Source organism: Panicum virgatum, chromosome 7K (genome assembly GCF_016808335.1).
Source record: "Panicum virgatum strain AP13 chromosome 7K, P.virgatum_v5, whole genome shotgun sequence".
Lineage (NCBI taxonomy): Eukaryota > Viridiplantae > Streptophyta > Magnoliopsida > Poales > Poaceae > Panicum > Panicum virgatum.
The window spans coordinates 47,990,095-48,058,139 of record NC_053142.1 but is presented as its reverse complement, the minus strand read 5'-3'; the positions used below and the strand labels follow the sequence as shown (position 1 = coordinate 48,058,139).

The 68,045-nt window shown below is 45.1% G+C and overlaps 6 protein-coding genes and 1 long non-coding RNA gene across 15 annotated transcripts; 5 read left to right on the top strand and 2 right to left on the bottom strand.

The window, feature by feature from the left end:
- Positions 1 to 9,091: 9,091 nt before the first annotated feature.
- LOC120641842 lies at positions 9,092 to 13,151 on the bottom strand. 2 transcript variants are annotated; one of them, XM_039918123.1, is made up of 5 exons: positions 12,115 to 13,151; positions 10,414 to 11,158; positions 10,177 to 10,330; positions 9,949 to 10,011; positions 9,092 to 9,559 (listed from the first exon to the last, which is right to left on the bottom strand). In XM_039918123.1, the coding sequence occupies exons 1-5, from the start codon at positions 12,881 to 12,883 to the stop codon at positions 9,428 to 9,430; spliced, it is 1,863 nt and encodes a 620-aa protein (XP_039774057.1). In that variant the 5' UTR covers positions 12,884 to 13,151; the 3' UTR covers positions 9,092 to 9,427. The 2 variants fall into 2 exon arrangements, with proteins under 2 accessions (XP_039774057.1, XP_039774058.1); XM_039918124.1 differs by having other exon boundaries at positions 10,177 to 10,327.
- Positions 13,152 to 26,577: 13,426 nt separating this feature from the next.
- On the top strand, positions 26,578 to 30,753 carry LOC120641841. The gene is made up of 3 exons (XM_039918122.1): positions 26,578 to 27,130; positions 28,653 to 28,778; positions 28,860 to 30,753. The coding sequence occupies exons 1-3, from the start codon at positions 26,762 to 26,764 to the stop codon at positions 30,432 to 30,434; spliced, it is 2,070 nt and encodes a 689-aa protein (XP_039774056.1). The 5' UTR covers positions 26,578 to 26,761; the 3' UTR covers positions 30,435 to 30,753.
- An 837-nt stretch (positions 30,754 to 31,590) lies between these two features.
- Positions 31,591 to 32,283, top strand: LOC120643127 (formin-like protein 5). Its single transcript, XM_039919650.1, has one exon. The coding sequence runs from the start codon at positions 31,688 to 31,690 to the stop codon at positions 32,069 to 32,071; it is 384 nt and encodes a 127-aa protein (XP_039775584.1). The 5' UTR covers positions 31,591 to 31,687; the 3' UTR covers positions 32,072 to 32,283.
- Positions 32,284 to 37,105: 4,822 nt separating this feature from the next.
- Positions 37,106 to 45,211, top strand: LOC120641840 (soluble starch synthase 3a, chloroplastic/amyloplastic-like). Of its 2 annotated transcripts, XM_039918119.1 has the most exons (17): positions 37,162 to 37,440; positions 37,842 to 37,905; positions 37,986 to 39,422; positions 39,877 to 40,091; positions 40,240 to 40,510; positions 41,192 to 41,367; positions 41,442 to 41,549; positions 41,737 to 41,748; positions 42,093 to 42,202; positions 42,608 to 42,710; positions 42,981 to 43,151; positions 43,264 to 43,392; positions 43,710 to 43,892; positions 43,982 to 44,113; positions 44,196 to 44,307; positions 44,391 to 44,514; positions 44,594 to 45,211. In XM_039918119.1, the coding sequence occupies exons 1-17, from the start codon at positions 37,345 to 37,347 to the stop codon at positions 44,724 to 44,726; spliced, it is 3,576 nt and encodes a 1,191-aa protein (XP_039774053.1). In that variant the 5' UTR covers positions 37,162 to 37,344; the 3' UTR covers positions 44,727 to 45,211. The 2 variants fall into 2 exon arrangements, with proteins under 2 accessions (XP_039774055.1, XP_039774053.1); XM_039918121.1 differs by lacking the exon at positions 41,737 to 41,748 and having other exon boundaries at positions 37,106 to 37,440.
- Positions 45,212 to 46,945: 1,734 nt separating this feature from the next.
- Positions 46,946 to 47,616, bottom strand: LOC120643126. The gene is made up of 2 exons (XR_005662858.1): positions 47,421 to 47,616; positions 46,946 to 47,316 (listed from the first exon to the last, which is right to left on the bottom strand). It is a non-coding gene; the product is annotated as an uncharacterized LOC120643126 (long non-coding RNA).
- A 431-nt stretch (positions 47,617 to 48,047) lies between these two features.
- Positions 48,048 to 50,429, top strand: LOC120641839. 4 transcript variants are annotated; one of them, XM_039918116.1, is made up of 7 exons: positions 48,080 to 48,289; positions 48,795 to 48,805; positions 48,893 to 48,934; positions 49,143 to 49,310; positions 49,377 to 49,553; positions 49,704 to 49,901; positions 49,999 to 50,429. In XM_039918116.1, exons 1-7 carry the CDS (start codon positions 48,109 to 48,111, stop codon positions 50,197 to 50,199), a joined length of 978 nt encoding a protein of 325 aa, XP_039774050.1. In that variant the 5' UTR covers positions 48,080 to 48,108; the 3' UTR covers positions 50,200 to 50,429. The 4 variants fall into 4 exon arrangements, with proteins under 4 accessions (XP_039774052.1, XP_039774051.1, XP_039774049.1 ...); XM_039918118.1 differs by lacking the exon at positions 48,795 to 48,805 and having other exon boundaries at positions 48,048 to 48,289; positions 48,925 to 48,934; positions 49,431 to 49,553; XM_039918117.1 differs by lacking the exon at positions 48,795 to 48,805 and having other exon boundaries at positions 48,048 to 48,289; positions 48,925 to 48,934; positions 49,410 to 49,553.
- Positions 50,430 to 53,466: 3,037 nt separating this feature from the next.
- Positions 53,467 to 59,428, top strand: LOC120641838 (cyclin-T1-2-like). 4 transcript variants are annotated; one of them, XM_039918113.1, is made up of 7 exons: positions 53,467 to 53,657; positions 55,607 to 55,898; positions 56,203 to 56,284; positions 57,174 to 57,308; positions 57,381 to 57,556; positions 57,676 to 57,827; positions 57,911 to 59,428. In XM_039918113.1, exons 2-7 carry the CDS (start codon positions 55,714 to 55,716, stop codon positions 58,993 to 58,995), a joined length of 1,815 nt encoding a protein of 604 aa, XP_039774047.1. In that variant the 5' UTR covers positions 53,467 to 53,657; positions 55,607 to 55,713; the 3' UTR covers positions 58,996 to 59,428. The 4 variants fall into 4 exon arrangements, with proteins under 4 accessions (XP_039774047.1, XP_039774048.1, XP_039774046.1 ...); XM_039918114.1 differs by having other exon boundaries at positions 53,478 to 53,657; positions 56,203 to 56,859; XM_039918112.1 differs by lacking the exon at positions 53,467 to 53,657 and adding an exon at positions 56,795 to 56,859 and having other exon boundaries at positions 55,648 to 55,898; positions 56,203 to 56,420.
- Positions 59,429 to 68,045: the final 8,617 nt, after the last annotated feature.

The window sequence follows — 68,045 nt, the reverse complement described above, 5'->3', positions numbered from 1 at the left end:
GCTGAAATTTGTAGAATGCAATTTATGCCCTGTACCAAGTGCTCTTTTATTCTTGATGATAATTTTTGCTCAACTTCTTGTGATATTCATGATACTTTGCCTGATGTGAATGATAATGATTGTTTTTGCGGACTTATTTGCACATCATGTATTGACTTGGAAAATGAGATTTTAGCTTTAAAACAAATGCGCGATGATATGAGCGCCAAGTTGGTTGAGCACAATGAGACGAGTGCCAACCTTGAGAAGGAAATTGATCTCTTGCGTACCACATATGCAAAGTGCATTGAGAAGGAGCTGGATAATTTGAGAAGTGCTCCGTGTGGTACTTGTGATCGTCTCAAATTTGAGAATGAGTCTTTGAGCAAGAGATACAAGAGTTTGATTGCTAAGTCTTTTGATTCTCATATTTTTTGTCACTCCGGTGTTGGTGTTTTCAAAGTTGCTCCTTCCCAATCGGAGTTGACTTCTTCTGTTGAGCGTGAGTCTTTGGATGTTAACACTTCTGCTTGTGCTTCGGATAGCTCTTGCATAGCTATTCCTAAGCTTGTTACTTCTTCCAGTATTGCCCAAGATAATTCAGATGGAAAGAGTGCTTCTCACTTCTGTGGAGCTTATATTTCTAAACCGAAATTCCATTGCACCTTTTGCAAGAAAGATGGGCATACCGTTGAATTTTGTTTTTGCTGTGTCAAGCACGAGCGACGTGTGCGTGCCAAAGCTTTTAAGAAGTCACGTAGCCTTTCTCATGGCACGTGTGATTCAAAATCTGGCACCAAGTTGAATGTTGACGCTTTTTGCTCTATGTCCCAAGGGACTTCTCACTTGAATGAGAATGGAAATTCGTCCTCACGGACCGTGCCTCCAAATAGGCCTTTGTACCATTGCTCTTTTTGTGAGAAAGATGGGCACCAAGAGAGCTTTTGCTACCGTCGTGCAAGACGCTTGCGGCGAGCTCGTGCTTCTAGACCTATGGTTGTTCATTGCTTGTCTCGTAGCATGAACACTTGTGTGTCTAGTAAGAAGTCGGATTTTGTTGATGGATTCTATGACTTCTTTTCTAATAGGTTTGGCCATAACCGTGGACATGCTTCTATTTCTTCTTGTGTTGGTCCACGACGTGGTTCTCACGGTGCTTGTGTTGGTTCTTCTCTTAAGACCTCGAGGGATCATTGTCTTTTTGCTAATAGTAGCTCTTGTTCTTCCTATCGAGTTGCTTCTTGAGGTATGATTCCAAGAGTGTTTCAAAATCATCTCATTTAAACCAGTATTTGCATCATGCTAACCCACATGATAAGTTGAGTACATCTTTTACACGTATGGCCAAGTCTTGGGTTTCCAAATATATGCTTGCTAACCCTTCGGGATCCAAGACTCGGATTTGCTTATCTCCTTGTGTGTTAGGAACAGGGATGCGGGTGGAGAACATGAGCTCGAAGGGACTTGATCTTTTGCTTGAGGTGATGAAGACTTGATGGTTCTCCACACCGTTTGTATGGCTTTCATGAGTTTTGTACACTTGTATAGTGAGTTCATCCCTTTGTACTCTATTGCTATCTCTTGTGTACTGTTTGCATGATTTCCTTGTGCTAGTTGTGTATATACCCTGGTAGGCTAGCCACTTTTTTCATGTTAGCATGTGTGATCCTCGTGTATATCTTGTCTTGCTAGCTTTATAAGATATCTTGGTGGACTAGTCATCTTTTGATGATAGTGTGTGATCCTTATGAATCTCGTGCCATGATCTCTTATATGCTTCAAATTGTTCAAATGGTATGTTTATTTGGTATCATTTTTTATTTGTCTGTCTGTATAATTTTTTTGTAACTAGTTGACATGTTTGTAAGCCCATACTTTTATTCATTTAATTGGTATCATGTTGCAATGCTTTAATCCCTCAAAATTGATATCTTCGTGACATTGTTTAACATGAGTTGAGCTTTAATTTGGTTTGGGCTTGTCATGTCATCGAGTTGCATTTTGCTCCTTCTTTGAGTCTCCCTCCCTTGTAATTGGTTTTGGAGTCTTTCACAAAGTTCAGCTAGGCGCTAGGCGGAATCTAGGCGCTGACCCATTGCCTAGCGCCTAGTCGGGAGTACTCGGTCCTAGGCGCTTCTAGGCGTTTTTCTAGGCGTTTTGGCAATATAGCCATAAATTATATATATATATATATATATATATTATGTATATAACTATATATATATATGTATATAACTACTATATATGAGTCACAGTAAGTATAAAAAGAGGGCCAGTAGACATATCTGATTCCTAGCTGAGCTTACTCTTGCATGTTCCTAGCTCCTGCAACACATTTTGACAGCTAGTAGTTAGTAAATTAGTATACATGGCCAAACAGGCCGCACGGCACGGCATTGGCACGAGCACGATCGGGCACGGCACTAGACGGCACGGCACTATGCCGGGCTCGTGCCTCGCCGTGCCGTGCCGCCTCGGGCCACCGTGCTGAGAGCTAGGCACTAGCACGGCCCTACGGGCGGCTGGCCGTGCCGTGTCGTGCCCTTAGGCACGGCGGCCCCGTCGTGCCAGTGCCGGCTCGCCACGGCGCCGCGCCGAGGCTCCGCCGCACCGTCGCGCCGCCGCTTCGTCATGCCACACCACAGCTCCGACGCGTCGTCGAGCCTGGCCGCGGGAGCGCACTTCGTCGTCACTGTAGTTTGCGCCTGACACCGCCGCCGCCGATGCGCTCGCTTCCTCGCGCGGCCGCTCCGCCATCACTGCTACACGAGGGATGGGAATCGGACTATCGGAGCTTGGAGCACTTGCATCTTGTACTGCTACACGAGAGAGAGATAGAGAGGGCCATGGGAGGAAAGGAGACGGACGGGAGACGGGGAGAGGAGGCGATGCATTAGCGGGGCGGCGGCGCTGAGGTGGGAAAAGAATAGGGTTTGGTCTTTATATATGTTAGCTTCTTGTGATCCAACGGTGATAGTTCATCTCAAATGATCCAACGATTGGAAATGACCGGGCCGCATCATCCCAGCCCATTAAATCGTGCCGTGCCCGGGCCGGCACTACGGGCCGGTATAAAGGCCCAGGCACGGCACTACCACTGGGCCGTGCCAGGCACGGGCACGATGGGCCTCGAACTAGGCCGTTTTTGGGCCGTGCTGGTTAGTGCCGTGTCAGTGCCGGCCCAACGGGCTTGGCCCATTTGGCCAGGTATATAAATTAGTCAATAGACAGCTAGTTGTTCTTCAAAAAAATAGAAAACACTAAATTGTGACTTATCTGGATGATTTCAGCAGCCTCCCATCCATGAGCAGTTGAGCACACCATATCAGCAGCTAGTAATTACAATACAAGTGGATATGACAGTAATACAAGTGCACAACACAATTTATAAATAAAGGACAGCACAAGCACATAGTTCTTAGTTCAGGTCTCACAAATCACAAAAGAAGACACACAGACACAAAGTGACACAGCTGCAGTTCATAAGACTAGGGCATCACAAAAGGCTTCACTACTAGATGGAGATGGTCCAGATCATATTTCATCTTCACTGTAGCACAGATCTTCATCTTCATACTCTTCTTCTTCAGACTCAAATTATTCTTCTGCATAGAGCTCCCTCACTCTTGCACTTCTACGCAGCTCAAGTTGTTCATCTGCTCCCACTGCCTCTCCAATGACAGACCAAGGTATCCCTGTGCCTTCCATCTCATCTTCCTCCCCATCTCTAAAGTCAACTAATGCACAATCATCCCCACCCTCTTGGAGAAAACCTTGAGCTTCAGTTGTATCACTAGACAAGAGAACATCAGTGATTTTGTTTGACTTGATCTTTTCTCTCTTACTAAGCAGCTTGGAGTTGAATTGGATATACACCAGCTTGTTGAGGCGGGTTGTAGTAAGCCTATTCCTCTTCTTAGTGTGTATCTACAATTTAAAAAGAAAATTCTCAGTTCTACAATTTAATTGTAATGCTGCTGAAACTGAAATGTTCATAATAGATAGGTACTAACCCCTTCAAATCCACTACAATTTCTTTCACAACCAGAAGAGCTTGATGTCAAAGATAGGATCATTGTAGCCATCTTCTGTAAAGCTGGTGTTTCATATCCATACAGTCTCCGCCATGATGCTGAAATAAAAAAAAAACACCTCTATTAGTTTAGAAAACAGCAAACAACAAACAGCCATGAGCCATGCAAGCTTATAGGAAGTAGCTCTAACTGGGTTGTAATCAAAGTTTTCAAAAGTCCTAGCAACCTTCTTGCTAAAGGGTCTTTCTCTATTCTGAAACTTCTTTAGTTCAATGTTGGCAGCCTGATGTTGCATGTCCTCATCATGATAATAAAATTTCTCAACACAAGCTATAAACCCTTCTGATATTTTGGGCTGATCAAAGATTGATGGGCCACTATAGCTATAGTGAGGATTCAGCAAATAGGCTGTCAAATGCAATGAAGAATCAAGTCTTCCATTCATCTTCTTGTCAATAATAGCTATTACATCCTTGAACCGAGCCTCAACATTTCCAAAGGCCTCTTTGATCTGTCTCTTTGCCTTTAGTAATTCTCCATAAAGGAAACCCATGGATGGCCTCACATCCCCATCAACCAAATGGAGGACTTTGACCAATGGCTCAAAAACAGTCAATGTTAGCTTCACATCCTTCCAAAAGCTTGGACTCAATATAGTTGCTGTTGCCTCTTTTCCTTTCTTTGATTTCACATCCTTCAATGAGTCCCACCTACTATGAACATCTTCCTTAACTGGTCCTTCTCTTGGATGCTACTCAAAGTGAGAAAGTTTGAAGCAAACCTAGTCACCCCTGGCCTCACTACCTCTTTCCCCTCTGTGAAGTATCTCAAGCACTCCAATGTCCTTGTGTGGCCATAGACAAATATGGTAAATGCCTTTGCTTGGTCAACCACTTTCTTGAACCGAGTCATGTTGCCAATTCCTTAGAGCATAAGGTTGATTGTGTGAGCTGCACAAGAGGTCCAAAATATGTGTGGTCTCTCCTCTTCCAATAGCCTCTTTGCTCCCATGTTGTTAGAGGCATTGTCAGTCACTACTTGCACCACATTGTCTACACCAATCTCTTCAATTGCTTTGTCCACAAGATCAAAGATGACCTCACTGGTATGTGAGACATGTGACATCTCCTTAGAGCTGATGAAGGAGGTTCCATCAGCACAATTGGTGCACAAATTCATTATGCTTCTCCTCTTCCTATCTGACCAAGCATCAGTCATAATAGAACACCCATTTTTCATCTTCTCGACTTCACGCTCCTGCAGCAAACTCTTGGTTCTTTCATATTCTTCTTCCAGCAACTTCCCTCGCAGTGCATCTTGAGTTGGAGGTACAAGTTCTGGACCAAACTGTCCAATTGCTTCACACATTTTCTTGAACTCATCATTATCACATGCATTGAAAGCAATTCCGGCCAGCACAACATTGAAAGAAGCATAATTAGTGTTCAGTACAGGAAAACATCAAATGAACTTTGAAATGTAAAAACAACATAGTATACTAGCAATTTACCATGTGTATAGGCCCATCTTGCAATGTACTTATGCACCTCATTGGTTCTTTCTTTCCAAAGTTCCTTGTTCAGCTGCTGTTGCTTCAAAGAATCAGACTTGGTAGCTTTAGGATCAATAGCACGTGTCCATTTGTCAATGGGTCCTAATTTATGGGGCTGTGAACTTCCAACACAGGTGACTTCATCTGAATCTGTTCCAACCCTAGATACATTAACTTCTCTCTAATTTCTAGCTCACGAACAGTCTTCTCCTCTCTCTTCCTTTTTGCATCAGCTAGTGCCTTCTTGCACTTCTCTTTAGCCTCCATAGCCAGTGGTGTTCTTGCTATGCATTTTTTCACATTCTTTCCTTCATGAGCCAAATGCTCCTTCAACCTATGAATCCCTCCTCTCATCTCCTTGTCACAGAGCTTGCACTTCACCTTGTCTTTGTTGCTAGCATCAACAAGAACACCATATTCCCATCCAACATCATCTGAGTTCCTTTTCAGGAGATTAGTTGCCTCAGTTCCTGCATCTGGTGCAGAATCACCTTGTTCTGTCGACATCCTACATTCAAATCAAGAGTTCACCAATGAACCGCAGTACAGAGAACAGGGAACAGAGCATGCACATTAGACATTAAGTAAACTGCAACTGCAATCATTCAGTAGGAAATCTGATCTGTTAACTAATGATGACAACAGCAGTAGTCTCATATTCAGTAGACTCATTCAGTAAACAAAAGACTTCACTGATTGAACAAACATATGCAGATTCAGTCATACAGGGGAGATGAGCAGGGGAGGAGCTGCCGGCATGGGAGGGGAGAGGAGCATGGGAGGGAAGGGAGCTCACCTTGGGTACTTGGGGTGGCCGGCGGGGAGGAGTTCCAGTCGAGGATGAGCAGGACGGCGGCGGCGAGTCAACGACGAGCAGGACCGGCGGCGCGCAAGTCGGGGAGGAGCAGGGGAGAAGCAGAGGAGGAGCACAACCGGCGGCGGCGAGTCGACGACGAGCAGGACCGGCGGCGCGCGAGTCGGGGACGAGCAGGGGAGGAACAGAGGAGGAGCAAGATCAGCGGCGGCGAGTCGATGACGAGCAGGACCGGCGGCGCGCGAGTCGGGGACGAGCAGGGGACGAGCTTGGACGAGCAGGGGAGGAGCAGGACCGGCGGGCAGGAGGAAGAGGACCGGCGGCGGGGACGACCAAATCTTGCGCGGGGACGAGCGAATGGCGCCGCGCTCCCTCCTAATCCTCCCACGCCTGGGTCTTGTTGCCGCGCGTAGGCCTGGCCGCGCGGGAATTCCTCCCACGCTCCGATTTGGCGGGCCAAAATTGGCCGCCCTCGCGTTCGCGCGCCTACGCGCCACGTCCGCGGCCGCCTAGCACGACTAATCGCCGCCTAGCTCCGCCTACTCGCCGCCTAGCGCCGCGATGCACGACTATGCCCCTAGTCACGGCGACGGGCTTCGCCCAGCGACTAGTCGCGAGTAGTCGCCGCCTAGCCGAACTTTGGTCTTTCATATGGTTTTTGTGTGACTCTTCTTCCTAGTTTTGCTTTTGCTAGATGTCCTTGGTTGAGGGGGAGTTTGGCTTCTTTTGAGGGGGAGTTTAGATTAAGAACTTGTGTTGGATTTGCAATTTACTTTTAATTACTAATTGGTATCCATTTTTGTCCTTCAATTGGTATCTTTCTCATGGTACTCAATTGGATCCTTGGATGTTCTTCACTTGCTTTGAAGTTCTTCGATATTTGTTCAAAGGATTTGTCCAACTCCTCTGAGCTTTCTTGATCTTGAGCTGAATCCCGCCTCTTCTAACTTTGCATTTGCATGTGTATCATTTTGTAAAGTTAGCCTTTTTATTTGGCTTTTGATCATTCTTGTGATATATTCATGCATTGTCTTTGTATCATATTGCATCTTGTACACTATGCACTAGCTAAGCTTCTCCTATATATCATGAGTAATTACTTATGCTATTTGTGAACTAGTGCATGTGTTTGTGATCATGCAGCTTATGCAGGTTATGCTCGTGACGATTTTATCATATCATATTCTTCTAAATCACTTGCTAATCTGTTTTATAAAAACTTGAAATGCTTATCACCCATGGGTAACTGCTTGGTTATGAATTGCTTTTGCTTGTATGCTAGCCCCGTGCTTAGCTTTTGCTTGGAATTCATGTTCTTTGCAATTGGATCTTTGATCTAGGTATCATTGCAAATGTTTAGCCCATGATGCATCCAAGGGGGGGCATGGCTTCTTTGTGCCGCAAAGGCACTTCATGTGACTTGATTTTCTTGCATAAAATGAAAAATTGAATGAGCTTTGATATAAATGTTTTGATCAAGTCTTTTGTGCTTAACGATGATATCCTTGGTTGCTTAGCTGTTACATGATGTCTACCAAAAGAAGTAGGCACTTGATTTCAACAAACTTTGACATGACTTGTGATGCATATATGGGTGTTTGCAATGATCTCTTGTTGAGAATATATCTTTCTTGTTATTTTTGTTGTGTTTAGCTCTAATCTTTTTGATGAGATTTTTGACCGGCTAGTTGTATAAGCTTTGCTTCCACTTATTTTGAGATGTGCTTATTATTGATTCATCACATGCTTGGTCAAGTAGAGTTTTCGTGGTAGCTTTTGCTTGAGTTGTTGGCTTCCGCTAGTGTCGGGCTTTTGGCATTTCGGCTAATCTTCGGTGTCCGCTTTACGTCGTGCTTTTCCTAACCATTCCTAGAGTGAACTCGTCACTCATTGGCTTATGTTACCTTAGCGGTTAGAAGAGAGGTGCGTCGGGTTGAATTCGGGACATAGACCTTGTTTTCTTGGAGAATTTTTTAAGGCTCCCATTCACCCCCCTTTGGTCGCTTGTCCGGTCCTTCAAAAGCTGTCGCCGTCGTGGTCAGTCTGGGAGCGCCGTCGAGACGGCCAGTTCATCTCGCGGCCAATCCAAGCATACTGGTAATTGGATGAGTCAATGAAATTGATCTACTGAAGGCCAAAAAAAAGGTTGAGAAAACAGACTGAAACACCCTCAGAACTTGAGGTTTGCATTCCGCGTGTTGTTCAGATTTTCAGGCACCGTCCAGTAACAGGTAGATGATGATGATGACTGATGAGTTGATGTCTGGGGTAATATGAGATTGAAAGTCTCCATCACCATGTATCTAATGCATTATCAGACTGGACAAAGTCTGCAACTAAGCCCTGACACTAGATCAGAATAATGAAACACAGCAATTCTCCCACCATTGCAGTGATCGAAGTTACATATGTTTACACGACCAACAAAACCTTTTTAGTCCCAAGCAAGTTGGGGGTAGGCTCGCAGCAATTCATATGTTTACACTTCAGAAAGTCTGACGTATGGCACACAAGCTGCATTAGATACTGTCGTCAGTCTGCATGCGTGCTCAGTTTCAGGTTGAGCCTGCCCAGAGACAGCATAGCCGGGTCAGAAATGGAGACCCCAACCATAGCAAACCAAGACGACGACTATCCATGATGAATGGGTATATCTGGTTTGTCCCATGTGTACATCATGGATAGTCGAATCCCAAAGCATACATAATTACATACCATGAAATCATTACTTGATCAATGCTACGAAAGTGTAATCATGTTTTATACATCCAGTGGTGCGCACTGCGTACCATCCCTTTGCATATGGCACCTAACAGGCTAACAATAGAATACCGTAATGCAGCAGAAGCTAACAATATTTACAAGCACACGCCAACCATGTATAATGTATTGATGTATATGTGTGCCTCCTGACATTAAAGAAAATCGAGATCAATTGAAGCTTATTACATGTTCTTTCAACAAATCAGCTATGAAGTGAAACACACAGGGCAAAAAACTATCTATAGAATCCGGCCCATTGTCAAGCTGGGCAAGCAGATCTGCCTCTCACCGCTTCCTTTTTCCTCTACCTCGACTAGAGCCTTGCTTTGCCGCAGTTTCAACTTTCACTTTAGCACCACCTTGTTTGGTTCCAGATGAACCTTTCTTCCTGTACCTGTTGAATCCCCTGCCACTTTCCTGTAAGGCACATTGAGATGGTGTTAACAGCACGCAGTAAAACAGACACATGTTTTCTTTTAGCTCGCTAACACAATTTTCTATTCTGAAAGTATCATCAGCTTTTCCATCATTTTCTAAAAGGTTCTAGGAAAGTTTGGTTCAGGTAATGGCCATAGTGAAGTAAATATGCTAGCTATATAAATGATTGATCGCCAAGTGCATTCTTAATAATTCAATCCCTAATCAAACAGTATTGGGGGTAATGTAGACATAATTATAAGCAGGGGATATTTAAATTTAAATCTCCCTTATCGAAAAATAAATAAATTCTAATAAGTCCATTACCTACTAACAGTTCTTCTAACATGACTAAAAGGACATCACAGGAAAAGATAGTATTCCGTTACCTTTTTATATTGTCGATAGGCATCTCGGCCAGTCAACTCCTGCCCATTTTTTGAGACATAAACCTGCAGCTCAAATCCAGCAAAGCAAAAATTATGATTGAATCTGCTTTCTTCAAGAAGAGGGTAAAAGAAAAAAAAATCTTGAAGTAGCACAAAATGGCCAAATAACTTTGCATTGTCTAAAAGTTTAAGAACAGGTGAACTGGGAATCCAGAAATACAGCCTTACCTTCTTCCCGTTATCACCAGTAAACCAATGGCCAGAGCCAGATTGTGTTCCACTGGCATGCACCCTTCTTTTGCCAACATCAGTTGGAACTGGTATCCTTCTATTTGGAGTCACCCAGTCATTATTAGCAGTCATACTCGAGCTGAACTGCCTGCTGCATTAAACAGGACAAAAATTAGAAGCGATTGACAAATGACACTACTCAAAGGATTGAAAAGCAATGATCATGATATGCACCTGTAGCTGAGACTTTCTCCTCTGCTTTGCTCATTTTCTCTTGTACTTCCTGCCCCAATTGGAAAGAAATGATGCAGCCTGTCACGGACTAGATCACGCACCCTTGGGTCATGGTGGAAGAAATAATGCATAGCAGGAGGATGACCATCCAGGCTGTCATCTAGTACAGCTCCACTTGAAGTGCTTTGTTGCTGGAAATTCCCTTCCATCTCACCAATAGAGTATTTGGGTTGAGAAACCTTGGAACAACAAAAACTGTTGCCTTCTTTCTGTTGAGAAGATCCAGCATTGTTTGTAGATTTGAAGTATTCATTGCAGAACTCATCAAAGGCAGGTGTTGCCCAATTGTCATTCATTGTAGCTTCACTCTTCTGCACAGTGGTGCTCCCTTGGGGCATGCTGTTTTGTTGCAACGTAGGCTTTTCCTGCATATATTTGTGTATGAATTCTTGACTCTTTTTAACAGGACTAACCAGCTTCTTTGCTTTATTTTGATTTTCATCATCATCCGCATCTGTATCAGAGTGAAGCAAGTGGATTTTCCTCATTGGGCTTATTGTTATCTTAGGAAGTAGTTTCTTTGTGCAGCTTTCTTCCAAAGATTTTGAAGCAGAAGAATTTGGTGTCTGTGTAAATTTTGATGTCTTTGTTTTGGTTGCTGACTGAGTCATGAGGACACCACGGTTGAGCAGAGAGAATTTTGAGTTGCTGGAAGTGCTGCAACTACCAACAGAAGGTGGCACATCTGGAAATAAACATGAGAACCCAATGATGTATTCATAGAGGCACATAGCCAAATACTTCTTACAATAGAAGTATTCCATAAATAAAAGCAAACACAAAAAATTACAAGATAAAACAACACGAATAAAGGCTAATATTACATTGTACACTCAATTTGATTTAAAGGTCCTTACAAACTAATGAGTTCCCGTATGTGCCTAAAGGATAGTGTCTGGGCAGCAATATTGTATATCATAGACAGGTTGCAAGTGAAAGCTAGGTTGCAAGTGAAAGCTGCTGACTGCATTTTGTTTGCGTTAATGGCATAAATTGGGTGTTGTCATAGATGTGGTAAACCTGTAGCAAGAACATATCTCAACCCATGATGGTCAATAAATTAACAAGTAAAAGGAGACAAACAAGAACAAAAGTGTGTTCGATGACACAAAGTAAGATGGACATTGAAGAGGTTTTAGTCTCTTATCAGGCTGAGGTAATTTACAAAAGTATCTTTTATTGCAGGGGAAATGCCTGCTCAGGGGTGGTTGTTCGATCAATCGAGCAATGACTGCAAAAGATTTGAATGCATAGCTTGTGCACAATAAAAGATGGGAAGGTTGCTATTCTTTTGCCTGTCTATATCTAGCTACTGGTGCTTGTATTTCTCCAGTTTAATTTGGATAGTCTATCACTCTATTGGGTGGTCTGTTGGCACTTTATCTCTATATGTTGCAATTCATTGTACATTACCGGTGTTCTTTCTGAGCTGGTTTGTAAGGAATTTGCTGCATCCTATGTATTCCTTAAGTTTTCAAACAAAGCTGGATAATTAGTCAACTCTAAATATTTCGATGACATAGAATAAAATTGACTCACTAAAATATATTGGAATGACTGCATTCTAGATGCAGAATTATAGCAGAAATCAATAAGAGAAATGAATGCAAAATGTTATAAGCTCAGGCCTCAGGCGATCACCTCGCATTGGTCGATCCTCATCTGTTGTACAATCTTCGATCTCATCTTCTAAACTCTCAGTCCCAACTGCCCCCAGTGCCTTGCGCAGCCGCTTAAGTGGAGTCGCTTCAATCTGGGCTGGCTCCGCCCTTCGGTCACCAGCGATGGAGAAGTCGGCCTCATCTTCAAAACTGAACGAGGAGGGGGCACGAGGCGCTGCCGGTGGTCTCGATTGCTTATGATGCTGGTGGTCAGCCAGGAACTCCTCGTCATCGCTAAAGCCCAGAGAGAAAGAGGGTGCATCGGGCGCCTCACAGCGCCGCACCTGCGGAGTTAGCGCCGGATGGGCCGGCGCAGGGCCCTTCCGCAGTCGCTTGAATCGAGTGGTCTCCGGCGAAGGCTGCTTGCTACCGGCGAGGACAAAGTCGTCGTCCTCATCTTCAGCGCCAACCGAAGAGGGGACACGAGGCGCCACCTGGGGCCGCGCCTGCTCGTGACGCTGTTCGGCGGCAAGGATGTCACCGTCGTCGTCTTCGTGGTCGAAGCCCAGAGAGAACGACGGCGGGTCGGGCGCCGCGGAAACCCGCGCCTGCTCCTCCTGGCGGCCTCCAGCGGGGAGCCGGGGCTCCTCCTCGACGTCGTCGTCGAAGTCGATCCCTAGCGAGAAGGACGGCGCATCGGGCGCCGCGTACCCTCGCGGCTGCTCGCACGGGCCGCTCCTGGCCGGGGGAGCGGGGTCATCGTCATCCGAATCGAAGCCCAGCGAGAAGGACGGCGCCGTGAAGTCCATCTCGGCGGGGGCGAGGGGGTCGGCGGCGGAAGCAAGGGTTTGTCTCGGCGCGAGATCGCTCGATTTGGGGAAGGGAGGCGACGGATTTGGGGGGAGGAATGGTAGTCGAAATGGGCGGGTTATTGGCGGGAGAGCTCTGGTTTCGTAAAATTTGTGGAGGGAAATTCGGAGGTTTTCGAGTGGGTTTGGAGTTTGGACTTGGGCTGGAGCTGGTGCTGCGCCGCGCGGCTCCGGGGCGAGGCGCAGGTGGATGCGGCGGCGTGGGGAAGAAGACGACGACGGCCAGCCAAAGCAGAGAGCGTACGGCGCGGGCCCGCGGGAGGCGGCCCACGTTTCCAAAAACCGCAACGGAGCCGAAACAATATTCTGGGCTGATATTACCGCATTTCTACTCCAACAGTCATGGGCCGGTTTGCTTAGCTGAGTTTTTCCTTTCCTTTTCTTCGCTTATTAAATTTTAGTACGGTATTTCGAAGAAATATAAAAGCTTGGGTCAAGTCGCGGCAGACTACTCTTCCACTTAGCTGTGGATGCCCTGGACTACTTCTTAAGCAAAGCTAAAGCGGAGGGGATTGTAAAAGGGGTGGTTGTCACCCCTGAAATTTTTGAATTTCAGGATGTGATTAAAATTAAAAATAAAACAACAATTTTCTCATAATTCTAAAATTTTCTCAACATTTATTTTTCTTCACAGGGAATTTAGTATGTAAACACTAAAATATTGGTTGCTTTTCAAAATTAAATAAGGTTGTTTTTTTAGTGTTGCATTCATACTGCTATGCATTGTTTTATTGTTTGTTGTTCAGTTTGAATTCGAATTCGTTGAGTTTAAATTCAAATTGAATTTGCCTTGTTCTTTTGCAAAAGAAAATAAAAAGAAAACATCGTTTTCGGCCCAACAGCTTGGTCCGGCCCGTTTCCCTTCCTCGGCCCAAAACCTCCACGCACCGGCCCACTCCCCTCGCCCGGCCCAATCCGTTTTTTTTTTCTTTTTCCGCACGCGGCCCAACCTTCCTCCCCCGGCCCAGTCTCGCGCGCGCGCCGGTCCATCCGCGCCTTCCCCTCCTGTGTCGCCGGCAGGCGGGTCCCACCCGTCGGGCCCGTCCTCTTCCCCGCGACAAGCGGACTCTTGCAGAGTCCAGCCGCCGTACGCCCCGCGGCTTGGCCCGCACGCCAAGGCGCCTCCTCTCCGCCCTATATAAGTGCCGCGGACCCCTCTGTACCCCCCTGGAAACCTACCAAGCCTCAGCCGCCGCCTTTACTCGCGAAACCCTAGTTTCCGCCGCCGCCATTGCTGGGAGCTCGGAGCTCCGTGCTGCGCCGTCGCTCCGTCGTGCCCTCGTTGAGTTCAAGTCTTCTTGGAGATTCGCGTCGAGGTGAGGCACGCTGCAAGCCCGTTTTCCCTTTCGCTCTCGCCTTCCCGCGCGCGCAATAGCTCGTCGGAGTTTCGTTTCGTCGCGCCGCCGTCGCACTAGCCCTCCGTCGCCTCTGCGTCCCGCGCAGGCCCTGCTAACGAGTTCGCCGCATCGCGAGCTTGCTCCTCGACCCGGACGGCCGTCTTCGGCGAAGTCCGGCGACCGCGCCGCCGCTCGCCGCCGTTAGCTCGCTGCCGGCGCAGTGCGCCGCCGCTCCTTTCGCCCCAATCCACCCCAGCCGTTTGACCCTCATCCAACGGCCCTGATTAGATCTGACCCGAGCTCAACCCAGCCAGTACCGGTCAACTGAGGAAGTTTTGCAAAAGAGTCCTCCATTTTTCCTTTATTCAACCCGCGGTCCAGACCTATATAAAAATAATTAGAGTTAGGTCCAAAATCTTTCGCCCAAGCCCCTGACCTTTTTGAAAATAGAACCCGCAGTCCTTTTTAGCCCGCGGCCGGCCTTTTTACGTGCTAGCCCCTGAAGTCTATAGTTAATTAGGTTTTAGTCCCTGGTTTCTTCAGATCTAGCCCCTGGAAGCTCTGTTTCTTTACAAATAAGCCCCTAGAACCTTGTTTTAGCCATAACTTCTTCGTTTTAGCTCCGTTTTTATCGATTCTTGCGCTCACGTGATCCTTGCAACGTGTGCGATAGCTTTGTGACCTTGTTATCCTCTGTGAGCACAGTTTTCTGTGTCTTGCAAATCTTTTCCGCTAGTCCTTAACCTTTTAGTTAATCGCGACTAGATCCCTGAAGCACCGTTTATCCGATAGAATCACCATTTTAGTTCCGTTTTCTGCGTTTCTTGAGCTCTCGTAACCGTAGCAGTGACCCCTATCCTTTAGTACGCCCTTTTAAAGTCTTTCTTTTGTTATGGTGTATTGTTCTTAGATGTATCTTGTTGTTTGCTTTGTATGTTTGCCGATGATTGCTCCGAGTAGAAGGATCGCCATTAGAAGATTGAAGATCAAGAGTTCCAAGTGACAAAAAGCTGAAGAGCAGTAAGAGTAGCTTTTCGTTGGAGAAAGGCAAGTGACCCTAACCATCTTTTTGTCTATACTTATTTACAAGAGTATTATGATGATTTAATTGGAACATGGAGAACCACCCAAGAAAACCGTACAACCACAATACTATATGGCTCTGGTCTTGGCTGATTAATTAGAGACTCTAGCTTGTGACAATCTTACCGAAAGGGCAAGAGGGGACGCATTGATGGGATATAGCTCAGTCCTCTTGGGGCAATTGGTATTGTTTTATGATCCTTTGACAAGGTATCACCTCATTAGGGCAGTGTTATGACCACTTTGGCTTGAAACCTTAGCGGGTTGTCATAGGTTAGGGAATCTTTGTAAAGGCCTCGTAGCGTCCCTATGCAATCACACCTCGGAAGTGTGGTATTGTGCCTAGCTAGCACATTGCGTGGTTGGGTTCAAAGTTCTTCGGAACTTTTACGCGAATTGTGGTGAAAGTGTACAACCTCTGCAGAGTTAAAACTAACCGGTTAGCCGTGCTCACGGTCAAGAGCGGCTTGGGCCCTCACATGATTAATAAACTTAAAGATGGATTTAAATCACTTTCTGGTTATTTCTTGTGGCCTTGCTGAGTACCAACCATAAGTGTACTCACCCTTGCTTACTGCTGCTTAGAAGGAGAAGGTGTATAAAGATTTCTGAAGATGTTGCTGAGTTCTAGGCGTACGCAACCCCCAGTCGATTGCCTGTGAAGTTTGGAGCCTTCGTTTCCAGGATAAGCTGTATAACTCTGATAGTCTTTTATTTGTTTTAGTTCTCTTTTTCGTGATACTGTTACTGATCATTCACTTATGATGTCTCTATATGTATGAAACTTGATCCTGGCATACATATAGTTATGCATTCGGTTTTCTTCTTAAAACCGGGTGTGACAGAAGTGTTATTAGAGCTGTATCGACTGTAGGACGAAAGCCTAGATAGCAATGGCCGTGTTCTAAGGTTTCTTTTGATATCAAATCCATTCATACTTATTCATTGACCCCCTCCATTGAATATTCTCACTCCTTAGTTTTTTTTCGTCTTTCGATCCGCTTTGATAACTCACCTTTCTCATCTGACCCCTTTCTCATTTGCACCTTATTATTTTGCAAACGTTAGACCCTCAATTCTGGTAGGTCTAATTTCCCCTTCTGGATCACTCCTTGATTTTAATCCTCCTTGATGCATGATTATACAAAATTCCATCCTTGAATTTCTTTTAACTTATCTTTCTTGAGCCTATTTTCTTTTAATTTGTTTACAATGTGCTCAGTTTTCACATTGTGCCTCTCCTTTCCAAAATAATAATAACAACAACAATACCGCTCTGGAATCATCCCTTGATTTTTTTATTTCCAAAGTATCTTTCGTGATTCAAGAAAATTAGATGATCCGTGCCACGTATCCTAATGCCCGTCCAAGTCATTTGAGATCCAAGTCATCTTAAGAATAGAACTGCTAGTTCATCATAAGGAGTCGAGTTTAATTAGAAATAATACCACCTGCTCACCTTCCTACTCATGTTGGATGGAAAATTCAAAGCACTACCAAAGAATCAAGCTTGAGCCACATGGTGACGCTATCACTACTACTGCAATCACGATGGTGAAGTCAACGCTGGACAAGTTGAAGGAGGCACGTGTCATCCATGACGAAGCTGGAAGATGCAATCAAGCTTAGGAGTACCCCTTCTAGCTCTATTAACAACGTTTAGCATCGTCTTTGACTGTGTTGTCTGGTGGAATTCTGTGTTTGCATGATGATGCTTGTCTTTATGACCTTGTTTGATTTCGTTTCTTTGTAATGATTGTCGGTGTATTGTGGGTCTTCTACCTACAATAACATCGGTTGCCTAGATGGGTTCTTCTTTTATACCTCCCCCTCCTTGTTATCCTCTGTCTTTCTACCTAATCATTTAATGGATGTTAAGAAGGGAGTTTATGGCAACACTCATCTACAATGATCGACAAATGAAAGAGGCTGAAGACAAGAATGCTCTCTTTTCCTTTTTGTTACCCCCATATCTTTCTCACCTCCTCCTTGATTTATTTAAGTTGCAACCACCAAGAGTTTGTGAAGATGATAATATGGACGTTACCTTGATACTCGCTTTTTCTTTCTCTCTGCTGACCTTGTCCCTACCACGCAACCAGATGGTGAGCCCCAGCAGAAAGGAGAAAGAAGACATCAACATTCTAGCACAAACTCAAGGAGTACAAGCAATGGTTCCAATCAGAGTCAACAACCAACAGCATGTTACAGAGCAAGCCTCCTCTCGTAGGAGTCACAACTCTGTTAGCAGTGATAATCAAGTCCTAACCGGTCTGACAGCTTTTGATAAAGAGAAGCTATTAGCTATGCAAGCTCGTGTCCTACAAGGAAGGTTGCAATCTACAACAACATCCTCGAATAACATGGAGACGACCAAGACAGAAGTCCCCACCGGACCAGTGAAGAGGCAAGTAGCTGAAGCGTGGAACAATAAAAAGCGTAAGAGAAACTATGAAGCACCAAAGCCACAGATAGAGGAACAACATGAGATTAGTAAGACTTCAGAAAAGTGCCAATGTTGTGAGCATTATGGACGTCGATGTCTACAAGAAGATAGCTTAATGACAGCAGAAGTAAGACAACGTTGTCATTCAGATATCAAGAGAAAGTTATCTACCCAAGATCCAGTTCTAGAAAGAGTTGCCCAAGATGAAGACCGTACTCAGACTATAAACCTCGATGATTGGACTATCTCTTTCAAAGAGTTTCAGCCTAAAAGAAGCAAGCAGTCCAAGAAACAAATTGGTAAAGCAAGCCAAGAGAAGATGGAGTTACCACAACCATTGGCAGATAGAAGTGTTCAACCCAGTTCCAACCAACTACAACCTGAAGTGGTTCAACCTCCATATGACAACTCTATCAAGAAGAATCCTGGTGCACAAGCCATTCCACCAAGAGTGGAGATGCAGCATAAAGGTAATCGAGATGGACGTATTAAAAGAGTACTGTGCTATAAATGTGGTGGAAAAGGGCACTATGCCAACAGATGTTCCACAAGACGATGAAGCTAGGATGAGTATGCTAAGAGAATGTGTTCTGTAAAGAAAGGCACTATACCAATGGATGTCCAACAAAGCATAAGAGGACCAGGTCCTGTAATACTGTATTATATTGCCTTAGGTTTGGAGAAGATGGACACCTTGCCAGTTGGTGTAAAAAAATGATAATTAATGACAAAAGTACATGAAGACTTAAGAGGTGATACAAGACTCCAAGCCAGAAAGAAACAATCAAGCTCTATTCAAATCGCTTTATCAAGGTACGAAGGATGTTCTTCGAAAGATGTGCCAACGAAGCTGTGGAAAGAATGAAAGTTAAAGGAGGGATTAGACTGAATACCCGTGAAGCGTTTTATATGAGTTACCAGGAATTAAGAAGTATACGTTGTAAGAATGAACGACCTGGAAGAAAGTTAATAAATGTTGGATGCTACCCACCTAAACCTTTGTCTCTTGCTAGCCTTGTGAATCTCGGGACGAGATTCCTTTTAAGGGGGGTAGTTCTGTCACACCCTGAAATTTTTGAATTTCAGGATGTGATTAAAATTAAAAATAAAACAACAATTTTCTCATAATTCTAAAATTTTCTCAACATTTATTTTTCTTCACAGGGAATTTAGTATGTAAACACTAAAATATTGGTTGCTTTTCAAAATTAAATAAGGTTGTTTTTTTTAGTGTTGCATTCATACTTCAATGCATTGTTTTATTGTTTGTTGTTCAGTTTGAATTTGAATTCGTTGAGTTTAAATTCAAATTGAATTTGCCTTGTTCTTTTGCAAAAGAAAATAAAAAGAAAACATCGTTTTCGGCCCAACAGCTTGGTCCGGCCAGTTTCCCTTCCTCGGCCCAAAACCTCCACGCACCGGCCCACTCCCCTCGCCCGGCCCAGTCCGTTTTTTTTTCTTTTTCCGCACGCGGCCCAACCTTCCTCCCCCGGCCCAGTCTCGCGCGCGCGCCGGTCCATCCGCGCCTTCCCCTCCTGTGTCGCCGGCAGGCGGGTCCCGCCCGTCGGGCCCGTCCTCTTCCCCGCGACAAGCGGACTCTTGCAGAGTCCAGCCGCCGTACGCCCCGCGGCTTGACCCGCACGCCAAGGCGCCTCCTCTCCGCCCTATATAAGTGCCGCGGACCCCTCTGTACCCCCCTGGAAACCTACCAAGCCTCAGCCGCCGCCTTTACTCGCGAAACCCTAGTTTCCGCCGCCGCCATTGCTGGGAGCTCGGAGCTCCGTGTTGCGCCGTCGCTCCGTCGTGCCCTCGTTGAGTTCAAGTCTTCTTGGAGTTTCGCGTCGAGGTGAGGCACGCTGCAAACCCGTTTTCCCTTTCGCTCTCGCCTTCCCGCGCGCGCAATAGCTCGTCGGAGTTTCGTTTTGTCGCGCCGCCGTCGCACTAGCCCTCCGTCGCCTCTGCGTCCCGCGCAGGCCCTGCTAACGAGTTCGCCGCGTCGCGAGCTTGCTCCTGGACCCGGACGGCCGTCTTCGGCGAAGTCCGGCGACCGCGCCGCCGCTCGCCGCCGTTAGCTCGCTGCCGGCGCAGTGCGCCGCCGCTCCTTTCGCCCCAATCAACCCCAGCCGTTTGACCCTCATCCAACGGCCCTGATTAGATCTGACCCGAGGTCAACCCAGCCAGTACCGGTCAACCGAGGAAGTTTTGCAAAAGAGTCCTCATTTTTTCCTTTATTCAAACCGCGGTCCAGACCTATATAAAAATAATTAGAGTTAGGTCCAAAATCTTTCGCCCAAGCCCCTGACCTTTTTGAAAATAGAACCCGCAGTCCTTTTTAGCCCGCGGCCGGCCTTTTTACGTGCTAGCCCCTGAAGTCTATAGTTAATTAGGTTTTAGTCCCTGGTTTCTTCAGATCTAGCCCCTGGAAGCTCTGTTTCTTTACAAATAAGCCCTAGAACCTTGTTTTAGCCATAACTTCTTCGTTTTAGCTCTGTTTTTATCGATTCTTGCGCTCACGTGATCCTTGCAACGTGTGCGATAGCTTTGTGACCTTGTTATCCTCTGTGAGCACAGTTTTCTGTGTCTTGCAAATCTTTTCCGCTAGTCCTTAACCTTTTAGTTAATCGCGACTAGATCCCTGAAGCACCGTTTATCCGATAGAATCACCATTTTAGTTCCGTTTTCTGCGTTTCTTGAGCTCTCGTAACCGTAGCAGTGACCCCTATCCTTTAGTACGCCCTTTTAAAGTCTTTCTTTTGTTATGGTGTATTGTTCTTAGATGTATCTTGTTGTTTGCTTTGTATGTTTTCCGATGATTGCTCCGAGTAGAAGGATCGCCATTAGAAGATTGAAGATCAAGAGTTCCAAGTGACAAAAAGCTGAAGAGCAGTAAGAGTAGCTTTTCGTTGGAGAAAGGTAAGTGACCCTAACCATCTTTCTGTCTATACTTATTTACAAGAGTATTATGATGATTTAATTTTAACATGGAGAACCACCCAAGAAAACCGTACAACCACAATACTATATGGCTCTGGTCTTGGCTGATTAATTAGATACTCTAGCTTGTGACAATCTTACCGAAAGGGCAAGAGGGGACGCATTGATGGGATATAGCTCAGTCCTCTTGGGGCAATTGGTATTGTTTTATGATCCTTTGACAAGGTATCACCTCATTAGGGCAGTGTTATGACCACTTTGGCTTGAAACCTTAGCGGGTTGTCATAGGTTAGGGAATCTTTGTAAAGGCCTCGTAGCGTCCCTATGCAATCACACCTCGGAAGTGTGGTATTGTGCCTAGCTAGCACATTGCGTGGTTGGGTTCAAAGTTCTTCGGAACTTTTACGCGAATTGTGGTGAAAGTGTACAACCTCTGCAGAGTTAAAACTAACCGGTTAGCCGTGCTCACGGTCAAGAGCGGCTTGGGCCCTCACATGATTAATAAACTTAAAGATGGATTTAAATCACTTTCTGGTTATTTCTTGTGGCCTTGCTGAGTACCAACCATAAGTGTACTCACCCTTGCTTACTGCTGCTCAGAAGGAGAAGGTGTATAAAGATTTCTGAAGATGTTGCTGAGTTCTAGGCGTACGCAACCCCCAGTCGATTGCCTGTGAAGTTTGGAGCCTTCGTTTCCAGGATAAGCTATATAACTCTAATAGTCTTTTATTTGTTTTAGTTCTCTTTTTCGTGATACTGTTACTGATCATTCACTTATGATGTCTCTATATGTATGAAACTTGATCCTGGCATACATATAGTTATGCATTCGGTTTTCTTCTTAAAACCGGGTGTGACAGTGGTTCCTCACATAGTTTCTGGGGGGATAACCCATTTGCAATATGCTGATGACACAGTATTATGATGGAGGCTGACAGAGAATCAGTCAAAAATGTGAAATTTCTATTATATTGTTTTGAGTGGATGTTAGGGCTAAAAATTAACTACCACAAAAGTGAGATGATTGCATTTGGGGGTAGATGAGGAAGAGCAGCAAGTATTAGCTAATATCCTAAATTGCAGAATTGGCCAGATGCCTATGAAATACTTGGGATTCCCAATCAGTGACAGATCCTTAGGGGTACAAGTCTTCAAGGATATGGTGGAGAAAATGAGGAAAAAACTCCAACCATGGAAAGGCAAACATCTATCCTCAGGGGGCAGATTGATCTTGACCAATTCCTCCCTCAGCAGCATGCCAACTTACCTGATGGGTATGTTCAAACTGCAAAAGGGGGTTCACAAGAAAATGGATACTATTAGGAGTCAATTCTTTTGGAGAGGAGACTATGACAAATTCAAATATCACATGATAAACTGGGAGAATGTCTGTCTACCCAAAGACTTTGGGGGTGCAGGAATTGTTAACACCAGAACATTGAATGATGCCTTTTTGGTGAAATGGGCATGGAGACTATATAAAGATGAGGAAGATGACATTTGTTGCCAATTCCTTCGGGCTAAATACTTGAGGAATAAGCCTTTTCTGCTTTGCAAAGGGACTAGGGGGTCCCATTTCTGGAAAGGCATCACCAAAGTTAAATATTTGCTTAATTGGGGGGCTATCTTTACTGTTAATTGTGGCGACAAAGTGAGATTTTGGGAAGATACTTGGATTCTGAACACTCCACTGAAGACAGCCTTCCCTGCTCTCTACAGAATTTACAGCAATAAATCCTGTCTGGTAAAAGATTGTTATAAGGAGGAGGGTTGGTCAGTACTTTTTAGAAGATCTTTCGGTCATGTAGAGGTTCAGCAGTGGGAGGAATTGCTGGGAGTTCTAGAGGAGAAGCAGCTAACCAATGAGAAAGACACTGTCTATTGGGCTCTAGAGAAAAGTGGTCATTACACTACTCGATCTTTATACAAGTTTTTTATCACATAGGGGGGTGGTGAATAAGAGAATGAAACGAGTATGGAAAAGTAAGCTGCCAATGAAATTGAAAGTATTCTTATGGCTTGCTTTCCATGATAGACTGCAAACTGGGGTGGAGTTAAAGAAGCGAAAATGGAAAAGAGATCAACACTGCAGGTTATGTGGCGTGCCTGAAACTCGGGATCACTTATTCTTTGAATGTGTTATGGCCAAATTCGTTTGGTCTTACTTCAAGGAAGCGTTGGGGTGGGATAGAATCCCTACTAACTTGCAGGACCTTTTCGATACTTGGCTCCCCTTTGGGTGCAATAGTTACATGCTTAAGTTGTTCCTGCTGTCTGTAGTTCTCTGGGCTCTATGGACATCACGCAACAAGCGCGCCATCGAAAAGAAGTTTGTTCCCTGCCCTTTTGACATCCTGTTCAAAATCAAATTTTTTGTGCAGAAGTAGGGGTGTTGTTGAAGGCTGACGACCAAGTGAAGATGAAACAACTGCAAGAGCAAACTCAAGGATGGGTGAAACGCTTTCTGGAGGAATTGAAGACTAGGCCGGCGGAGGAGGATCTCCTATAGCTTTTATGTTTTTCGGGCTGTGTTCTTTTTTTGTGTTAGTTTCGGTCTAAACTTTCTTTGTGCAAACTGGCATCCCCAGTGCGTCCTGTAAGAACCATATTATATGCTTTCAATAAAAGCAGGGAGAACCTTTTTCTATAAAAAAAAGTCATGGCAGACTTGCCAACCCAGACTAGATCATTTCTAGAGTTGTTCCCTCTCAGCAAAAAAAGCAGGTAAAGTTTGTTGTGAGTGTATGGCTTCTGTATGCTGCATTGATATACAACTACTCGTTCTTGATTTAATGTTTAAGACTTTTCTTTTCTTATATTTGTTTTCATTGCAAGGATGACTCATATACGCCCTTCGTCCTAGAATGTAGGGCATTCTGGATTTTTTTAGGCAAGTTATGGAGGTGGAGAACAGACGCATGTATCTCTCATTAGTGCATTGTTCAGTTAATCAATGACATAATTTTTAGTTGCCTGCATCAAAATTAAAGAGATTAGTATGCTTTTTTTACTCCCCCGACCCATCGAAAATTGATTTCTTTACAAAACTAGCACCAAAATAAAGAAGATTAGCATGTTTTTTTATCCAAAAGATCTTAAGATGCTTTATATTTGAGTACAAATTTCAAACCCTTAATATCTTACATTCTATAACCGAGGGAGTATGCAGGACTGAATTAATCCGCTAGCTAAAAATTATAAAAGCTACTGCTCTCAGGAACCACATCTGCGTCGGGCGAAAGTCTATTCGGAGGATTTTCGGGCCATGTGCTGGTCTCCATCAGCGTTGTGCGATGCAAGCTGCCTTGGATGCTACTGCTGACCATGTTCACCATCGATACCGGTATCCAAAGAATGCGTAAACAAGCACACCAATGCTTGGTTGGCACAGGACAGGACTCCCCGAGAATCAATGACTGGTAGTCTTGTTTACACGCTTGCCCAGCATTGTCTGCTTAACTACCACCCCCGTAGGAGTACCCTACACGATCTAACTACCATGTCGATCGACGCTTGACAGGGGACACGGCCCGATCCAACTGCCCCGAGCTGGCCTGGCAATGCAAAACACGTAGCACTACGCTTGGCCGATCCACACCTACGACTACGATCACGGAGCGCAACCCGATCGCACGCTAATGACACTGCATGCCTGTCTCGCCGCCGAGCGGCTAAGGATGGATGGATCAGGCAGCATAGGCCATGGAAGCAGGACAGGTCACATGGATCGCGAGAGAATCCACTGTAAAATACACAGCATCCGACAAGCACCACTTAATCGAGCGACATCGTATTCCCTTCCGGGCGGTCGAGCAGCTGGATCCTCCTCGTCTCCTAGATCATTACTGCTCCTGACCTACTAACATTTTTTACACTAAATTTACAGCGAGCTGGCTGTCTACCTGCTAACCTGCATGCATCATGAGTGCACACACGATCCCAGTGAAAAACAAGGGAATCTACAGTCGGGGTAAGGTTTAACTGAACGGCTCGTTACGGGGATAAGCATGGGGGATTGTTACAGTGGGTTGCACAATTAGGCTTTATTAACCTCGGGCGTGATGTTACTGTTAGCTTTGCGCCAGTGGGTTTAAATTTTGAACCGCACCGCACGAGCCTCGACTGTTCCATCGCAGAAATCACAGTGGTGCTGCTCCTGCTGGCGGCCCAAATTCACAGCGCCCCATGCGGCCTCGTCCCCTGCACCGGTCGTGTATTATGACCGGCGATGAGCGGGCGGATAGTTGATGTGACGTAGGAGAGAGAATCGAGTGGGCGGGGACTGAAACACCGACTAACACAGGCGAAAACACGCTGCGCGCTTTCCGATAGACTGAGTAGCGAGCAGCAGCGGGGCCCACCACCACCCCACGTCCATTCCCAGCCCACAGCTGCCGAAATCTATAAAACTTGGAGGGTATTCGGCTTGGCTTTTGTCTTGGCTTGTCTAGTCTTATTTCGACTTATTTTCTCTTATAAAATACTATTTATTCTACCGCCCTATACTGTTCATTATTCATGCTCTTCGGAGGCCGGGCCGCACCGCACGGTGTCGTCGCCTTCCCGCCACCATTCTATATTCCCGCGGCCACGGCGGATCGCGACGGCCGGGCACCCACCACCCGCGATCACGTGGGGCCCTGTCGGCCCCTGCGCCCGCCCACGGCCCCTCCTCCCTCTCGAGTCCGACGTGGCGGGCCTCGAGTCTCCTCGTGCTCCGCCCCTCGGATGCCTTCCCTGTTCCGGTGCGGTGTTCCCTCCCCGCGCGCGCCCGCGCCCGCGCCCGCGCCCGCGCCCGAACACCGGACAGCGCGGCGCCCGTGCGCGCGGCGGCCACGTGGGCGGTCGCCGGGCTAACCCCGGACGGGCAGGCGGGGCCGGCGTGGTGGGCGTTCGGATCTGGAGTGGAGAGCGCAGCGACGCCATGGCCGGCGCCCGGCGGGGCGGGTTGGATACTTGGATTGGATGGGACGGATTCGACGGAACGTGGGGGAGCAGGCAGGGGCACCGTGGGGGGCTGTTCCGTTATTGCCCTCCGTTTTGGAGGTGACTCTGGCGGCGGTGGTGTGTAGTGTGTCTCGTCTCGTGCCGGGGGGTGCGTCATGAGGTGGGACCAGACGCATGGCCTCTCGACAGTAGACTGATGTGGTTAATTGTCTGACGCCCTCCGATCTGTCCAATCGTGCAATTTCCGCCGACAGGGAGGAGGCGGCGGTCAGCAGTATGTTTGGTTTTCCAATCAGATCAGCACCGCCGAGCAATGTAAACAAAGCAAGATCCTCTTTTACGAGTTAGGACCACGGAGATGTTTTTCTTTCGAGATATCCATTGAAAAATGGACTGATTTAACTTTTTTCCCTTGAAGAAACTTTTTTCTTCAAGATATCCATTGAAAAACTTTTTTCCAGTTACTGTGTTCGGCAGGCTAAAGCTGGAGGCTAGAGCTGAAATGGTGTGAGAGAAAAATACTGTTGGGCTGAATGGAGCTAAAGCTGGTGGTTGTAGTAGTGTGAGAGAAAATTACTGTTGGACTAGAGCTAGAGCTGGCTGCCGAACGCAATGATCTGGAGCTGGCTGCCGAACTGAGTGACTGTAAATTCATTCAGAATTCTCCCGCAGCCTGATGGCAAATCTCCAGTATACCAGCTCGCTGCCCTGCAGGCTGCAGCAACAGCACCCACCTGCAAGGATCACGAGACCACAGTATATCCCCACACACCACAGTAGCGGACAGAAGCCCGGGACGAAATCCCCAAAGCGCCCCTAGGCCAGCCCCAAATCCGTCCTTGGCTTCCCCGCTTGGCTTGCGCTCCCATTTCCCGACCCCCCCCCCCCCCCCCCCCCCCCACCACCTCCAACGTCTCTCTCCGGTCCACCCCGCTGCGCTTCCACGCTGTTCCCGTGCTCCGCCTCCGCGTGCGCCTCGCGCCTCCTCGCCTCGCTCTCTGCCTGCCTGCCGGTCTGCTCCACTCCGATGCTGCCGCCGGCGCGGGCCGCCCCGAGCCGTAACCGCCGCAGATGAGCTCCAGGAACCGCTCCGCCACCGCCGCTCCCGCCCCGGCCGCGGCGCCGTCGCTCCGGACGCCACGGCGGCTGCGGCGGCGGCCGGTGAAGGCCTCGGCGTCGGCGAGCGCGCCCGGCGGCGGGCGGCGGAGCGGGCCCGCGACGCCGCTGCTGAAATGGGACGTGGGCGTGGGCGGCGGCGGCCGCGGTGACGGGAGGAAGCTGGGTGGCGTCGAGGAAGCGGGGGCCAGCGCGCGGGAGAAGCAAGCGAGGGAGGTGTCGGTGCGGAGGCTCGCGGCCGGGGTGTGGCGGCTGCGCCAGCCCGAGGCGGTGCCCGGGGGCGCGCCCGGAGCCGCCGAGAGGAGGGTCCACGTCGGTGTCGAGGTACGTGTGCACGCACGGTGCGCTTCTCCGCATCTGGTTTCCAGTTTGGTTCGTTCCGTGTTCCGTCTTGCTGTTGGCGACTTGGGATGGAGCAAACCGGAGGCGCCGAGCTTGTGCTCTGTGAGCTCATGCTGTTTTTTTTAGTCCTAGTGGACGGTGGCACCTTACCTCTTGAAGCTAAATCATTTTGGTGTTTAGAGAACGAAATGTGCTATCCAATGATATTTTCCCCTTTTTTTCCTACTTCTATATGATTTTTTAAACCTCAAATACAGATATTTGTAGTCAATGCATGCTAAGCTTGGTGCTCTAGGAGACTGCTAATTACCCTTTACCTGTTTACAAGTTGAGCTGCCTAATCCGCCTAAACTCGATTAGCCAAGTCAAATCTAGTACGAACCGAGTCTCCTCACTGAAGCCTGAGCAGTAACACTGACGATTGCCTTGCCGTGTCGACGCATTTAAGTACTGGCCTGGACGTTAGATGCGTTACAATGAAGCATGGCCATTTATGAAGGCGGCCGTGCAGCAGCCACAGTTCGACGGCCGTGATCGCCTTCCCATAAATTTATCCATCCGGAAAGCGCAGCACTCCCCCTCCCCTGTGCTGGGATCTCCTCATGTGATTCCTGAGCTAGTAGAGGGGCCCAGGCATCGGATCCTCTCCGAGTCTCCATGCCCCTCTGCCCGTGCAACCACAAATGCGCTGCTCGTGCGTCTTAGCCGTTTATGGTTGGCCGTCAGCACAAGGGCACAGGCGCACAGCTTCGTTTTTACCGGATTGATATGTGCGTGGAAAGAGGAGAGCTTGAAATTTGGATCGGATCTTTCTTCAAAAAAAAAAAAAGAATTTGGATCGGATCGTGAAAGGATTGGAAGGGTTCTGAGCTTTTGAACGGGCCAAAATGGCTCTCAACTCTTGTGCCGTGCAGCAACAAACGCCGGGTTCAGCAGCACGTGGTCCTGTTTAGTTGCTTGTCTCATGCTAGTGGAGACTATCCTAGCTAGCTCCAACTGAAGGGGCTTCAATTCTGTGCCTTAGGTTGGGATGAAAATGCTAGCTAACAAATGTGACGATGTTACCAACGCTATAGGTATGGGTTCTCTGTATGTGATTCAGATTGGGAGGAGTCTCCATGTTATGATTGTTTGGGACCCTTTAGATTCTCTTTGTTCTTTCATAATGTCTACTGAAATTCACATTTTCTAAAAAAAAAATGTGCATGATGATGTAAGACCTTGTGTGTCCCTTTCATCAAGTTAGGGTACATAACAGTAACATGAACATATACAGATCTGGTGCTGCTCAGATCTGCTTGATCATGGAACAACTGAGTGTATAACTTACTGTCCCAATAATATATTTTTTATATAAGATATGATGAATTCATGGAACAACTGAAAATTTAACTTACCTTGCAAATAGATTTTTTTATTAAATGCGATGAATTTGTTGGCGGTCTGGCGTGTCTTATTTGTCTCATGTGTCGTGTCTTATTTGTCTCGTGTGTCTGTTTGACAGCATATCCCAAGGCATCTACAAGTCCAGCTTCTCAAACAGAACACTTTGGGTCATCACCAGAATCTGAAGAATGAGGTTTCAAGCCCCATTTCTGTTTTGGAACGGAAGAGTGGAGAGCTCCACAAGGTGAGGGAAAGAACCTACCAAAATATTAACTACATTTGCGTGTATCGGCTGTAAGGTCTTTGACACAGCAAAACTATGCAGGTACAACTTCATGCTACTTCCACTACCATGGAGAAAGCAACAAAATGGGAGCCTGAGAACATAAAAGGAATGGAATCACATGATGCCTATCTGATAGCCAGCCAGCTAAACCTTCTTGATGAGCAGCAAGACACAACTTATGTTGCTAACCTCCAGATGGAGCTCCAGCAAGCACGTGATAGGGTAAGTGAGCTGGAAACTGAGCGACGGTCAGCTAAGAAGAAACTTGACCACTTGTTCAAGAAACTCGCGGAGGAGAAAGCAGCTTGGCGGAATAGAGAGCATGAGAAGGTCCGTGCTATACTTGAAGATATGAAGGCGGACCTTGACCACGAGAAGAAAAACCGGAGGCGGTTGGAAATGATAAACTTGAAGCTCGTTAATGAGTTGAAGGAGGCCAAGATGTCAGCGAAGCAGCTGTTACAAGAGTATGAAACAGAAAGAAAGGCGCGTGAGCTCACTGAGGAGGTGTGCAATGAGCTGGCAAGAGAGGTGGAGGAAGACAAAGCTGAGATTGAGGCCTTGAAACAGGACTCCCTGAAACTGCGGGAGGAGGTAGATGAGGAGCGGAAGATGCTGCAGATGGCTGAGGTGTGGCGCGAAGAACGGGTGCAGATGAAGCTTGTTGATGCAAAACTTACTCTTGATGCCAAATATGCACAGCTGAGCAAACTGCAACAGGATGTTGAGGCTTTTATTGCCTCATGCAGCTGTGCTAACGGAGACATCACGGTAGTAGAAGAAGCAGAGAACATAATACAGGCAATCAAGTCAGTCAGAGCCCAAGATGCTGAATTCAGATATGAGCCACCCGCAGCCTCAGAAGACATATTTTCCATTTTCGAGGAGCTGCGTCCAAGTGAGGAGCCTGTCATCAAGGAGATTGAACCATGCTACCAGAATAACTCTGCCAAATGTGAATCAGAAATTCAAGAGGCTAGCCCAATGACAGATATATTCCTTGAAAAGAAAGCCAAGGTGTACTCAAATAAAAGTCCGCAAGATGAAAGCGACACTGAAGATGGCAGCAGCTGGGAGACAATAAGCCATGAAGATATGCAGGGTTCAAGTGGTTCACCTGATGGAAGCGAATCATCAGTCAACAACAAGATCTGTGATGGAAGCATTTCTTGGAAAAGTGGAAATGATTTCGAGTACAGGGGGAATGAGAAGCTAAAGGATGACTTGACTGATGCATACCTGACAAACATGAACCAACCCAAGAAGAAAGAATCAGCCATATCAAAGCTCTGGAAGTCGTCCCGCCCAAAGAACAGTGAGATATGCAAGAAAGATGCCGTTGAAACGGTAAATGCGAGATCATCAAATGTACGACTGTCAGTCGGGACTTACTCCACCGTTGAAAGTGGCATTCAGGAAATAGGACTCAGTCCACCGAGTGTTGGGCAATGGAGCTCCCCAGACTCGATGAACATTCAATTCAACCGTGGCTTCAAGGGCTGTATAGAGTACCCTCGGACGTCCCAGAAGCACAGCTTGAAGGCAAAGCTCATGGAGGCACGGATGGAGAGCCAGAAAGTCCAGCTCCGGCAGGTGCTCAAGCAGAAGATCTAGAGTGGACAGAACCAGAAGGTGAAACATTGTAAACCTAGAATTTAATCCAAGGAATAATGTCAAGAGTACTTAGATGCTTCCTTTTCCGTGTTTTAGAGTAACCTGTAATGCATGTACAACAAGGACTAGAAAACGGGGACAAGGCCGGCCTTTGGGGGCCGGTTTTGGAGCCTTGCTGCTTCTGTATCTTACTTTAGTTTTGAGGTAATGGTTCCATGTTATAGGCTATGGTGAGATCCATCATGATGTATAATACAGACACATACAAGCAGCGATGTTCAGACAAATTATTGCATCCCCGGATATGTACATTCTCTAAGCTGTTTCACAGTGTTTTTACTCTATTTCTACTCTGTTGATTTCAAAATATAGTTCCTGGCCCACATGTTTAGCTCTTTATAACGTTTCTCTTATTTTTAAACTGTTAGATCTGGACTCCTCAACAGTTCGTAAAAACTTCAAGCTCCGTGCACCTGGGCTCGGGCTTTTGTATTTGTCTGATAATCCATGGCACATTGGCACTTTGAGTTTTGCTAGGCATGTTCATCTGCTAGTTTACTCCCCATTCGCATGATAATTACATCAAATATGCCTTGCCACTTGCCATCGAAGTAGGTGGTGATTCACATCATAACTAACAGATCAGTGAGGTTTCTAAATTATGACTTTTGCATGGACCGTGTCTGAGCGATCCAATGTACTAATGCCGGGTAGTGTATGTGTACAAGTATAATGGTTAGTCACAACAGATGCAAAAAGAAAAGGAAAAAGGAAACAAAGCTGGCTCAATTTGGAAACCATTTTAAGCTTACCATGAATTCGGCTCGGAAACAAACGAGACTTCTGTCTGATCCAACTTCTCTGGTTACCCGGCCCATTGCATCCGATGCGGCCCTGCCGATCGCTGATCTGGCCGCCGACCTCACGCGCCACGCGCCAGCCGCCGCTCCCGTTTCAAACCGCGAGCGCACCCGTTCCCCCACCAACTTCCCTGCAAAACAGTGAGCAAACAATCCCACCGCCATGTGGGCCCTAGTAAATCTGGCCCCACTGGCATTGGTCCAGAGAGGGCAACAACTGGGAAGACGCGGTAACCGTAGTATTTCGGCCGAAACTTTTCCCTCCCAAAGCTCGCGCCTCCCGCTCAGCCCTAGCCCCCTTCAAATACCCCCCGCCCTCGTCTCCACAGCAAGCAAGCGCCCATCTCATCCATCCATCTTGCTATCCATCCCTCGCCGACACCCGGGACCCACATGGCAGCCACTCGCTCCCGGCCCGCCGCCGCCAGCGGCGACCACCACCGGTTCCTCCGCCCCGGCGCCCTCGCCCGACTCCGCGACGCCAGGCTCCGCCGCGGGAGTCGCTCCTCCCGCCTGCCCCCGCCGTCATCGCCGGCGCCGGCGTCCCCCGCGTCACCGCCGCCTCCTCCTCCTGCTGGCGACGGCGAGGGCGGCGCCGCCGTACCGTACTTCGTGCCCGTTTCCAGGCTCCTCGCGCCACGCTGCCCCCAGCGGAAGAAGCTCGCGGCGGCCAAGCACGCGGTGTTCTTCTCCCCGCCGCCCCCGAGCCCCGATCTGCCCGTCGAGGCGGTTATCGAGTTCCTGAGCTCGTCTGACATGGTGGTCGCCGCCCACTAGAGTGCTGAGCGCCTCGCAGTACTGTTCTATTAGTCGTGGTAGCGTTGTAGATTTATGGATCTATTCCTTGCTTGCTTCCTTAGCTTAGTGAGTTATAAAATTTTCCTCGTTTTGTTTGTACTGATCTTGATGTGAAAACAAAGATAAAGAAGAGTGACTCTGCTATGAAATACAAAATTACAAGAAATTGGGAGCAACTTCCCATTTCGATATGTTGGATGAGTTGTGAACTGGAATAATTTGGCTCATGGTTCTCTCATAGGCACATGGATGTAGGACTAGGTTCATTCAATTGTTTGTTACATGTGAATGTGAGCTCGTTGATCAGGTGCAGATGCTTTGCCTTTCTTTCTATACTCTGAATCCAGCATGTTTAGATAACTGTACTACACAAATGATGTCAAAGAAGTGGCATTAATGATTAGTCGGAGTTGCCTTTAGTCGACTTGCTCAACTTCTCTTTTGAATTCAACCACTCCCATTGTTCTCGTGCTAATTCAACTTCATTAAGATCATATGAGCTCTTTAATTAGTAGTTCATTGCGGCCTATTTCTGCTCATGGTGAATTTTCGCATGCCTCAAAATGCTATCATAGCACTTGCCACCTGTCAAGGGTGATTAACACATGCTCAGGATCTCGGTTTCGTTCTCTGGTCTGAAACGAACGTGGCACCATTTATGCCATTTCGAGTGATTTTGGTGATCAAATGACAACACAACACTTGGACTAATATGATTGTTAAGATGACCATTCTCAGGCTTTTAGGTTCAAGTGATGACAAAAAGAAAGAGAAGATAGGCGTAGCAAGGCCCGAAGGGCCGCCCCTACGGGGGTTCCGCTATGATGTTTGGTGCCTAAGCATCGGTGCATCCGACGATTGTCGGAAGAACCGACGCTATAATGTTTGGTGCAGGAGGGAATCGAAGCCAAGTCAGCCTATAGGCACCGGTTGAACCGACGGTCCAAGAAAGGGCATCGGTGCATTGGGCGTACTGTGTACCAGAGACGATGTCAAGTGCCCAGGAGAAGTTTCTTCAGCACCGGTTCAACCGACGGTGCATCGGAGTATTGCGTCGGTGCATTGACGTCAGCAGAAGAGAAGAAGGCTGTGAGTGACCGGTTTAACCGACGGACAAACATCGGTTCAACCGGTGGTCACTGTGTCAGCAGTCAGAAGTTCAACGGCTACTTCGGGTATTAGAGTGACCGGATGAACCGACGCTACCCCTGCCAGAGGCATCGGTTCATCCGATGATACGCAGTTTTTCTGCTGACCGTTGGAGCAACGGCTACAAGACTTGGTGGCCTATATATATGCCTCACCCCGACCATTTGAAGATTGTTGGAGTTGCTGGACATCCCACACACACCCAAGAACATCTCCAAGCCATACAAAAGCATCAAGATCATATCCTTAGCCCTTAGCACACTTTGAGAGTGTTGTGTAAAGGATTAGCTCTTAGTGAGTGAGATTGCAAGGCTTCGAGCCTTTGTGCTGTGGTTCATTAGCGAACCAAAACAAGAGCGTGGTGTGCCGGCACCTTGGAGCGTGAAGCTCGCCGGCAACGTCATTGACCCTTCGACTTGGTGTGGAGCGGCGACGACATCTTTGTGCGGGGGACGTGGAGACCCCCATCCTTTGTGGAGAAGCTCTTTAGTGGAACCCGGGGCCAAGGTGACCGTGATTGTGTTCACGGAAAAAACTTGGTGGCCGAGTAGCAATACTCTTAGTGAGTGCTATAACAACGTGGATGTAGGTGTGCCTTTGTGGCTAACCGAACCACGGGATAAACACCCGCGTCAAGAGTTTGCTATCTCCTATCCCGCTCATTAAGCTTCCGCATTTCATACTAGCAATTTGTGTGCCTTTAATTTCATAGAATAGTTTCTTGATAGAAAAGGTTATAAGTTGCTAAACTCTTTTGGGATAGGGGTTTCACACTAGTACAACCTAGTTGCACATCTAGATAGCACGTTTTAGTTTAAGTTTTGTGCAAACTAGTTGGAGCCATAGGTCAAAGTTTTTATTAGTGCCTAATTCACCCCCTCCCCCTTTTAGGCTAGAGCACCTGATCCTTTCATGGTCTTTGATGGCTTTCAACACATTTCTGGATATTACCCAATTCTTGCTTTATTATAACAAAACTGTATGTTGCGGTGTTACCTCTTGATTTTTGTGATGTCATGACTTCAATTTTATTCAACTGCAACCATCATTGTCATCCAAAGTAAAAATGCCTGCTCCCTGGGTCGAGGTGAATGCTCATTTCCAAGTAGTTGTGTACTTATGTTGAATTATGACATTCATGACTTGTGGTTTCATTTCAGACCAGCTGCTTTCAGTTTCTGTGCATACTGCCAACAGACGCAAGTCTTCCATGAAATACAAAATTATAATAGTTCTGGGAAGGAAATTCACAGTATGATGCCCAGTTCCTATGACGATATGCTGGATTGTTCGTGGATTTAAATCATTTAGCTTATGGTTTGCAGATGGGCATATGGATATAGAACTAGGCGCATTCAATTGCTTGTTACATCAGTGTCATTTCCTGGATCAGATGCAGTACTTTCGTTTCTTTCTCTACTCTGAAGTTAGTATGTTTATCTTGTACGACACAAATGATGTCAAAGAAGTGACTAGTAATTAATTGTTTCCTTCAGTTGAACATTGCTTATCTCTCTTCTATATTTAACCAATCTGCTTGTTGATATGCTAATTCAACTTCTTTGTTGTATGAAATCTTTAATTAGCAGTGTTCCTTCACAGCTTATTGCTACTTCTAGTGATTTTTTTTTACCTCAAGATGTTCTTCTACTGCTTGCAATCTGTCAGGCGAGTGACATGCTCAGAATTTTAATTTCCTTATTTGGTATATGATCAGTTCTGGTATAATTTTGCATATTACCATTTCTTCCTTTATTATGATCTCTATGCTTGCTCGATGACTTCTGTCTTATTCAACTGCAACCATCGTCCACATCCTCATCCGAAGTAAACATTTCCATTCCCTGAACAGAGGTCAATGTATATCTGTTACTAAAATGTTGAACTATGCCATTCATGGTTCATATCATTAGCATCCTTTCACCACCAACACTTGTTCATCTGATTGAAACAATAGGCCGCTTTTCAGTTTGCTTTGGCTTCTGGATTTCAGTGGAGTTGTTTGTCTTGCTGTTGCACGCAGAAGGTCTCTTTATGCTTTTAAAGTATGCTTACCAGTAAATCGAAAACAGTCAGGTACACAAAACTCTTATCTCCATTTTTTTGCTAATATGTTTGGTCGATTAACATGATAGGCAACTGAAACATTTCTGAAAGGAGTCTGAGTATTTCTGATTTAATGTTACACTGCTTAATCATGGAAGAAAGCTATGATTTTGAAAAATGATGTATTTGACTCTTGAGATGCCGCTCCTCTTGTGCCTGTCTTATCCTAACCCTACACTGTACATGCAGGAGCTGGGCCTGGATAAGAAATACTTGGCATGTTGCATTCTTTTGTGGCATTTTACTGACAACTGTTGAGAAGCTAGTCAGTGAACCAATCAAGACCTCGATGTGTACTGAGTCGCGCCCAACTACTGGAAGTCTCATGGGACCGGCTAGGACGGTAAAGCAAGAAGCATACTGAGTTCTTTGAGGGAGCTGATATTCTAGGAGCAGATAAGGTGAGTCACAATCAGGTCATACGCGTCTCTTGCTTTTGGTTAACTACGATACGGATTACCACTGATAGCATTAGGCAAGATGAGATCTAAATAGGCAGTACATTGCACTGGTTCCCCATGCACACCCATTATCTGCTACCACTTTGAATGAAGCTGTTTTTTTTTAACAAAGGATGCCACACGTTTAATTCCCTGCAGCGTGTTCTTGGATAAGCTATAAAAGTACTACAATCTCTGGTATACCAGTAGAGGTCACATGTGCGGTTCCTGATAAACCGAAGGCAGTCCTAAACCAAATCAGTGTCTCCTTTTTCTTTATTTGATACAAAGACTCTCAATCTTCAAATAGATAACATTATCTCTTTCCAAGTATTGCTCATCCCATCACATTCAATCAGTTAGTTTGATTGGTAATAGCTTGGGTCTGAGAAAAAATAGGTGACCTTTCAGTCTGCTTCAGTTTATGATTTAGTGGGCTTGTCTGTCTTGCTGTTACACGCGGAAGGTTTCTTGATCCTTTAAACACGCGGGAGCATGACTGAAGCTAATTCTGTTATTGAGCTCAACTGCTGCGACTCTCCTGGACAGCAAGATGAGAAGCAGAGTAGCAGACAGATTTCTTTTGTAGGGAAAATATATTATCTTGGAGCCGAGAAGCTGAGTCGACAATCAGCTCTTACACGTCTCTTGCTTTTGGTTAACTGCAACTTGGATACCACTGTTAACGCTAGGAAAGATGAGAAGTGCGGACTGCAGTGACTCCGCATGCACACCCAATATCTGCTACAGTACTACTTTGAATAAAGCTGCTTTCTTAATCAAGGATACCACATGTTGTAATTCGCTCATCATGTGCTTCAGTGCTTGGATACACTACAGAGTAGTACTCTAATCTCTGGTATACCAGTAGAGGTCACATGTCCAGTTCTTGAAAACCAAATCGGTTTAGCACTCTAGATCTGCAGGGTGTAACTCCGAGATCTACGCAGAATGTTCCAGAATTCGGCAGGGAGAGAAGATGCCCCAGCCGATCCAGGCATCCAACAGCAGCAGCAAGCGAAAGCAACACGACTCGTCCTTGGTCCGTGGATTACTGGATTCCATGGCCCATTCCCATATCCTGCCCGGCCAAGAGCAGCCGTCCGTGGCGTGATCCTGGCCCTACCTAGCCCACACCCTCGTCGTCACCTCCCGGGACGGGGCGGGCCCTCGCCGTCGTAGCCTTTCCACTTTCTCTGCGCGTGGGGCCAGGCCGGGCGGCCGATGCGAGGGAGCCGAAGCCACGTCCACACATTTCGTCCCAGATGGTAATCCTCGCAGGAAAAAAAAAAGATCGCGGGATTTGCCACCCAATCACACACATGCACGGGCACGGGAAAGCTCGGAGCCTCTCTTTCGATCGGGCGGCCGAGGCTTCTCTAGCAGGGGTGGTGGCGACCGGACAGCGGCGCTTGCGCGGCTGCGCATTTCAAGGGTGGAGTAAAATAGAGAGGAACGTGGAGGACTTTTTACTAGCATTTTTCTATTCTGTAGCGGGGAGAGGAGAGGGGATCAGGGGGAGGGGAGGGACGAGGAAGGGAGGTTTTGCCGTCGGCAATGGAGATGGCACTCCGGGCGCAGAGCCCGCTCTGCTCCCGGGGCCGCCCGGTGCTCGTCGTCCGGCCGGCCGCTGCCACCACTGGCCTCGCGCAGGTGAGTTGCGGCGGTTCATGGAGCTGTCCGTAGCCTTCTGGTTTTATTTTCCCTTTTTCGCTTTCTGGTCCATGTTGGCCGGTCATCTGGGAGAGGGAGGCTAGGCGGGGTTAGCAAGCTGCATATGGGGGAAAAAGTTCAGTTTTTGAACTTGTAAAATACCGGAAGTCAGCTGCGGTACTTGTTTACTGTCAAATCAGTTGTGGTACTTGTTTACCAAAATTAGGTGTGGAAAATCAGTTGTCAAATCCATGATAAGCTTCCCATTAGAACATATTTTGGTTTTTTGCGGTCTGTTGTTTACTGTCATGGAAAGGTTTATTAGCTTGTTAACTTTTGGGATGACATGGTCTGCAGGATCTGTATAACTGACAGTTTTCTACCATTGTCTGCTTCTACAGTCGACCATAGGACGCAGCAGATTTACAGGAGGCAGGCTTGTTCGATGCATGGTATCAAGTTCAGGTTTGAGGAACGATTATGCTGAAAGCAATCTCATTGGTCATACAGCTTAGCTCATATTTTCCTGACATTGCGTTATTCAGATTATCCCAAGAAAAATCCAAGGAGAACATCGACTCCTAAGCCCAAAGGCACTGCATCCAGAGGGTATGCCTCCAGACCTACTGCTGAATCCAGCATGAAGAAGATAGAACAAAGCAGCACTGTTGAAGGTGATCTTGGCAAAAGCAATGGGACACTACATGGTGAAGCAACACAGCAGGCAAGTACTGCAGAAGAATCGTCTGAGATTGACTTGCCAGGAAACGTTGCGAGCAGAGCAGAAAAGGATGAACCTGGGACCAAAGAAGAGGCTAGCCAAAATCATTCTTCAGCGTCATCTTCCATGCCCATGGATGATGAATCAATTGACCGAAAACTTGATGAGTATCGTGGTAAAATAAGTGCACTAGTAAGTTCGAAACCAGAACCTTCAACATCTGCAAGTGTTCATGGACAAGACAAACCACTTGTTGGCACTCATGAGCAAGAGAAATCAATAACTGGTTTCGAAGAACATGACAGTTCAATTGTTGATGAACCCAGAAAAGGCAGGCCATTTGCTGAGGCCATTGTAGGCTATCCAGTGAAACATGCAGATGAAGAACCTCCAGTTTCAGAAGATGATGAACTGAGGATAATCAAGGATCAAGAGCAGTATGAACCAGATATACAAGCACCAGTAGAGGATGATGTGGACCCAGAAGTGCTAAAGAGGAGGCTTCAAGAGCTTGCTGATGAGAATTATTCAGTCGGCAACAAGTGTTTTGTCTTTCCTGAAGTAGTGAAGGCTGATTCGATGATTAATCTTTACTTAAACCGCAGTATGTCAGCCTTAGCTAGTGAGCCCGATGTTCTCATAAAAGGAGCATTCAATGGTTGGAGATGGAAATCTTTCACTGAAAATTTGCATAAAAGCGAATTAAGAGGGGATTGGTGGTGTTGCAAACTCTACATTCCCAAGCAGGCATACAGATTAGACTTTGTGTTCTTTAATGGTGGCACTGTCTATGAAAACAACAATCACAATGATTTTTTCCTTGAAATAGAAAGTGACATAGATGAACACTCATTCGAGGACTTCTTGGTTGAAGAAAAGCAAAAGGAACTTGAGAGGCTTGCTGCAGAAGAAGCTGAAAGGAAAAGACAGGCTGAGGAGGAGCGCAGGAGAGAGGAAGAGAGGGCCGCAATGGAGGCGGACAGGGCACAAGCAAAGTCCGAGGTTGAGATGAAGAAGGAGAAATTGCACCAAATGTTGAGTTCGGCCAGCAGATATGCTGATTACTTATGGTACATAGAACCTAACACTTATAAAGGAGGAGACAGGGTTAGATTATACTATAATAGAAGCTCGAGACCTCTTATGCATAACAATGAGATTTGGATGCACGGAGGTTACAATAACTGGATTGATGGTCTCTCAATCTCTGAAAGACTTGTCAAATCTCATGAAAAGGATGGGGATTGGTGGTATGCAGAAGGTATGATTATTCACTCTTTGGATTTATTAGGATTTATGATACTCCCTCTGTTCGATTGTTGATGATATATGTTTTTCTCTCTCATGATCTCATCCTCTGAGATGTTACTTTGACATTACTTGTTATGTTAGTATATATTAATGAAGTATGTACCACAAAGTCACAATGGAGAAAATTCAAACCATTATATTATGGTACAGGTTGTAGTTCAACAAGTTAAAATTGCTCAACAAATAAAAGGAGTATGGTCACCTGAAATCCTCAAACCTTGAAATACCTATTGAAGGTTGTTTTTTCAAGTACGCTTTATCCTGTGAATGAGTCTGAAGATCAATCATGTGCTTGATGCCATGATCTTTGGTGTTTAGTTGCTCTTTTGTCTGTTATGCACGAATCTTACTTTTGATTGTATTCAGTTTTTTTTTTACTACATTTTGATTATATTCATGTGCAGTGACATTACCTGAAAGGGCATTGGTGTTGGACTGGGTTTTTGCTGATGGGCCACCTGGCAATGCAAGGAATTATGATAACAATGGCCGCCAGGATTTCCATGCTATTGTTCCTAATAACATACCGGAGGACATGTTTTGGGTGGAAGAAGAACATAGGATCTTTAGAAGGCTTCAGCAGGAGAGAAGGGAAAGGGAGCATGCTGATCGATTAAAGGTTAGTCAAAAATAGCTTTTTGCATGTAGTAGGGGCAACCACTTATATGTACCAAGATACTTATCAAACAACAAGCAATTGTTTTGAGACTCTTCCAATTGCATAACTGAAACAAGGTGATCTCATTGCTGCTTCTTTCCCCACATAGGCTGAGAGGTCTGCAAAAATGAAGGCTGAGATGAAGGAAAAGACTATGAGAGCGTTTCTGATCTCACAGAAACATATCGTGTATACTGAGCCACTTGAAGTACGTGCAGGAACCACTGTGGATGTGTTTTATAATCCTTCCAACACGGTGCTGAATGGAAAACCAGAGGTTTGGTTCAGAGGTTCCTTCAACCGTTGGACTCATCCAAGTGGTCCCTTACCACCACAGAAGATGGTGAAGGCAGAGAATGGTTCACACTTACGGGCAACAGGTGCGAGAGCTTACAACGTATCACAATGCTTTTTTTTTTCTTGGTCATATTTGTGCACTAGTATCACTATCAAGTACTACCAAAATGGCCTTCTAAAATATCTTTACCCAATACTTCTTGTGGAATCTATCTTGTATGGTGAACTAGTTGATATATTTTCTATCGGATATGTTGCTATAAAGTTAAAAAACTCTGCTATAGTCCAAAGTCTTGCCTGACACCTTCCTTTTCCCTGGTTATCAGAAGGAATATGATAAGCATGTGATCCTGATAAACAGTTCTCTTTTTCTCAAGCCTATCAAATTCTTGTTTACCACATACTCCCTTCATCCAGAAATGTAAGACATTTTGTTGCACTAGGACAGGTCTTTGACCAACTATGACTCTATGAATATATAAGATTTGGACACAAAATTGGTACTATTACATTCGTATTCAAAAGTACTAATTTATGATTAGCCTTTGTATAAAAAAATAGCATATCAATAGAGTAATTGTTAGTCAAAATCTTGTCCTAAGGAAACTAAATACACCTCACATTCCTGGACCATAGGAGTAATATTGATCCATTCTTGCAAATATTGTTCATTTTTTTAGAAAAAGGGAAAACAAATATTGTTCTATGTTTACTGCTTTCCTTCTCTGAGTTCTCTCGTAGTTAAATCTGTTCGTTTTTTCCAGTCAGGGTTCCCTTGGATGCATATATGATGGATTTTGTTTTCTCCGAGTCGGAAGATGGTGGAATATATGACAATAGGAATGGGATGGACTATCATATTCCTGTGTCTGATTCGGTGGCAAAGGAACCTCCAATGCATATTGTGCACATTGCAGTAGAGATGGCCCCTATTGCAAAGGCAATTTACATATCTCCATGTTTTGTGGTACACAAATTGTTGGCCTTACTTGACAATGACAAACGTCGTTACAGGTTGGAGGCCTTGGCGATGTTGTTACCAGCCTCTCACGAGCTGTTCAAGATTTAGGCCACAATGTTGAGGTTATTCTGCCAAAGTATGATTGTTTAAACCTAAGCAATGTAAGTTTGTCGATTGTTCTGAACTATCCTACGTCTTCTTTTCATTTTGTCTCCCCTCCTCTGCTTTCTTTCAATTCTGCAGTGTTCCTTCACTTGTTTAGTTTCTTCTACTTTAAAAGCGTATGACTCTATTGTGTGTCAGTGATCTTAATGTCCTGTTGATTGTTTCTTTCTCAACTTCTTGGAGGATCACAATTTGGTATGTCCCCCGTCACAAAAAAAAAACTGTCTTTTTATGTTGTGAGCAGTCAAATCTATTCAACCTCTGCCCATTATAGACTTCTTAATTCTGTGTGTGAACATTAGAAATGATGTACAAATTCTTCAGAAAAAATAGTTTTTTGCTTTTTTATGTAAATATATTACATTAGAGATTACTGGTCCTTTTTTACTGGAGGGAGAATGCTTTCAACATTATTCATGCATATCAATCTGCAAAACCTTTTATCCTTGTATTTACGTGGAGATTTGCTAGTGTATGCATGATCAACGCTTATGGAGTATGTCAATTTTACTCTTTAAATTGCCTCTCTTTTGATGCAGGTGATGGATTTGCATTACCAACAAAGTTTTACTTGGGGTGGCACAGAGATAAAAGTATGGTTTGGGAAGGTTGAAGATCTCCCTGTTTACTTCTTGGAACCACAAAATGGGTATGCAGCATATCATTGATTGTAACACACCAAAACACATTTATCTCTTGTTTTGTTTTAGCTATTTTACACTACTGTATATAATTAATGGTTCTTTGTCTTGTGTTTCAACACATATTTAAAGTATTCATCACATTGTTAGACCAGCTTAAGAACAAGTTGATGGTGGCTTCAGTAAAATCTGAATTGTTGTCTTCTATGCTGCCTATACTGAAAGCTTTTGCGCTGTACTGCTGTTTACTTTAAAATGCAGATTTTACATTTGAAGTTAGTTTTGCAGTTATTTTTTTTAATCTTTTGTTGCTGTGCTTCTCATCATCAGTTCATGAATAATCTACTGACTTGAGCATTATTAGAGTGGTGTAGCATTGAACTCTATTCATGTTTTGATATTTCTTTCTGCAGAATGTTTTGGGTGGGGTGTGTCTATGGGAAGAATGATGAGAGTAGATTTGGCTTTTTCTGTCATTCTGCACTGGAGTTTCTCCTCCAGAAAGGATCTTCTCCTGTAAGTACATGATATGTTCCTGAAAACTTCATTTATCGAATTGGGGTTTACTATTCATTTTTCTGTCACATTTGCTCGTCTTCTCCCACTGGTGTATAATGATAGTTTATTTCTGGAGCAATTTTCCTCAGTTTCTACTTGCCAAATTATTTCAAACAGCAGCTTTGTTTTAGTAAAGATGTCCAAATTACATCACACGTTCTGTACTTGTTATCTGCTCTTTGTTCCCCAAAAACCTCTCATGTTGCTGATTTGTTGCTATCCTTGTAGGATATCATACATTGTCATGATTGGTCTAGTGCTCCGGTTGCATGGCTATACAAGGAACAGTATGCTCTTAATGGGCTGGGAAATGGTCGGGTTGTATTTACCATCCACAATCTTGAGTTTGGAGCACATCACATTGGCAAGGCAATGGCACATTGTGACAAAGCTACAACTGTGAGTGCCTTTGTTGTCTTTGTTGTTAACTTGTTATGTTGTTCGAAGCCTTCATATTTTTCCTTCGTGCTCGTGTTTGTCTTATTTAAACTGTTTCGGCTATTCGTTCCAGGTTTCCGACACATATTCGAAGGAAGTGGCTGGACATGGAGCTATTGCTCCTCACTACTTCAAATTCCATGGAATTCGAAACGGAATTGATCCTGATATTTGGGATCCATATACTGACAACTTTATTCCGGTACACTCACAGAGTGCATCCGTACATATTCTATTAATATGCATTTACTCATTTACTAACTGCTTGGAGTTGTAAGCTTGCATCAAGAGTGCATCTTTAGCTGCCATTTTCTTTTATTTTATCATAGAACAACCTGTCTATTTACAGCTGTGGGGACTAAACAATCATATTGCAGCTAATTTGAATTTGACGTTTGTTGGACCTCTACCATTAGCATACTTCATTTACATTGGCTGCAGATCAATGACACAACTTTTGGTTCAGTACCACTGTGATCATTTTCTAGCTCAACTCTTTTTTGCTGCATTCTATTCTAGGTCCATTATACATCAGAGAATGTTGTTGAGGGCAAGAGTGCTGCAAAAAAGGCATTGCAGCAGATGCTTGGGTTACAGCAAACTGATACCCCTATTGTTGGAATCATCAGCCGTCTAACAGTCCAGAAGGGAATTCACCTTATCAAACATGCAATTTATCGAACTCTTGAACGGAATGGACAGGTCTTATCTCTTGCTCAGGGATAGTGCTTGCAAGTTTGTTATGTTACATTTACACTGTTCAGTTTGCAAGTTTTGTTTTTCTATAACAGGTGGTTCTGCTGGGTTCAGCACCAGATCCTCGCATACAAGGCGACTTCACAAACTTAGCCAGTCGACTGCATGGTGAATATCATGGCCGGGTGAAGCTTTGTTTAACCTATGATGAGCCACTGTCCCATTTGGTTAGTTTCAGATCCCCTGCAGATTGCCCCTTGTATTAGAATTGGAAAATTGATGGGCGCTCAATTTATGATCCTGTTGTAGATATATGCTGGGGCGGACTTCATTCTTGTTCCTTCCATCTTTGAACCTTGTGGTTTAACACAGCTTATTGCTATGCGGTATGGCTCCATCCCGATTGTTCGGAAAACTGGAGGTGTGTATATTTATGGAATCATTATATTCCCTTGGCAATGCGTTTCAAACTGGCATTAAAAGGTTGTATCATGTATGTTGCAGGCCTTTACGACACCGTGTTTGACGTTGACGATGACAAGTATCGGGCTCAGGCACAAGGCCTCGAGCCAAATGGATTCAGTTTCGAAGGAGCTGATAGCAGTAGTGTGGATTATGCTCTTGACAGGCAAGTATAACCCATCTGAAGTCGCATAAACTGTAATGATGCAACATCGCTTATTCCATCTGTTGCCATTTTATTTCAGAGCGATAAGCACATTTTATGATGCTCGTGACTGGTTCAACTCCCTTTGCAAGAGGGTAATGGAGCAGGATTGGTCATGGAACAGGCCTGCTCTGGACTACATGGAATTGTACCATTCTGCTCGCAAAAACTGAACCTAGTGGCGGAGAGAACAGATTCGGTTTGCCCAGGTCTGGAGCACATCTCAGCCTCTCAGGCATGCCCTTCCCAGTACCAATTCTCTTGCAAAATGGGAAGAAAAGAGCACTGGCTTGCTGTGCATGCCAGCCGCCCATGACAGCTGTCTCACTGCCCTCTGCCCTGCGATGGCTTGAGAGTTTGCGACAACGCGGCTCACTTATGTGACACGCAGAGTACTCATTCGGGTGGTAGTTAACAGTTTTGCAAAAATGTATCTTTGTCAGGTGCAAATAGCTGTGTGTAGTCTTTCAGGTGTACATAGTTTGTATGTTAAGCTTTAGATATTAGACACGATGATGGCGTCTTTAGTTTCTGAAGACTCAGACCAAATGTATATGGTGGGACCAATGACCGACCTTCCCCTGTTGGTATCTGGAAATGTTCGCTACTGTCATCTAATTTCTCCATCAACGGTTATGATGCTGTACTTGCCAGGTTACTATGTTTTTCTTTTTCATATATGGGTTAAGCTTCCTTTCGCTACAGAGAGACTCCCAATGCAACAATGTGGCGGCGACATGTTGGAGACTCGCCAGGTCTTTGTCGACGGTTTCTTTGTGGTTTCTGGCCATCCAAGGTGCCACAACACCTGTGCTTGGATTGGTAAGGTGGTTGGGTCGCGACTAAGCCTGCTATGTGCAGCATTATAACACGTGTTGCAATCGTTAAAAGATAGTAGAGATGATAATAAGTATTTAGAACCCGATGGGTTTTATGAATTATAGTCATTCGATGCTCACACCATGGATGAAGGGATGGATCACCATGGGTGATTTTGAACTCATTGGGCCCCGTATATACAGTAAATTATCGGCCGTTGGATCAGGCAACGAACGGTCAAGAGAGCGTCCCCAGCCGACTCCTCTGTCCTTACGTTGTCGCGCTGAGGCTTGCCACGTCAACGCCAGCGTGACAGGTACTTGGCGTGGGGTGATGCAACGCCAAGGTCTGCTACAGTGTACAAGCTAGCTAAGTTCACATGCATGTTCATACTTGTGCATTCGTGATCATGTAAAATACATAGAAAAATAAATATGTATCCGACTGACATAAGATCAGCTTGGTTATTAGACTGTGGTAGCGCTATCCTTTACGTGATAAAAATACATGAGCTCATAAAATGTTTGCTAAAAGTTATAAAAATAATTAATTATGTATGTTGGAGGAATTGAAATTAAAATGCATGTCCCTTAACATATATACGTTTCCTTCTCATTTTAAATTTTTAAAGATATATCCAAAATTCTTCAAGCTCGTCATATGTGTTGTTTGATGCACATATTTTCCAATTAATTGGAACATTTGGTCACTAACATGCATTGTAAATTCAATTATGAAAATGATTAAATGTTAATCTTATCAGCACTATTTATTTGCAGGCTGGATTTCAAACATACATTGGTCTGGTTCCAGCTCCTTATCGTGCATGCGGCCTCGTTCAATTTGAAGCTTGATCGATCTTATAAGTTTGTTATCCATTTGTTGCAGACTGGACTTTTTCAAACATACATTATTTGAGCTTATCTGTTCTGTATCCTGGACTGTAGACAGTTTAAGACTTTGTTTCTTTGCTATGCAATTGAATTATTGCCTTATTGGGGGTATATATGCCGTATGCCACTAGAGTTCGCAAAATTACACAGGCGTGCATGCAGGTTGCTTGCATGGACCTTTATTTTCACGTATCCTACACCCTCCTATCTATATATAAAACTGCGGATTTTAGGGTTTCAGTTTCGTCTGGCCCTTCGACACTCCTCCCCAGCCCGACGCGGGAAGGCAGCCCTCATCTTCGGCTCTCCCCCTTCAGGGCCGCAGCCCGCCGGTGTCCTCCGGCCGGCCGGCCCTCCCAGAGGCGCGCGGCTCCGGCTTGCCGGCCGTCCGCTGCTCCGGGTCCCTGCCTGCCAGCCCCCAACACTACTACAGAACAGCTAAATAGTCCCGGTTGAGAAACCTCTTTTATCCCGGTTTCTCAACCGGGATTCCCACTCCGGGACAAAAGGCAGGGGTCTTTAGTCCCGGGTCTGGCAACCGGGATGTTTTTAGTCCCGGGTCAAACTCCCAACCGGGACAAATAGAATTTCCACAAATAAAAAAAAGTGGACCGTCACCGCTCGGCGGCTTTGCCGGCGGCCCTCTCCTTATACCTCGTCCTTGTCCTACACAGCAAGCCTTCTCAAATTCCCCAATCAATCACAATGCCATGAAATTCTCCATTTAATTACAACAATTAAACCAGCATCAATCCTCAAATTAAAAATATATTCAATGTTCCCCAAATTTCTCTCAACAACAGCTCAGAACAATTTCATCAAGAGAAAAATAAAAAATACTATCGATCTCCACCTCCAATATGTGCTTGCGCTTGCCGTCGAGCCGCCGCATGCCGGTCCCTCCCCCTCGCTTGCCCCGCCTGAGGCCGCCCGCGTTGGGGCCTGGCCGAGCCGCTCCGACCCACGCGGCAGCAGCGCCCGACCCGCTCTGCCCGCACCAGCCGGCGGCGGCGCAGCTCGCCATGTCCGCTCGCCTGGCCCGAGCCACCGCCTTGCAAATTAGACTATTGAATTCAAATACATTGATTTGCGAGGGTAATCAGGCATGGAGATTAAGGGAGGGCGAAGGAGCAAGTAGTGGTACTTGCAGCTGACCTCTTGCTGGGAGCGGGGACGGTCACTCGCCGGCTGCGAAGACGGACGCGGATGCTGCGGGGTCGAGCCGCCGCCGGTCGCCATGGCCCACGCCGCTACTTGCTGCGGCAGTTCGCCGGCACTCAGTGCGTCCCGAGCCGCCGCACCTTCGGCCGGTTGCGCAGCCCCTGGCCGGCGCCCAGCCTGGCCGCGTCCCTTCTCGCCGGCATCGACCTTATCCCCAAGCTACTGAGGAAGAAAAGAAGATGAGAGGGAGAGACGAGTGAAGAGGATAAGGCAGCCATGAATGGATGGTCTGGTACTGGCAGATATCGAGAGGAGAGAAAGATAATGTAGATGGAGAAGAGTGTTTTGTCCCGGTGGGTGGGTTGAACCGGGACAAATAGATTGGTTTTAGTCCCAGGTGCCACCACTGACCGGGAACAAATGTTATTGATCCCGGTGAATACCTCCACCCGGGATTAAAAGTCGTGTACTGAATCTAGGATGGAGATATGAACCGGGACTAAAGTTATTTCTCTGATCCTATTGAACCTGGTGAATACCTCCACCCGGGATTAAAAGTCGTGTACTGAATCTAGGATGGAGATATGAACCGGGACTAAAGTTATTTCTCTGACCCTAGCTATTGAACCGGGACTAATGTCCACGTTTGTCCCGGGTCTAATAGATTCTGTAGTAGTGCAGGATGCACTGCCGCCGGAAATCGTCCTCCGCCCTCCACCCCCAGGACGCGCCTCCACCGGGTGGATCCGGCCGGCCGCCCGTCGCACAGAAGCGGTTCCAAACAGGTCTTTCTCCGGCGAGGCCACGAGCTCTGATTCGAGATGGTTTCATAAGTTCTGTGAAGGAGCTCCGCTTCCTTTTAGGTGAGCCGCCATCCGCCATCACCACCCACTCAATCTCGCTCACTTTAGGATGAGAAAGGAAACCCTAACATTGGATCCACATACCTGCCGTGGGGAAAACATGGAGATGTGGCGAGGCGATTTGCGCGTCCACCAAACCAATTTAGATCCGACACATCAGATCCGGGGATGCATTGCTCCATTTCCTCCATCGTGCGTGTTAGGGTTAGGGAAGTTGGATCCGATCCCTCAGATATTGTGGTTATGGTTGTGCGGTTGTGCACGCTATTGGTGGTTTGAATCTGGTGGATCATGCTAGGAGGGATCCTTTAGCCTCGGATCAAGATTCGAGGGTTGGCTCCCCTCTTTTGATTTTTGGATGAATGATTGGTCTCTAAATTTTTTATGATTCCTATGTTCGCATGTGATGACTTTGTGAAAAATCACGGGGTACTCTTGCTGCTGTTTGAGACGCCCTCTGGCTTTGCAATTTTCGGTGTCCTTGGGATCTACCTCTACAAATCAGCTGCAATAGAAGTACTTCAATCTTCCTTCCTTAGCTAATGTACTTGCTTCCTCTCTTGTCTATGTTGACCTAAGTTTACGTTTTATCCTTGTCTCCAGCGTGTGTGGGCAAACTTCGTTCATTATGACAGGGCAAAGGAGTTGAGTGGCTGTCTTCCCTCTCATTGTTCCCCTTAATATTCCCACAGCTTCCTGTCGGCTGTCCTCGTTTACCAGTTTATCATCTTGCAGTTTGTGTATACTCAATCGAGAATATGTTTAGATTGCCCTGACTGTGACATTGTGTGGTTTTTTATTATATGTTTCTTTTGTCCCTGGTCTGTTAATTTGTGTTTATTTCTTTCATCAGATTGTTTGGCTTTTGGAATTCCAAACTTTCGATGACAAGTCCAGTGCCATTAGTGTTGGGACCGGCATTAACAAACAGCTTACCGAGATGATTATGAAGCGGCGCAACCCTGGGCAGACATTGGTTGTCGGAAAGCAGGAATACAAATCAATCATTGAATCAAGCTTGGTGAGTGTAAGCTGATTATTTTTCTTATATCTGTGAGCAAATTTGAGTGTGCTTGACCTTTTACAGGGAATACATTGCCTGCACAATGAAATTGTGAAGGATGTAATGTGGGGCATGCAGCGTCACATGCACAGGTTGGTGCCCATGGAAAAATCAGAGCTGCCTAAAGAGGATCGTGTCCCTATGAGTCAAGGACTGCAGATGCTCCTGAGTCGTCATGGCTTTCATGTCAAACCAAAGATGATGAGTTTACCAGTTGCAATTGCTTTTCCTTTAGTTTTGGCGGACGCACTTGGAATCCTTCATTTTCAGACCAGAGCCTTGAGTGCAATTTTTTTTCTATTTCCCTTTTGCATTTTTCTTTGGTGATGAAGCAGCACTCTTTGTATCCAGATAAATGAGGAGATTGTTGTAGCTGCATTGAGCTTGTTTAAATATGATGTTGCTAAGAAGGAAGAATATCCGCCCTTGCGCCGTATTGGTGGTTTCCTTAAGGATGTCTCCGGCATTGACTGTAAGAATTGGCGTGCTCTGAAAATTGCGACTGCTTTTAAGATCATATGCACCCATGAAATTGGCGACTCAGATGAGGTAAACCATACTATGTAAATGTGTTCGTGGCTACTTGCTTCTCATTTCAGCTGCGCTTGTCACCAATGTAATGGACAAGTACTCTTGTCTCTTGCAGACGTTGTCGAAAGATCTGCAAATAAAGTTGCTGGAAGATGCAGATCGTTACCAAGATTTAATAGATGGGCCAGCTTGCATAGTAACCTACAGAAGACTGATGTATGCCCATCGAGACATCACTCAAAGCAAAGGTATATTTGCCTCATTGGTTAAGAAAGCTAAAGCGAGTGAAAGCGTACTCGAGGAGCATGGGAACTAAGACTAAATAAACCCATGTTCAGGATGTGGCTGAGCCTCTTGTAGCAACTAAACAATTTGGTTGGCAGCCCGCAGTTTTTGTACGCATGTGGTGAACTTGCCATCTTTGTTGGCTTGTAACATCTGCGTGCACTAGTTTTTTTTTTTTTTTGAGAAACGTGCACTAGTTAGCATCGTTTGGATCTAAGGGAACAAAATGACGTGTTTATTTATGACTGACGTTTGGGATCAGTTAAGTTTTTGCGTGACCACTGATTCGTGATGCTGGTCCTTAATTTTTTGGCCAATCCCATACTAGCTCAATGCGTCGGCCAATCGCCGGGCACCCAACTTCCAAGGCGTCCGCTTCCGTTCCCGCGCGTTCTCCCCAGCACTTTTGGCGTACCGTGGCGCAGCCGGGAAGATAAAAGTGGCGGAAAGCTACAATCATATATCAAACAAAATTCTACAAATCAAACCCATTTGCAAATAGGAAACAAAATTCGGGAGAAATCGAGCCAAATTTCGCAAATACGAACCAAATGTAACAAAAATCGGCGAGTAAATCTGAACCCACTGCATGCAGGAACAAAAACCGAGTAAATCTGAACCCATGCCAGATTCAGATGCAGAAGGGCGGTGGCCTACGATGTGCAGAAGGGCGGTGGCCAACGATGTGTTTGCGGCTGCATGACTTTGATGGCTGGCTTGCAATGCTATCTATCTGGGCCTATATATTGGTAATACGTGCTGGTCCTAGTCTATAAAGGCCCTATTGGTTACGGCCTAGAAGTTCCGGAAAGAATTTTGACCGCTAATTAGGAGTGTCAAACAAAATCAGTTTATAAAACTAACTCCAGAGACGAATCTAATGAGGCCTTTGTTGATCGCATGCTATGTCATTGGTCCTCTAGGTAGGGAAGAAGATAAATTTGAGATCATTAGCTCCCTTTGCCATCCCTTATCAGATTGCTTAATGAACACTAACAAGAGCATCTCTTCTAGTTCTGCTCTCTGTATCACTGCTCTTGTCCAGTCCAACAATTGGCAATTCGCATCCAATGAGTTGGTCAATGGTGTCTGCTTGAAGGTCTCTCTCTGGGGGGGGGGCCTCTAGAGGATCGGAGGTTCACTGTCACACTGTTGTGCACTTAAGCTTAGTCAGGGGTGGAGCCAGCGTGTGGGGGGGGGGGGGGGGGGGGCTCGAACCCCCCTACCTTCAGGAACTCCATTGGAGGCAAAGGGGAAGGAGGGAGAAAGTGGAAGGAGCCCCTTGGTATTGGGGCTGATTCTGTCAAAATATAAATAATCCTTCGACACTTGAGCCTTATGGACGATCATTGATAAGATCAGGATTACAGACATTGGATCATAGCTCTAAGGCTAGCATTTCTCAGATGATTATGTCATTCATTCAAATGATATATTCCATTATGAAAAGGTTGGGTGTGAGGATAATATCTTCTGAGATCAGTAGCAATGTAGCATTATCCATGCTTTGGAGCAATGTCAAGCTGGCTATATTGCAGATATCTGCACTGCAGCTTCTCAGGCAACTGAGACTGCTAAGCTACTTGAGAGGCAGCAGGAATGTGGAGACCACAAAAAATTTAGTCCGTTGGTAAACTATAGTGGGAGGCATAGCAGGAATGGGTCAAATGCTCCACTTGATGATGTGGATATTAGAGACAGTGGCTCTAGTGAATCTGCTTGTGAGGTGCAATCTGTTCGTTCGTTTAATGACTTCGATTCTCAGCCACCAGTTGGACATTGTGCTGATATTCTTGGAAGTACACGTGCAAGGCGGCGCCTTTGGAGTAGTAGATCTCACTTTTCACATAGAATGTCTAGCCCTGGGCATTCGGTTCTAACCGAACCGATCGGTTCGGTTCTTCGGTTTCCAGAGAAATTCGGTTCTTTAAAAATAGAAACCGTTCGGTTCTTTTTAGGATCAAGAACCGAGCAACTTCGGTTTCGGTTAGTTCAGTTTAGTTCCGGTTCTAACCGAACTAACCGAGCTTAGCCTTGCCTGCAGAGCAGGGGACAGCCGCCGCGGTGCATCAGGCTTCCCAGGGACCGCCGCCAGCGCCTTGCCTGCAGGGGACGGCTGCGCCGCCACCTGGCCTGCCGGGGAGGTGGGGAGCAACGCCCCCCGCGCGCCTGGCCAGCGCCCAGCGGGCCTGCCGGAGACCACCACTGCGGATAGGGTGGGATGACGGAGAGTGAGTCAGGCCACCGCCGCTGGTGGCCGTCGGAGAGGGCAGGGCGATGGTCGGGGAGGGGCCGCGGCGACGTTCAGGGAGGGCGAGGCGGCGGTCGGAGAGAGAGAAATACTACTGGCTGGCTGGTGGCTGATGCTGATTTGTTGTGAGAGAAAAGCACTGTTGCTGGTTGCCAGGAGAACAGAGTGAATAAGTATAGGCTACTAAGGTCAGTCTCAATGAAGAGTTTCATAGCATTGTTTTCAATAATGTCACATTATGTAAAATGTAATGAAACTTTTCATTCTACAATTTTATAAAAATTTAATTCCATGACTTATTGCGAGTTGATAAATGTGCCAAGAGAGTTTCATCCCCATAAACTTATCTATTCTCTCTCTTTTTTAAATATGGTGTCACATCATAAAAAATGCCTATGCGATAACTTATTAAATGCAAATAAAATTTAAATGAAACTTACACTAAGACTGATCTAACGTTACACATTCGCGTGCTTGGGAAAGAAGAACCTTGTCACAGCCAGTGCAAGAGAAGAAAAGGCGGGCAAAGGGTGCAAACAGCGGGAGATCGGAAGGAAGCCAGCGGAGCAATTGTAGAGGAGGGAGGAGGGAGCCACCATAGATGACCTCAAGCTCGGTCTCACACAAGGGGGAAAAAGATGACGAGATCAAGGAGAGAGGAGAGGCTGGCAGTCGCTGAGGCGTGCCTAGCTAGTGCTGAGCAATGGTAACGTCTATGCCTGCCGCGTATAAAGTGCGCGGACGACTCCTATGCAGATTTCCAAATACATTCTAGTACATCAACATAGGGGATGAAAATACCAATAATACGTCTATTAGAGTATGGTATATATAACCTAAATATAGTACGTAATAGGGGATGAAAATTGCAACCTCAAAATAATTTAGTTCAACCCGAATTATTACTGGCATTTGTTTGGCTAAAATAAAGAAAATGATTTCCACCCCCTCGTCCCCTCCCCCACCCCAGCCACACAAACGCGGCGTGATGAGCCCAGCTGTCAGAGGAGATAATAAACGAAATAAAAGAGGGGATCGAACAAGAGGACGACTTTGCCATCCTGAGTCGTCGCGTCTCCAACAACAAACTCCGCACCCAAATCCACGAGGAATTCCCCTTCCTCCCCCCACCAAAACCCGCCCCGGCGAAACCCCCCTAGCCTGCGACGAACAGGGCGAGCGGCGCCGCCCTTTGCCAGGTTTCGTCGGGCTCTTCTCCAGCGACTACATCTCGCCAGGTACGCCGGCCCCTTTCCTTCCCGCTGTGCGAAATCGAACACCCCAAACCCTAATATATGCTCGTTGTATTCGGATCTGACCGTGCGATTCACTACTAACTTCGATTTTTCTAAAAATTATCGTGTGCACGTATGTACACCCATGTCATATACTGTGCCCACTCCAGTTTGGTGGTGAATTTGCGGGTAAATCGGTGAGCTTGACCTGGATTGGTGCTCAATTTTGGATCTTTGGCGTTGTTCAGCGGATTGGCCTTTGGGAGTATGCAAAATTCAGCGTACGAATATCAAGTGGTTGAAATCTGTCTGGACGAGATTAGGTGCTGAAAAGTCAGGATTTTGTGTTAATTGCGTCAAAGTCGCTATTTTTTCTTACTGTAAGGTGCATGAGTATAAATTTGTGCTGCTCTCTAGAAGTTTTTTGTGTTTGAACAAGAGAAGTTTTTTCTTCACGAAGCTTTTAGAGGTATTGCTTTGTTTCTCAGTATAGGCTCTCGCTTATCATCGTAAATTGCACGTGTGAAAATGCTTCAACCTGAGCTCGCATAGTTCAAATGAGTGATCTTCAACCCAAAAGGCAGGACAATGAATGCTTTTACTTGAACAGTGTTTGAATTGCATCTGCTATAATGCCCGCAACGGATTGGAGTTCCAACTACTGTGGGACTTGTGAATTAATTACTTTTAGTAAGCCAGAAATATATTTATTTTAGGGGAAGGATGTAAATGATTATCTTGTCCTCTTGTTTATGAATTTTATTCAACTTCTTTCACTGTGACTCTGAAGAACATTAAAAACTACATTTCTGTTTAGTGAACCCATGAGTGTAGGGCTTGCAAAACGTGCTGAGTTTTCCGATCTCAAACATGAACTATCATTAGTGGATATAACCCAGCCTGCAAAACTGTGTTTTCATAATGGGCAGAAGAGAACCACCTAACTGGTGACACCCTTTCACTGTGCAGAATATCCTATTAGTAACCATCCACTTCAATGATAGTCCAGAAACACCATTCAATAATAATGATCAGAAGCATATTATTTACCACGATAGGGACTTCATAGGCTCAAAACTTAGCCTCCCAACCCACCCACCCACCCACACACACACAAAATTATACTTCCACATGTTGTGGTGAAATAGAATGGGACCATAGCAACTTGATCAGGCTTATGCTCACCTAAGGAAAAATTGAAAAAAATCATTACTTATACTTAGACCACCCCCTCTAGCCACTCCGACCCTAAAACCCAGGTGTTAGAGTGGGGGAGAGGGGGGGCTTTATCACTGGACCAACATTCCCCCTACGGCGAGCGAGCCGCGCCGTGCCTGTGGCTGCTGGCTGCTGGTCTCAGCGAACCCCGCAGGGGAAATCGCGCAGCGGAAGAAATGCGTGGCCGGTGGGTTTTGAACCCGGGACCTGGCTCTGGTACCAACTTAGACCACCCCCTCTAGCCACTCCGACCCTAAAACCCAGGTGTTAGAGTGGGGGAGAGGGGGGGCTTTATCACTGGACCAACACTTATATGATTAGAACAGTTCTGAGGCAGTGACTTCCCCTAATACAAGTTGGTCAGAGTTCCAAATTGATTCTCTCTGATGGGCACAAATCCAGTAAGGAAAATAGAACTTGAGTATACCCTGTGGAACTGTAGTCAGGACGACATCAGCCTTTCCTGCTACATTAGGAGCATTAGGGGAGGGGAAAAAGTGCTGGCTGCACAACAGCAAAAGGAAATATGAAAGAAATTGTTGACAGCCTTGTATCTTGGGAACACTGTCATAGAAGTGGACAGTAATAAGATCTTGCACCACATGCATGTTTTAGTCATCACTTGTATTGTATATGTACTTATTGTTTATATATCTATATGCTCTTGGTCTTCTGTAGCAGTATATCAAGCCAAGCAGTGGAAAATTTTTTCTAAAGATATCTCGATTCTACAGGTTGCTTCACAAAATTTGTAACGTCAAGGGTACAACTAGCCAAAGAGTCAATAAACTTTCTCTGGACTCGCAGAGAGCCCATCCTGCAGGGTGTCTCAGACATACTGATGGATGGGGAACCCAAGATCCTTGAGAAATTATCACATGAACGCATGTACTCTTGGTACTTCACCAGGGAAGAACTAGAGAAGTTATCTCCATCAAGGAAAGATGGAATTACTGAAAGCAAGGAGTCAGAACTTCGGCATTTATATTGTTCATTTATTCGGGATGTTGGCATCAGGCTGAAACTGTACGTAATTTCTTTTCACTCTCTTCAGTGGAATTGACTCTGTTCTACCATGTTCTAGGGTGTTCTTTTTAGTTTATAATATACTACTTTATATGGTAGCTCATAGTATGTTTGTTTCCATTCATCTCATCTGTCTGTTGGACCTAAAAGGCTTCCTTTCTTTCTAAGACACAGCTTGTTTTGGTCGATATGTTTGACTCTGCTACTCTGATTGTATTCTTAGCACATGATAATTTCTCTTAGTTATTTTGTCTAGTTTGCTAAAGCTTATGTATCTGTTGTTAACATGCTTCTTTTTTTTCAGACCTCAGATGACTGTAGCGACAGCAATAATGTTTTGCCATCGCTTCTATATACACCAGTCCCTTGCCAAAAATGGATGGCAGGTGAGAAACTCTGTTTTATTGTGGCCGTGATGGTCGATGCTGTCTTTGAAAAGCAAGAAGAGTGCAGAGTTTCTTTGCCAAGCATTTGTTGGAATGTTCAACAATCTATTCTCCATTTCCAACTTAACATTGCAAAATATCCTTCAAATAATTTAAAGTATTTGACCATGTAATGCCATTAGCATTTATTTTTTTATTACTTGCTAATTGCTAATTCATCGTGATGCTACTCTACCTCAAGTTCACACAGTGATTTGGACATTTCCAAATAATCTGCTTAGCTACAATGTTACAGAAATATGTTTTAAACCTTTGATGAAGTTCCAATCCCCTTCTCTAATACTAAAAAGTTTTGAGGTAGTTAGAGTTGTTTTCTGTTTACCTGGGAAGTTTGGCAGATCACCGGTACAATACGATTGTACTTGTACTTTGTCATACCTGGGCAAGTGCATTCAGAATTTTCTTGTTGAAGTTACTTAACCCCGACCAGACAACTGGGTTGCAACTTACTGTTACAACTTAAAAAAAGTTTGACATACATTGACGGATCATCTTGTGAAATTACGAATCCTCCAGTAAGTTCTACAAAAATGGATCACCTTACTGCATTCCTTTTCTTTCTTTGTCTTGTGGGACTAGTTTATTTCATATTTACATGATCAGTTTGTCCAGAGATTATCTCTCCGTTATTCTGCAGCCCTTAGTTATTTGCAACATTAGTAGGATTTCATGTTTGATGCAATTTATTCATAATATTTAGTCTGTTGTGATTACATGATCTATCTATGGTTTGCTTATTGTCATCTCTAGATGACTAGTTCTTCTGGAACTTACCTTGTTATTTTGCTGGGCTGGTTTTAACGGTTCCTTTTGTCCTGACCTGTTTCAGACAGTTGCAACTGTATGTGTATTTCTGGCATCGAAAGCTGAAGATACTCCTTGCCCCCTGGACCATGTAGTTCGAGTAGCCTATGAGACAATGTATAGGCGGGACACTGCTGCAGCTCAAAGGATCCGCCAGAAGGTGCCACTAAATCATTGCTTGTAACTTCTGTACCGTTCCCCATTCAGTGTTTGATCATTGTCTACTGCACAGGATGTTTTTGAGAAGCAGAAAGCACTAATTTTGATCGGAGAGAGATTGGTTCTTACAACTATTCGATTTGATTTCAACATTCAGCATCCTTATAGACCACTTTTTGATGCTATGAGAAATCTTGGCATCAATCAGAAGGAAGTGAAACAAGTAGCATGGAACTTTGTGAATGATTGGTATGTGATATACTATTTCAATCTTTAGTACACATTTCTAAGATTCATTTGCAATTCCTTAGTCCCAATATTTCTAAGATTCCTTCGCATTTAAATAATATCTTGCTACTTATGTTCAGGCTTAAAACAACACTGTACCTACAGTATAAACCACAGTATATTGCTGCTGGATCTCTTTACCTGGCGGCAAAGCTTCACAATATCAAGCTCCCGTTACATGGAGCGCATGTCTGGTGGCACCAATTTGATGTTGCACCGAAGCCTCTGGAAGGTATGTGGTCTACTAAGTGGATTGTCCCATCATTGCACTCTGTGCCTTTTGGAAATTGAGAAGAAAATATTGCATTTCTGCAGCTGTCATTCAACAAATGATGGAGCATGCTGCTGTGAAAAAACTGATGCCTGCTCGTCCCAGTCCAGTTAAGCAAAAGGAAGTTCCATGTGAAGCTAAACTGCACATATCTAACAGCCCGGACTCTGTGTTGAATCAATCAAGCTTGTTAATAAGCAGCTCAAGTCCTGATATTGGCGAGCCCAGTGACCCAATGCAGCTGGATTCCTGTCAATACTTGACAAGCAGTCATACAAGTGATGGTAGGGTCTCAGGCCCGGAGAGCAATTCGTTGAGTGTAAGTGCTTATATAAATGTTTCTAGGAAAGTACATGATGAAGAGAGCTTGGATCAAGCCTCAATAACCAAACATGACGCTGGGATGATGTCATGTAGTAATCAGACATCATTAGATGCAATTGCAGCCGCGGAGGGCAGTGCTGAATGTATGAAGCAGGATGCAAGCCATTGCACAGTCAATGGCAAAATCTTGAACCAGGCATCAAGAAATTGGCATGGTGGTAACGTGAACCCATTACCTGTGGTGATATCACTGGATGCCAAGATGGACAGAGAAAGCACTTGGTGTGTCGAACCATTGATTGGAAGCTCTAATCATTGTACTGACAGTCTGATTGCGGATAGCTTGTGCTCTGATCAGAGATTGGCTGCTGCTGCTTCAGTCCCAATTAACGATGCACCGTCTGCATCGCCAGTTGTAGTGGAGTCTGATTCTTTGAGGGCAGAACTTAAAAATGTTGATGTTGCCAGAATAAAGGATTTATTGTCAAAGAGGAAGAGGCAGAGAGAGATCCAAGAGCGAGCCATTGGTTCAGACGACCTCAGTGAAGAAGCCTGGATTGAGAGAGAGCTCGAGTCTGGGATTGTTACCAAACAAGAAGCTGCTGCCTCAGATGGGCTGAGTGATGAAGCCTGGATCGAGAGGGAGCTCGAAGCCGGTATTGTGGTTGGACCAAGAAATAAGCAGGCAATTACTTTAGATTGTTTGAGTGAAGATGATTGGATTGAGAGGGAGCTCGAGTCTGGGATTATTGTAGAGCCAGCGTATGCCAGCAAGAAACAGAAGCTAGAGTCAAGCTGCTGCTAGCTCCTCATGAGCTGATGCACTCAGAGGATGCTTTCCAAGCAGGTGAATAATGACAGATTGAGTCAGCAGATAGATGTCACATCTCTTTGTTATTTGTTTAATGAGACACCTCGAGTGCTTTTAACACGAGGGGTATGTGCACAGTGAGATATTCCCAATTTCTTGAATTCAGAATGGCATCAAATCCACTGTCTTGGTTCTTTTTGTTGTGTAAATCTAGCATGACCAAAGTTATTATTAGGTTATAGTTGTAACTGTAGCAGGGAACCATCTGTTGTTAAACCCAACTAGAAATTGATTCTTCAGTGTGACTGTAACAAATGAATTTTTTTTCTTCAGTGTAGAAGTTAACAAAAGGAAAACAGCACTTGAAAATTGTAAACTGTTTATAAATTGAAGATGAATATATGCTAAATGCATGTTCCTACAGGGAGGTGATCACATGCATCGATGTGTCTTCTTGTTGTCGGCCTTCTCTTTGTTTCTTCGGAGCTCTTATGTAATTGGAGGCTTATTTTTCCTATTTTATTCTTTCCATTCTATTTATTTATTAGTAAAGACTAGTTTTAAGCCTGCTGGTCCGTATGGCCGCTAAATCTACTCACAGCCCACCAATTCCTTACTCTCTCTTGATTAAAAAAATTACTTTACTATTTCACATCTCTCTTCCCCATCCCTACTCTCCTCTCTCTTCCCCCAATCCCTCCTCCCTCCTTTGTCGGCCCTCCCCAACCGCCGCGCCAACTCCTGCACCACCCCTCCCCTACCCCATTGCACCTTCACTCCTGCGCCACCCCTTCCCCTGCGGCGCGAGTGCGAATCGTGGCATGCGGGGTGGGGCAGCATGATGGCGTGACGTTTCTTGAGTTATAATGTTGTAATCTTAAGTAAAATTATGCTACATTACGCGTTCGCATTTTATAGGAGACAACATGCTAAACTTCAGTTCTGAGCTTGACTTTGATGTTAATTCGTAATGTGTACGCTATACCTTTAACTACGGACTGGGGTTGTTTCATCCTGGATCAGTCCTTATGTATGATTGAAATTTGAAGTAGCTAACTTTAGTTCCAAATCTTCAATTTTCTCTCTATGTGTTAAATATGCATTCTTATTAAATCAATTGGTGATACATTATCAATTTTACAATTAGGCATTCAGTTAGAGCAGAGTGAGGAAGGTAGGCTGCCAGTGTGTTGGTGAGCTAGCGGCTTTAGTCGTGCTAGGAGACCGTGAGGCAACTAATTTTAATTATTTAATGCAAGCTCGGTTCACTTGTGCAAGGAGATTGAGGGCCAATAAATTTTTTTAATTATTTGATTCAACCTCTACTACCCGTGTTATAGATTTTTTTATTATTTGATTTGAATCTCACAGAGTATATCGTAAGACGACAATAATTTGGAATAAATATAATACAACATTTTTGTATGAGTGTTGTATTTAGGAAATCATATCTTCAGAAAAACTATCATACAAAATGATTACACAGAAACTAAGCGGTAAAGGACTACCGTGTAGTGAGCAGAACATGGTAGAGAAGATACGTTCTGCTAAAAAATTTACACTTTCTACAAAGAGAAAGTTGAGCCACTTGATAATATCGACAATAAGTTGTCGGATAAAATACTAAAGTTACTTTTATTTTATTTATAAAAAATCTAATATTTGTTTAATATGAATATGAATAATTTATTTTATTTTTACAGAAATGCAAAATAATTCCTGCGTACAAAAAAGTAAAAGATGGCTCACCAGAGGCTCAGGATACTTGGTCAATTTCTTCTTCAGCTTCTTGTTATGGAGCTAAAAAGGTAGGAGTGTCAAGTGTATTCATGCATAAGGGTCCTACAAAATTTTCTATTATTAATACTTTAATCATGGTGCTCTCTTTGATGTTATACATAATGAAGTACCATTATGTGTATTTTTTTTGTTTGAACTCGTATGTTATTTCTGAAATGGTGGCTGCCAAATGCAATGTGCCATGTTGAACATATAATTAAGAAGTTGTTCGACTCTAACTGTGCAACCTCTCTAAGTTGTCATAACCTGCGCGAAGATCTTGGATGTTTTTTCATTGTGCTATGTGATCTTATTATCGTAGGAAGCTCTGGATAATGCAAGGAAGTCTAGTGAATTGAGCTTCATTCCATCAACAGCCAATGCAGTAGACTTTTCTGAACAGTATGATCTCTAACACTAACTTCTTATGTCTAGTGCTATAATTTTCAAAGAGTTGTTTATTATACAATTGTATTTGCATTTCTAATCACACTTTAGTTATTCATTATCCCAACCTGAAATTTTTTCTTTCTGTTATTAGGAAATATTACGATGAAGAATTGTAACTTTTTTTATTAAACTGGATTTTGAACAGTGATTTCTGTTGCCCTATTAAAAAGGTAGAGGCCTACCTTCTCGATTTTGGTCTACTTCAATAGTTTTTTTAGCATAAGCATGAGCTTATATTAATCAGATGCAGGGTTAAAATCTGCTTCAGCGATCCCCATAAGGCCTAATGGAAAAGCCTCCGCCCAGAAGTTCGCTCGGTTGGACTCCGAGGTCAGCTTTGCACAGAAGTGAGCTGCCTCATTGCCTTCCCGGTTTACAAACGAAATACGAAACTGAACAAACTCCCTGCCTAACTCTCTGATCTCATGCCAAAGACCTGCAATCGGACTTCGTTCACCTGCTTCAAAGCGCAGAAGGTTCACCAGAGCTAAGTTGTCCACCTCCAGCACTACCTTCTCATGGCCACACGCTCGTGCTATGTGGCAGCCCCGTCTAAATTAATCCGGCTTAAGTGCGCTAACTATCACCGAAACGGCAACCAGGGTTAACACGCACTTAAAACAGAGTAATCCGGCAGTACTGTCGGGTAAAATCCCGATTAAACCACTTGAAACATGATCGACAAAGTAGTCCAGAGCGTACAATATTCCGCAAATTTTACAGCACAGAGTATGAAATTGAATTATTATTACAAACCGAGTTTGAATTTATAAAAATTCAATAGAGTTTAAGTGTGGAGGAAAAATAAACGATAGTTTAGCGACGAAACCAGACATCATGATGAAGCCCATACATGACGTCATCCATATCCTCAAAAGTACCACCTGAAAAACAAAGCCACAAGCAAGGCTGAGTATACTAATACTCAACAAGGCTTACCCGACTCTGGGTATACTCAGCCCACTATCTAGATATGCAAAGCTTTTGGCTTGAGGGGTTTGTTTTGCCAAAAAATATCTAAAAGTGAGTCCTTACTTTCAACATTTTAGTTCAAGTTTAATGTAGCAAGTATTAACTAGGTTTGCAAGAATATCTAGAACAAGCATGGTATATCAAATTAATCCTCCAAGAATAGCATCATCATTTCGTCCTCATTTCAATTTCTTACTACGATGTGACAAAGAGATCAAGGCTCTCATATCCGCGAGTCACGGCGAATCGATCCGATTTTAAACTTTGCAAGGTGGACCTAACACACGACATATATCTATCCCGTCGGACTACACTTGTCAACCGTTTCCAATATGCACACCGAATAGATGAACTGCCCTGCAACTCGGGACCGCTATCCCCACCTGTCACAGAACAGTCCAAATAATACCGATCAAGTGCACTAATTAACCTTTTAACTTAAACCTCCGCTACTGCACTTCACCAGTACACCCAGACTGCCTGCTTTAACCAGGATCGATTGCACAGGAACTCTCGCCAAAAGACGAGCACAGGTGATTACAAGCAACAACAGTTTTCAAAATTAACTTACAACCAGAGTTAAACAAAAGTCTCAAAAATTAATTTACAATCAAGTTTTACAAGCCAGTGTTACATTTCGCAAACAGAGTTCACACGCAGCGGAAAGTACAACTAGTTTGAAACAAGCTTCAAAATATAGTACGATAAATAACGTCGATGACCAAAAGACGAACTTCACATCTTGCCCATTGATGTGAGGCTCACCTGCCTGCACTTCACGGAGAAGACGGAACCCACTCGATTGTCCAACCTGGAGGAAGAGGCTGACCACTCCAGGACGCACAGATTTCCTCGAAGTCTTCTGGAATATAGCCTGCTAAAAAGGGGTACAACCAAACCCTGAGTATTCTAATACTCAGCAAGGCTTACCTGTCTATGGGTATACTTAGCCCATTACCTAGACATGCATAGCTCTTTGGCTCTGGGTTATTTTGCTGAAAAGCTATTTACACTGGATCCTTACTTTCAATATTTTAGCTCCAATTGTGTTGATAGTTAGAAACTAGATTTGCCTAATTCTCTATAGCACACATGGTTAATCATATTATCCTTTTAAGAACATCAACAAAAGTCCAACTTTTCTCTTTCTGTCCATTCAATCCTTACTACGATGTGACGCATTGACCAAGGCTCTCATATCCGCGAGTCACGGCGAATCGATCCGATTTAACCTTGCAAGGTGGACCTAACCAACACGGCACATATATGCCCCGTCGGGCTATACACACCAACCCTTCACATATGCACACCGAATAGGCGAACTGCCCTGCGACCCGGGACTGCTAGCCCCACCGATACCAACGAAGGGTCAGCCATGAGTTTGTATACTAGCTCCACTGGTGAAGACAGTATCAAGTCCGCCTACCGGTGCACATATGGTACTGAGCTTACCGGTTTCGACTACCTCCTACTCCCGGCATGCGGTTAGTACTGTTCAATCCTCAGTCAAAGGGCCAACAACGGAACGGTCCTCAATCGACACAGGCAGAGGCTTACTTTCCATCCATTCCATATCCATAACCAATTCATCTCCGCCTGGTCTCCAGTTTTCCTTTCTTTTCTCACTGATTCCTTCTTCAGTAACTTTTTCATAAGTAACAAGACCTATATCTCGCGAGTGACAGGAATCCCTCGACTTCTACCGGGTCCCTAATTAGCAAAGCATTTCTAACGGTGCCTGTATACTAGTAGAGGCTCATAGGTACTTAGGGAGAAACATGCATACTATGGTTTCATTCAACTCCTAAAAACTTAATGCACAATACTTAAATAATAACATTGAATACTTGAAAATAAAGGTTATGCTCCGGGGCTTGCCTGAAAGTAACACTAAGCTAGTGTTAGTGTTAACAAGGCCTTGGGCCCTTCTGACTTTGAGTCGGGTCTTCGGTTGCTCCCGTGGGTTCTTTTCTCTTCAGGATGCGTTCAGCCAATACCGCCTTGTGGTTCGGTTCCGTCAGCACGTGCGTCCCGTCCACGCGTTGTACATCTAGCGTACCTAAATGAGATGCACCAAGGTGGATATTTGAATGCAGGGAAGTACAAAAGACGATACCGCAAAAAAAAGACAAGTAGGGCAGATACAAAGCCACGCTTGGATGAGCACAAATACGATGCAATGCATTGCGATACAATTAGGAATAAAGATATGACTGGGCAATCATTTATCGAGCAAGCATCGCATACACACTCAAAAGGTAAACTGGGTTGGTGCTACAACACGAGAGTTTACTCAAGTATTTTAGCCTGAAGTGTTTCCTCCAACAACGGCTACTAAACTTGCTTCGGAGGATTAAACACAACCCTAGAGCGACATGGATTAAACCATGGACCTAACAGCAATTACTACCAAGCAAACCCAGACAAAGTACTTAAAACAATCATCAACCTACGTAAAACAAACATCAACCTGGTCCTACAAGTTAGAAGGACTAACATAGGAGCTTGTTTTGCGGAGAGTACACATGCAGGAAATAATTAACTAACAACAATATAAGAGAAAGAGCAGCTAGGAGTCAATTAAAAGTGAGGACTTGACTTGCAGGTATGACCTAGCAACAAGAATTTATCACAAAAAATATGATTTTGATAAAGCATGCCACATAAATTTTCCAACATTTATTGCTGCTAACAAAGCATTAAAACAACCCTAGCAAAGTAAACAAACATAATTAGATCTACCCAAAAGTGCATAAAACTAGCACCTGAAATTTTTACAGTGGATTACACATGCAAGGAGTAAGCCACTGCGAATTTTTCATAAATTTTAGAGCAACGGAACAACCGGCAACAATTAAACTAACTTAAATACAACCCGAATTTTAGCAGGGGCAAAAGTGACATTTCCCATGCACAAGTATTTTTCTTCTAAAGATCTCGATTTTAGAAACCTAACAAAATTTATTTTGCATTTTTCTCATTTTTCTTTACTTTTCTACAAAATCTTGAAGTTTTCAGCCAAAAGATAATAAAGAAAATCTATCTTTAACCCCCCCTCTCACTGACCCGCGGGGCCCACCCGGCAGTGGGACAGAGAGAGGAGAGGGGGGGCTCCCCTGCTTCGCTGCCCCAGCCGCGCACGCCGGCGACGCGCCGGGCGCGCGCGAGCGCGGTGGCCGCGGCGGGTCGGCCGGCCAGGAGGGCCGCGCGGCGGCGCGCGCAGTGAGGGCCGGCGGCGTATGCACGCTGCGACCGGCGTGTCCGAGGCGGCGCGGAGTCGATTCGGCGGCGGCAGCACTGAAATCAAGTGGGAAAGAGGTCGGGGAGTAGAAGTAGGCCGCGATTGATCTCACCGTGGGTCGATTTGGGGCGGAGGATGGCCGGATGGCGGAGCTCGACGTGGGGGGGGGGGGGCGAAGCTCGGGGCGGACAGCGATGGCGGACGGTGACTGAGGCTTGATTTCGGCCTGCGTGGGGCACGACCGAGCTCGGGGAGGTGTGGAGTGGGTTCGGGGCGAGGCGAAGCGAAGCGGCTCTGGGCGCAGCGAATCGAGGCGGGGTGGCGAGAATGGCCGGGATCGACGCCGGCGACGGCACTGAGCTCGAGCTCGGCTCGGCGTGAGCGCGTGGAAGGAAGGGGATGGCGAAAACGGACACGACTCCACGCGGATAAGGACGGGAGTGTGAGCACGACGGGCGAGGTTCGTCGGCACGACGCGTGGACACGGACGTCGAAGAGCGGCGACGGCTCCGGCGGCGTGTCGAGCGACGAGCAGAGGAGGATATGTAGCAATGGCATTTCTGTAAATAACTCAAAGTTTCAAATTCCAGTTTGTAAATTTAGTTTTTCTCCTTGTTCTTGGCCTCAAATGAAAAACTTTTGAATACTAAAGTTGTTCAAAATTTTGAGATCTTCAACTTTTGTTTCTGGCACTTTTTCATTTGAACAATGGTTTGAAAGATAAAATTTAAAACTTGAGTGCACTTGAAAATGTCCAATTCCAAGCAAAATTAAAGATTTTTCTTTAAATTTCGTGCTGAAACTTGAATTTTTGCCAAAATGAAAGTTGCAGAGGAAGAAAAGTTCTACAACATTGATGTTGGGCAAAAGTTGATTTAGATCTCGGATTAGGAAGAAAAACAAGATCTAACGTAGCTCAGTCGAAAGTTACTAAGCGAACTCAATTAGCGCTAAAGACGATGATTAGCCTTAATTAGCGATCACGCACAATGTTAACGTCAAAATTAACACCGGGGTGTTACAGCCTTCCCCCCTTAAAGGAATCTCGTCCCGAGATTCACACGCGTAAGTGACCGATAAGGAGGGAAGATGTTCGTTAACCCAGAATATTAGAACTATCCAAAAAATTACCTTCCCCAACTGACTTACCTTCGGAATCTTTCTTGGGGGTAGCACATTCAGCGTGATCCATCCCTTCCTGAAGGTACCCCGCACAGGATTTTTCTCTGTCGCATTGCTTATTTGACCTCTGACCTTGTGTAGGTGGTTCGTACTGTGCAGCTAACATCCGAAGTAGATGGCTTGAGTCGCCTCCCGACATACGAACACTGGATAGTATCTTTGCCCAGTTCGGATTATTAAAGGTGCTATCCGAATTCAGTGGATCTTTCCAAGTGGATGAACGGCAGTCCCGGATAAAATGGCCGTATTCGCCACACTTGAAACAAGGTTGACACCCGGTGCAACGACATTTTTTCTTTGATCTCATTGAACTCCGAACCGGTGAACGAGTTCTTGCTCTCTTAGCTGGGTCGACATCAGTAGTACTCCTAACTTGCCTTCTACCACGTGGAGAGAATTTTGTGCATGTAATTTCCCATCCACTCAAGTCTATGCTGCCTGCGCCGAGCTTGGGAGTCTGACAATCTACCTGGTGATCTTTAAGTCCCATCGGAAGTCGCGATGGTGGCATTAAGGAGTCCGAATAAACCTTCTGCGCCTTTTCTTGCTTCCAATTTATTTCCGGTCTGGGGTTAGTATATTTTTCAAGTACTTCGTTGTGCTCACTTTTCTTTTCTTTGGAGCTGCTTCGTAGACAAGGGCAGTTGTACATCTTGCAACAGTGGCAAGGCTCAAATTGCCTCATTGGTGCTTCGGTTATCACGACGTCGGAGGGTAGAAGGTTGATGTGCCCCTGACCAGGGTCCTTCCTACTACTTCCCGCTGCATACTCCATTATTCACCTGAGAAACAGAATTAAGTGGAGACATCTTTAGCCGTAGGACAACTTCTATTTCGGGAGGACCCACACAAACCCCCTACACATAAATAGCTAAACACAACATTGCATACACAAGTTTCTAGCCCAAACTAAGCAAGGTCGTTTAGGGAACTCAAGATTACGCATGCAGTCCAAAACCAGAATTTCCTACTAAGGTGAAAGGAACTTCCTCTTTGCATGCAACTAAGGACGCCTCCTGATGACGATGATGCCTTTAAGCAAACACCCAAACTTGATTCTTGCACGGTTCTTCAACGAGATTGAATAGGTAAGCCATGTAAGATTTTCATATCCAAAAAGAGAACGTCGGAAGGAACGAGGAACGACAATGCTGCAAGGTGGCCAGTTCTCACAATGCTGAGATCACCACATGAAGAAAACGGATGTCGGTGAGATTCAGCACAAGGTTTGTGAGAACAAGTGAGGATAACACAAAGAATGGTTTAGGAGAAGATTTTTGGAACATCCTTGCTCAGGATTTATTACTTGAAGTAGTTACACGATGCTAGTTGTAAAACATTTTTATTTATGCCAATGCAATAGAGGAATGATAACAAAATATTCGAACTCAGAGTGTAAATGCTCGATAACCATGATAAT

What these genes read in the sequence shown, in the direction of transcription:
- LOC120641840 (XM_039918119.1), top strand. Translation starts at nt 37,345, where the DNA reads ATGGAGATGGCACTCCGGGCGCAGAGCCCGCTCTGCTCCCGGGGCCGC. An exon ending in TTCACACTTACGGGCAACAG is followed by an intron (nt 40,511 to 41,191) that starts GTGCGAGAGCTT and finishes CGTTTTTTCCAG; the next exon opens with TCAGGGTTCCCTTGGATGCA. An exon ending in TTCTTGGAACCACAAAATGG is followed by an intron (nt 42,203 to 42,607) that starts GTATGCAGCATA and finishes TTCTTTCTGCAG; the next exon opens with AATGTTTTGGGTGGGGTGTG.
- LOC120641839 (XM_039918115.1), top strand. Translation starts at nt 48,063, where the DNA reads ATGTCCACGTTTGTCCCGGGTCTAATAGATTCTGTAGTAGTGCAGGAT. An exon ending in CAATCATTGAATCAAGCTTG is followed by an intron (nt 49,311 to 49,376) that starts GTGAGTGTAAGC and finishes GACCTTTTACAG; the next exon opens with GGAATACATTGCCTGCACAA. An exon ending in AAATTGGCGACTCAGATGAG is followed by an intron (nt 49,902 to 49,998) that starts GTAAACCATACT and finishes TGTCTCTTGCAG; the next exon opens with ACGTTGTCGAAAGATCTGCA.
- LOC120641841 (XM_039918122.1), top strand. Translation starts at nt 26,762, where the DNA reads ATGAGCTCCAGGAACCGCTCCGCCACCGCCGCTCCCGCCCCGGCCGCG. An exon ending in GGGTCCACGTCGGTGTCGAG is followed by an intron (nt 27,131 to 28,652) that starts GTACGTGTGCAC and finishes TCTGTTTGACAG; the next exon opens with CATATCCCAAGGCATCTACA. An exon ending in AGAGTGGAGAGCTCCACAAG is followed by an intron (nt 28,779 to 28,859) that starts GTGAGGGAAAGA and finishes AAAACTATGCAG; the next exon opens with GTACAACTTCATGCTACTTC.
- LOC120643127 (XM_039919650.1), top strand. Translation starts at nt 31,688, where the DNA reads ATGGCAGCCACTCGCTCCCGGCCCGCCGCCGCCAGCGGCGACCACCAC.
- LOC120641838 (XM_039918113.1), top strand. Translation starts at nt 55,714, where the DNA reads ATGGATGGGGAACCCAAGATCCTTGAGAAATTATCACATGAACGCATG. An exon ending in CTCAAAGGATCCGCCAGAAG is followed by an intron (nt 57,309 to 57,380) that starts GTGCCACTAAAT and finishes TCTACTGCACAG; the next exon opens with GATGTTTTTGAGAAGCAGAA. An exon ending in TGGAACTTTGTGAATGATTG is followed by an intron (nt 57,557 to 57,675) that starts GTATGTGATATA and finishes ACTTATGTTCAG; the next exon opens with GCTTAAAACAACACTGTACC.
- LOC120641842 (XM_039918123.1), bottom strand. Translation starts at nt 12,883, where the DNA reads ATGGACTTCACGGCGCCGTCCTTCTCGCTGGGCTTCGATTCGGATGAC. An exon ending in GGAGAAAGTCTCAGCTACAG is followed by an intron (nt 10,331 to 10,413) that starts GTGCATATCATG and finishes TGTTTAATGCAG; the next exon opens with CAGGCAGTTCAGCTCGAGTA. An exon ending in CTGGTGATAACGGGAAGAAG is followed by an intron (nt 10,012 to 10,176) that starts GTAAGGCTGTAT and finishes TTTGAGCTGCAG; the next exon opens with GTTTATGTCTCAAAAAATGG.